Source organism: Pseudophryne corroboree, unplaced genomic scaffold (assembly GCF_028390025.1).
Source record: "Pseudophryne corroboree isolate aPseCor3 unplaced genomic scaffold, aPseCor3.hap2 scaffold_445, whole genome shotgun sequence".
Classification (NCBI taxonomy): domain Eukaryota; kingdom Metazoa; phylum Chordata; class Amphibia; order Anura; family Myobatrachidae; genus Pseudophryne; species Pseudophryne corroboree.
In genome coordinates, this window is record NW_026970067.1 from 114,387 (window position 1) to 175,334 (window position 60,948).

A 60,948-nucleotide genomic window follows, 5' to 3' on the forward strand; every position below is an offset into this window, starting at 1 on the left:
GTAGTGCTGCAGGGCCCACACCCTTTTACTTGCCTTACAGAGCAGCTCTTGAGCTGTTACAGTGCCCAGCTGCTGCAAGAAATCAGCGTGAATGCTTCAGGGGCTGGGGCATGGCCAACATGAGCCCCACACCGAAGGAGGGTGGGGGTGTTTAATGCGAACTAGGGGTCTCGCACAATGCGAACTACAGGTAGTGCTGCAGGGCCCACACCCTTTTACTTGCCTTACAGAGCAGCTCTGGAGCTGTTACAGTGCCCAGCTGCTGCAAGAAATCAGCTTGAATGCTTCAGGGGCTGGGGCATAGCCAACATGAGCCCCACACCGACGGAGGGTGGAGGTGTTTAATGCAAACTAGGGGTCATCCAAGTGCCGCAAAAGGCCGCCATGCCCTGCACGCCCCTTTTCTCTTTTCATATGCAGACGAGGGTTGAAGCCAACTTTGACCCACTGCTTGGATGACATCGCCATATGCAAATCCATCTGCTGCAGGCCTTCCCCCAGGAATGCTTGCACTAGTTGTTGCATTTGGTTTGTTGTTTGGGGGTGCTTCAGTATTAGGCAGCCTTCTGCCCTCCCATGTTCATCTGAAAATATGTGTTCTCCCTGCAGTTGTTGTCCCCAGATGAGAGTTCCCTTGTGCTGCCTCAGTTGAATCTCCTTTACTTGACAGAGATGTGCCTGAGCAGCGGCCCTCCCCAGCCCTATCCCAAATCATACTTATTTTGCATAGGAGATACCATGGTCATGAAGACTGTTCTCCCAGGGTGCGGTTCATTCATTGCATTCTGGGTATGCTGACCCCTGTGATTTCCCCAAATGTGGGAAACTCGACTGCATTATTTAATGCGAACTAGGGGTCATCCAAGCACCGCAAAAGGCCGCCATGCCCTGCATACCCCTTTTCTCTTTTCATAAGCAGACGAGGTTTGAAGCCAACTTTGACCCACTGCTTGGATGACATCACTTGCTGCCTTTCCAATGAAGCAAGTTTAATTTAATAATAGGTGAAAAACCATCCCTACAAAGGTGTTAATCAGATACTTGGCTTTGTGGACACTTTTCAGAGCACAAATTTGTTAGCATAAAAATAAAGCCAGAAAATGAAGAGCTGTTTAATCACTCAATTGGATTTTTCTGCCAGCATATTTCTTTTTCTCTGCAACCCACTGCTAAATTGTGCTTCGTGGCTGTTTTTTTTATAAAATCACTTAATCAAATCTAACTCTGATTACATCAGAGAAGGCCAGGTACCCTACACCATAAGAGGTGGTTTGAAATTTTTACTTGTCTACTTAAAGATCACCAAAATCTGATAACGAGGTCAATTACGTCCCTAGGTGGGATTGAACCACCAACCTTTTGGTTAACAACTGAACACGCTAACTGTTTGCGCCTCAGAGACACTTTGCAAAAGTACATACTGACAAAGGTTAATAAGCATTCATCTAGAACGTTTCCTAGAAAAACTTTAAAAAGTCAATAATCTGGAGAGTTTTTGTAAGATGTTCCTTCCATCAACCAATGAAGAAACACATTGGTACTTTCCCATGATGAGTGAGTGCTTCAGGATCTCTTGCACTTACATGTGCAGCAAAGGACTACAATGGAAGCATGCTGGGCCTATAACCCAGAGGTAGGCAGATTGCAACTGTCCTCTGCTATATGCATTTTTTTTGTTAATTAAAGTAATCCAAAACTGGGATTGATATTTTGGCTCTTTTATTTTTACTTAAAGTACAATAACTTTTACTGTTTTAATTTGTTTTAATAGTATATTGACAGTATTGTTTTCTTTCAAAAATCCACTTAATTTTCTTTACCCTATTATTAAAATGGTAATTGACAAAAACAAACTACATTGTCACCAGAAGAGCAATACAAAATGTACAAGTGATATATTAAAATCATCTTTTCAGCTTGAATTTCAATGATGCATTGAGGTAACGATTTTGTGAGAAACATCTTCACCCTTAAATAAAGATTTTCTTAATTCCCTACCTGTGTGCTAATTAGATATCACCTTGTTTTCACATTAAACAGACTTTCACATGAGAAAGCAGCAAGGATGCAGTGGCGTTAATGTTTCCTGGTGTCAACCTGTATTATTTCAGTAGACATTGAAATGAGGATGCATCTTGCTGCCTTTCCAATGAAGCAAGTTTAATTTAGTAATAGGTTAAAAACCATCCCTACAAAGGTGTTAATCAGAGACTTGGCTTTGTGGACACTTTTCAGAGAACAAATTTGTTAGCATAAAAATAAAGCCAGAAAATGAAGAGCTGTTTAATCACTCAATTGGATTTTTCTGCCAGCATTTTTCTTTTTCTCTGCAACCCACTGCTAAATTGTGCTTCCTAGCTGTTTTTTTTATAAAATCACTTAATCAAATCTAACTCTGATTACATCAGAGAAGGCCAGGTACCCTACACCATAAGAGGGGGTTTGAAATTTTGACTTGTCTACTTAAAGATCACCGAAATCTGATAACAAGGTCAATTAAGTCCCTGGGTGGGATTGAACCACCAACCTTTTGGTTAATAGCCTTACACACTAACTGATTGCGCCACAGCGACACTTTTCAAAAGTACATACTGACAAAGGCTAATAAGCATTCATCTAGAACGTTTCCTAGAAACATTTTAAAAAGTCAATAATGTGGAGAGTTTTTGTAAGATGTTTCTTCCATCAACCAATGAAGAAACACATTGGTACTTTCCTATGATGAGTGAGTGCTTCAGGATCTCTTGCACTTACATGTGCAGCAGAGTACTGTAATGGAAGCATGCTGGGTCCATAACCCAGAGGTAGGCAGATTGAAACTATCCTCTGCTATATGCATTGTTTTTATTAATTAAAGTAATCCAAAACTGGGATTGATATTTTTGCTCTTTTATTTTTACTTAAAGTACAATAACTTTTACCATTTTAATTTGTTTTAATAGTATATTGACAGTATTGTTTTCTTTCAAAAATCCAATTAATTTTCTTTACCCGATTATTAAAATGGTAATTGACAAAAACAATCTACATTGTCACCAGAAGAGCAGTACAAAATGTACAAGTGATATATTAAAATCATCTTTCCAGCTTGAATTTCAATGATGCCTTGGTGCAACAATTTTGTGAGAAACATCTTCACCCATAAAGAAAGATTTTCTTAATTCCTTACCTGTGTGCTGATTAGATATCACCTTGTTTTCACATTAAACAGACTTCCCCATGAGGAAGCAGCAAGGATGCAGTGACGTTTATGTTTCCTGGTGTCAACCTGTATTATTTCAGTAGACATTGAAATGAGGATGCATCTTGCTGCCTTTCCAATGAAGCAAGTTTAATTCAGTAATAGGTGAAAAACCATTCCTACAAAGGTGTTAATCAGAGACTTGGCTTTGTGGACACTTTTCAGAGAGCAAATTTGTTAGCATAAACATAAAATCAGAAAATGAAGAGCTGTTTAATCACTCAATTGGACTTTTCTGCCAGCATAATTTTTTTTCTCTGCAACCCACTGCTAAATTGTGCTTCCTAGCTGTTTTTTATAAAATCACTTAATCAAATCTAATTCTGATTACATCAGAGAAGGCCGGGTACCCTACACCATAAGAGGGGGTTTGAAATTTTGACTTGTCTACTTAAAGATCACCAAAATCTGATAACAAGGTCTATTACGTCCCTGGGTGGGATTGAATCACCAACCTTTAGGTTAATAGCCATACACACTAACTGATTGCGCCACAGCGACACTTTGCAAAAGTACATACTGACAAAGGCTAATAAGCATTCATCTAGAACGTTTCCTAGAAAAACTTTAAAAAGTCAATAATCTGGAGAATTTTTGTAAGAAACACATTGGTACATTCCCATGATGAGTGAGTGCTTCAGGATCTCTTGCACTTACATGGGCTATTAACCAAAAGGTTCCCACCCAGTGATGTAATTGACCTTGTGATCAGATTTTGGTGATCTTTAAGTAGACAAGTCAAAATTTCAAACCCCCTCTTATGGTGTAGGGTACCTGGCCTTCTCTGACGTAATCAGAGTTAGATTTAATTAAGGTGCACAAGGGCATAGAAGGGAGCGGTTTAAGAAAAGAGAAGTGGAAACAGACAGCAAACTAGGCTGGAGAGAGACCTGAGACAAAGAGATCTGAATTATACGAGAGCCGACCAGGGGAAACACAAATTATGCAGTCAAGTTTCCCACATTTGGGGAAATCGCAGGAGCAGCACACCCAGAGTGCAATGGGTGAGCCTTTCCCTGGGAGAAGCACCTTCCTGATCATAGTATCTCACCTGGCAGGTAAGTAGGAGTTGGGCTAGTGCTGGGGAGGGTCGCTGCTCGGGTACCCCCCTGTCAAGTGAAGGAGATCCAACTGAGGCAGCACAAGGGAACTCTCGAAAGAAGAACAAGGCTAGAGGAAGATCTGAGACAAAGAAATCTGACTTTTACCAGAGCTGACCAGAGGAAAGCACAAACACAGTACCCCACTACCACCAGGAAACATTAACGCCACTGCATCCTTGCTGCTTTCTCATGTGGAAGTCTATTTAATGTGAAAACAAGGTGATATCTAATTAGCACACAGAAAAGAAAATTAAGTGAATTTTTGAAAGAAAACAATACTGTCAATATACTATTAAAACAAATTAAAATGGTAAAAGTTATTGTACTTTAAGTAAAAATAAAAGAGCAAAAATATCAATCCCAGTTTTGGATTACTTTAATTAACAAAAAAAATGCATATAGCAGAGGATAGTTTCAATCTTTCTACCTCTGGGTTATGGGCCCAGCATGCTTCCATTGCAGTACTCTGCTGCACATGTAAGGGCAAGAGATCCTGAAGCACTCACTCATCATGGGAAAGTACCAATGTGTTTCTTCATTGGTTGATGGCAGAAACATCTTACAAAAACACTCCAGATTATTGACTTTTTAAAGTTTTTCTAGGAAACGTTCTAGATGATTGTTTATTAGCCTTTGTCAGTATGTAATTTTGCAAAGTGTCGCTGTGGCGCAATCAGTTAGTGTGTATGGCTATTAACCAAAAGGTTGGTGGTTCAATCCCACCCAGGGATGTAATTGACTTTGTTATCAGATTTTGGTGATCTTTAAGTAGACAAGTCAAAATTTCAAACCCCCTGTTATGGTGTTAGGTATTTAGACTTCTCTGATGTAATCAGAGTTAGATTTGATTCAGTGATTTTATAAAAACAGCTAGGAAGCACAATTTAGCAGTGGGTTGCAGAGAAAAAGAAATATGCTGGCAAAAAAATCCAATTGAGTGATTAAACAGCTCTTGGATGGTTTTTCACCTATTACTAAATTAAACTTGCTTCATTGGAAAGGCAGCAAGATGCATCCTCATTTCAATATCTACTGAAATAATACAGGTTGACACCAGGAAACATTAACGCCACTGCATCCTTGCTGCTTTCTCATGTGGAAGTCTGTTTAATGTGAAAACAAGGTGATATCTAATTAGCACACAGGTAAGGAATTAAGAAAATCTTTATTAAAGGGTGAAGATGTTTCTCACAAAATCGTTGCCCCAATGCATCATTGAAATTCAAGCTGGAAAGATGATTTTAATATATCACTTGTACATTTTGTATTGCTCTTCTGGTGACAATGTAGTTTGTTTTTGTCAATTACCATTTTAATAATCGGGTAAAGAAAATTAATTGGATTTTTGAAAGAAAACAATACTGTCAATATACTATTAAAACAAATTAAAATGGTAAAAGTTATTGTACTTTAAGTAAAAATAAAAGAGCAAAAATATCAATCCCAGTTTTGGATTACTTTAATTAACAAAAAAAAATGCATATAGCAGAGGATAGTTTCAATCTGCCTACCTCTGGGTTATGGACCCAGCATGCTTCCATTACAGTACTCTGCTGCACATGTAAGTGCAAGAGGTCCTGAAGCACTCACTCATCATGGGAAAGTTCCAATGTGTTTCTTTATTGGTTGATGGAAGAAACATCTTACAAAAACTCTCCACATTATTGACTTTTTAAAATGTTTCTAGGAAACGTTCTAGATGAATGCTTATTAGCATTTGTCAGTATGTACTTTTGCAAAGTGTCGCTGTGGCGCAATCAGTCTGTGTGTATGGTTATTAACTAAAAGGTTGGTGGTTCAATCCCACCCAGGGACGTAATTGACCTTGTTATCAGATTTTGGTGATCTTTAAGTAGACAAGTCAAAATTTCAAACCCCCTGTTATGGTGTAGGGTACCTGGCCTTCTCTGATGTAATCAGAGTTAGATTTGATTCAGTGATTTTATAAAAACAGCTAGGAAGCACAATTTAGCAGTGAGTTGCAGAGAAAAAGAAATATGCTGGCAAAAAAATCCAATTGAGTGATTAAACAGCTCTTCATTTTCTGGCTTTATTTTTATGCTAACAAATTTGTTCTCTGAAAAGTGTCCACAAAGCCAAGTCTCTGATTAACACCTTTGTAGGGATGGTTTTTCACCTATTACTAAATTAAACTTGCTTCATTGGAAAGGCAGCAAGATGCATCCTCATTTCAATGTCTACTGAAATAATACAGGTTGACACCAGGAAACATTAACGCCACTGCATCCTTGCTGCTTTCGCATGTGGAAGTCTGTTTAATGTGAAAACAAGGTGATATCTAATTAGCACACAGGTAAGGAATTAAGAAAATCTTTATTTAAGGGTGAAGATGTTTCTCACAAAATCGTTGCCCCAATGCATCATTGAAATTCAAGCTGGAAAGATGATTTTAATATATCACTTGTACATTTTGTATTGCTCTTCTGGTGACAATGTAGTTTGTTTTTGTCAATTACCATTATAAAAATAGGGTAAAGAAAATTAAGTGGATTTTTGAAAGAAAACAATACTGTCAATATACTATTAAAACAAATTAAAATGGTAAAAGTTATTGTACTTTAAAGTAAAAATAAAAGAGCAAAAATATCAATCCCAGTTTTGGATTACTTTAATTAACAATAAAAAATGCATATAGCAGAGGATAGTTTCAATCTGCCTACCTCTGGGTTATGGGCCCAGCATGTTTCCAATGCAGTACTCTGCTGCACATGTAAGTGCAAGAGATCCTGAAGCACTCACTCATCATGGGAAAGTACCAATGTGTTTCTTCGTTGGTTGATGGAAGAAACATCTTACAAAAACTCTCCAGATTATTGACTTTTTAAAGTTTTTCTAGGAAACGTTCTAGATGAATGCTTATTAGCCTTTGTCAGTATGTAAGTTTGCAAAGTGTCTCTGTGGCGCAATCGGTTAGTGTGTTTGGTTATTAATCAAAGGGTTGGTGGTTCAATCCCACCCAGGGATGTAATTGACCTTGTTATCAGATTTTGGTGATCTTTAAGTAGACTAGTCAAAATTTCAAACCCCCTGTTATGGTGTAGGGTACCTGGCCTTCTCTGATGTAATCAGAGTTGGATTTGATTAAGTGATTTTATAAAAAAACAGCTAGGAAGCACAATTTAGCAGTGGGTTGCAGAGAAAAAGAAATATGCTGGCAGAAAAATCCAATTGAGTGATTAAACTGCTCTTCATTTTCTGGCTTTATTTTTATGCTAACTAATTTGTTCTCTGAAAAGTGTCCACAAAGCCAAGTGTCTGATTAACATCTTTGTAGGGATGGTTTTTCACCTATTACTAAATTAAACTTGCTTCATTGGAAAGGCAGCAAGATGCATCCTCATTTCAATATCTACGGAAATAATACAGGTTGACACCAGGAAACATTAACGCCACTGCATCTTTGCTGTTTTCTCATGTGGAAGTCTGTTTAATGTGAAAACAAGGTGATATCTAATTAGCACACAGGTAAGGAATTAAGAAAATCTTTATTTAAGGGTGAAGATGTTTCTCACAAAATCGTTGCCCCAATGCATCATTGAAATTCAAGCTGGAAAGATGATTTTAATATATCACTTGTACATTTTGTATTGCTCTTCTGGTGACAATGTAGTTTGTTTTTGTCAATTGCCATTTTAATAATCGGGTAAAGAAAATTAATTGGATTTTTGAAAGAAAACAATACTGTCAATATACTATTAAAACAAATTAAAATGGTAAAAGTTATTGTACTTTAAGTAAAAATAAAAGAACACAAATATCAATCCCAGTTTTGGATTACTTTAATTAACAAAAAAAATGCATATAGCAGAGGATAGTTTCAATCTGCCTACCTCTGGGTTATGGACCCAGCATGCTTCCATTACAGTACTCTGCTGCACATGTAAGTGCAAGAGATCCTGAAGCACTCACTCATCATGGGAAAGTACCAATGTGTTTCTTCATTGGTTGATGGAAGAAACATCTTACAAAAACTCTCCAGATTATTGACTATTTAAAGTTTTTATAGGAAACGTTCTAGATGAATGCTTATTAGCCTTTGTCAGTAAATACTTTTGCAAAATGTCGCTGTGGCGCAATCAGTAAGTGTGTATGGCTATTAACCAAAAGGTTGGTGGTTCAACCCCACCCAGGGACGTAATTGACCTTGTTATCAGATTTTGTTGATCTTTAAGTAGACAAGTCAAAATTTCGAAAACCCCTGTTATGGTGTAGGGTACCTGGCCTTCTCTGATGTAATCAGAGTTAGATTTGATTCGGTGATTTTATAAAAACAGCTAGGAAGCACAATTTAGCAGTGGGTTGCAGAGAAAAAGAAATATGCTGGCAAAAAAATCCAATTGAGTGATTAAACAGCTCTTCATTTTCTGGCTTTATTTTTATGCTAACAAATTTGTTCTCTGAAAAGTGTCCACAAAGCCAAGTATCTGATTAACATCTTTGTAGGGATGGTTTTTCACCTATTACTAAATTAAACTTGCTTCATTGGAAAGGCAGCAAGATGCATCCTCATTTCAATATCTACTGAAATAATACAGGTTGACACCAGGAAACATTAACGCCACTGCATCCTTGCTGCTTTCTCATGTGGAAGTCTGTTTAATGTGAAAACAAGGTGATATCTAATTAGCACACAGGTAAGGAATTAAGAAAATCTTTATTTAAGGGTGAAGATTTTTCTCACAAAATCGTTGCCCCAATGCATCATTGAAATTCAAGCTGGAAAGATGATTTTAATATATCACTTGTACATTTTGTATTGCTCTTCTGGTGACAATGTAGTTTGCTTTTGTCAATTACCATTTTAATAATCGGGTAAAGAAAATTAATTGGATTTTTGAAAGAAAACAATACTGTCAATATACTATTAAAACAAATTAAAATGGTAAAAGTTATTGTACTTTAAGTAAAAATAAAAGAGCAAAAATATCAATCCCAGTTTTGGATTACTTTAATTAACAAAAAAAATGCATATAGCAGAGGATAGTTTCAATCTGCCTACCTCTGGGTTATGGACCCAGCATGCTTCCATTACAGTACTCTGCTGCACATGTAAGTGCAAGAGATCCTGAAGCACTCACTCATCATGGGAAAGTACCAATGTGTTTCTTCATTGGTTGATGGAAGAAACATCTTACAAAAACTCTCCACATTATTGACTTTTTAAAATGTTTCTAGGAATCGTTCTAGATGAATGCTTATTAGTCTTTGTCAGTAAGTACTTTTGCAAAGTGTCGCTGTGGCGCAATCAGTTAGTGTGTGAGGCTATTAACCAAAAGGTTGGTGGTTCAATCCCACCCAGGGACTTAATTGACCTTGTTATCAGATTTTGGTGATCTTTAAGTAGACAAGTCAAAATTTCAAACCCCCTGTTATGGTGTAGGGTACCTGGCCTTCTCTGATGTAATCAGAGTTAGATTTGATTTAGTGATTTTATAAAAACAGCTAGGAAGCACAATTTAGCAGTGAGTTGCAGAGAAAAAGAAATATGCTGGCAAAAAAATCCAATTGAGTGATTAAACAGCTCTTCATTTTCTGGCTTTATTTTTATGCTAACAAATTTGTTCTCTGAAAAGTGTCCACAAAGCCAAGTCTCTGATTAACATCTTTGTAGGGATGGTTTTTCACCTATTACTAAATTAAACTTGCTTCATTGGAAAGGCAGCAAGATGCATCCTCATTTCAATGTCTACTGAAATAATACAGGTTGACACCAGGAAACATTAACGCCACTGCATCCTTGCTGCTTTCGCATGTGGAAGTCTGTTTAATGTGAAAACAAGGTGATATCTAATTAGCACACAGGTAAGGAATTAAGAAAATCTTTATTTAAGGGTGAAGGTGTTTCTCACAAAATCGTTGCCCCAATGCATCATTGAAATTCAAGCTGGAAAGATGATTTTAATATATCACTTGTACATTTTGTATTGCTCTTCTGGTGACAATGTAGTTTGTTTTTGTCAATTACCATTATAATAATAGGGTAAAGAAAATTAAGTGGATTTTTGAAAGAAAACAATACTGTCAATATACTATTAAAACAAATTAAAATGGTAAAAGTTATTGTACTTTAAGTAAAAATAAAAGAGCAAAAATATCAATCCCAGTTTTGGATTACTTTAATTAACAATAAAAAATGCATATAGCAGAGGATAGTTTCAATCTGCCTACCTCTGGGTTATGGGCCCAGCATGCTTTCATTGCAGTACTCTGCTGCACATGTAAGTGCAAGAGATCCTGAAGCACTCACTCATCATGCGAAAGTACCAATGTGTTTCTTCATTGGTTGCTGGAAGAAACATCTTACAAAAACTCTCCAGATTATTGATTTTTTAAAGTTTTTCTAGGAAACGTTCTAGATGAATGCTTATTAGTCTTTGTCAGTATGTACTTTTTGCAAAGTGTCTCTGTGGCGCAATCGGTTAGTGTGTTCAGCTATTAATCAAAAGGTTGGTGGTTCAATCCCTCCCAGGGACATAATTGACCTTGTGATCAGATTTTGGTGATATTTAAGTAGACAAGTCAAAATTGCAAACCCCCTGTTATGGTGTAGGGTACCTGGCCTTCTCTGATGTAATCAGAGTTAGATTTGATTAAGTGATTTTATAAAAAAACAGCTAGGAAGCACAATTTAGCAGTGGGTTGCAGAGAAAAAGAATAATGCTGGCAGAAAAATCCAATTGAGTGATTAAACAGCTCTTCATTTTCTGGCTTTATTTTTATGATAACAAATTTGTTCTCTGAAAAGTGTCCACAAAGCCAAATATCTGATTAACATCTTTGTAGGGATGGTTTTTCACCTATTACTAAATTAAACTTGCTTCATTGGAAAGGCAGCAAGATGCATCCTCATTTCAATATCTACGGAAATAATACAGGTTGACACCAGGAAACATTAACGCCACTGCATCTTTACTGTTTTCTCATGTGGAAGTCTGTTTAATGTGAAAACAAGGTGATATCTAATTAGCACACAGGTAAGGAATTAAGAAAATCTTTATTTAAGGGTGAAGATGTTTCTCACAAAATCGTTGCCCCAATGCATCATTGAAATTCAAGCTGGAAAGATGATTTTAATATATCACTTGTACATTTTGTATTGCTCTTCTGGTGACAATGTAGTTTGTTTTTGTCAATTACCATTTTAATAATCGGGTAAAGAAAATTAAGTGGATTTTTGAAAGAAAACAATACTGTCAATATACTATTAAAACAAATTAAAATGGTAAAAGTTATTGTACTTTAAGTAAAAATAAAAGAGCAAAAATATCAATCCCAGTTTTGGATTACGTTAATTAACAAAAAAAAATGCATATAGCAGAGGATAGTTTCAATCTGCCTACCTCTGGGTTATGGACCCAGCATGCTTCCATTACAGTACTCTGCTGCACATGTAAGTGCAAAAGATCCTGAAGCACTCACTCATCATGGGAAAGTACCAATGTGTTTCTTCATTGGTTGATGGAAGAAACATCTTACAAAAACTCTCCAGATTATTGACTTTTTAAAGTTTTTCTAGGAAACGTTCTAGATGAATGCTTATTAGTCTTTGTCAGTATGTACTTTTTGCAAAGTGTCTCTGTGGCGCAATCGGTTAGTGTGTTCAGCTATTAATCAGAAGGTTGGTGGTTCAATCCCACCCAGGGACGTAATTGACATTGTGATCAGATTTTGGTAATATTTAAGTAGACAAGTCAAAATTGCAAAACCCCTCTTATGGTGTAGGGTACCTGGCCTTCTCTGATGTAATCAGTGTTAGATTTGATTAAGTGATTTTATAAAAAAAACAGCTAGGAAGCACAATTTAGCAGTGGGTTGCAGAGAAAAAGAAAAATGCTGGCAGAAAAATCCAATTGAGTGATTAAACAGCTCTTCATTTTCTGGCTTTATTTTTATGATAACAAATTTGTTCTCTGAAAAGTGTCCACAAAGCCAAGTATCTGATTAACATCTTTGTAGGGATGGTTTTTCACCTATTACTAAATTAAACTTGCTTCATTGGAAAGGCAGCAAGATGCATCCTCATTTCAATATCTACGGAAATAATACAGGTTGACACCAGGAAACATTAACGCCACTGCATCTTTGCTGTTTTCTCATGTGGAAGTCTGTTTAATGTGAAAACAAAGTGATATCTAATTAGCACACAGGTAAGGAATTAAGAAAATCTTTATTTAAGGGTGAAGATGTTTCTCACAAAATCGTTGCCCCAATGCATCATTGAAATTCAAGCTGGAAAGATGATTTTAATATATCACTTGTACATTTTGTATTGCTCTTCTGGTGACAATGTAGTTTGTTTTTGTCAATTACCATTTTAATAATCGGGTAAAGAAAATTAATTGGATTTTTGAAAGAAAACAATACTGTCAATATACTATTAAAACAAATTAAAATGGTAAAAGTTATTGTACTTTAAGTAAAAATAAAAGAGCAAAAATATCAATCCCAGTTTTGGATTACTTTAATTAACAAAAAAAAAATGCATATAGCAGAGGATAGTTTCAATCTGCCTACCTCTGGGTTATGGACCCAGCATGCTTTCATAACAGTACTATGCTGCACATGTAAGTGCAAGAGATCCTGAAGCACTCACTCATCATGGGAAAGTACCAATGTGTTTCTTCATTGGTTGATGGAAGAAACATCTTACAAAAACTCTCCAGATTATTGACTATTTAAAGTTTTTATAGGAAACGTTCTAGATGAATGCTTATTAGCCTTTGTCAGTATGTACTTTTGCGCTGTGGCGCAATCAGTTAGTGTGTACAGCTATTAACCAAAAGGTTGGTGGTTCAATCCCACCCAGGGACATAATTGACCTTGTTATCAGATTTTGTTGATCTTTAAGTAGACAAGTCAAAATTTCGAAAACCCCTGTTATGGTGTAGGGTACCTGGCCTTCTCTGATGTAATCAGAGTTAGATTTGATTCAGTGATTTTATAAAAACAGCTAGGAAGCACAATTTAGCAGTGGGTTGCAGAGAAAAAGAAATATGCTATCAAAAAAATCCAATTGAGTGATTAAACAGCTCTTCATTTTCTGGCTTTATTTTTATGCTAACTAATTTGTTCTCTGAAAAGTGTCCACAAAGCCAAGTATCTGATTAACATATTTGTAGGGATGGTTTTTCACCTATTACTAAATTAAACTTGCTTCATTGGAAAGGCAGCAAGATGCATCCTCATTTCAATATCTACTGAAATAATACAGGTTGACACCAGGAAACATTAACGCCACTGCATCCTTGCTGCTTTCTCATGTGGAAGTCTGTTTAATGTGAAAACAAGGTGATATCTAATTAGCACACAGGTAAGGAATTAAGAAAATCTTTATTTAAGGGTAAAGATGTTTCTCACAAAATCATTGCCCCAATGCATCATTGAAATTCAAGCTGTAAAGATGATTTTAATATATCACTTGTACATTTTGTATTGCTCTTCTGGTGACAATGTAGTTTGTTTTTGTCAATTACCATTTTAATAATAGGGTAAAGAAAATTAAGTGGATTTTTGAAAGAAAACAATACTGTCAATATACTATTAAAACAAATTAAAATGGTAAAAGTTATTGTACTTTAAGTAAAAATAAAAGCTAAAATATCAATCCCAGTTTTGGATTACTTTAATGAACAAAAAAAAAATGCATATAGCAAAGGATAGTTTCAATCTGCCTACCTCTGGGTTATGGGCCCAGCATGCTTCCATTGCAGTACTCTGCTGCACATGTAAGTGCAAGAGATCCTGAAGCACTCACTCATCATGCGAAAGTACCAATGTGTTTCTTCATTGGTTGCTGGAAGAAACATCTTACAAAAACTCTCCAGATTATTGACTTTTTAAAGTTTTTCTAGGAAACGTTCTAGATGAATGCTTATTAGTCTTTGTCAGTATATTCTTTTTGCAAAGTGTCTCTGTGGCGCAATCGGTTAGTGTGTTCAGCTATTAATCAAAAGGTTGGTGGTTCAATCCCACCCAGGGACGTAATTGACCTTGTGATCAGATTTTGGTGATATTTAAGTAGACGAGTCAAAATTGCAAACCCCTTCTTATGGTGTAGGGTACCTGGCCTTCTCTGATGTAATCAGAGTTAGATTTGATTAAGTGATTTTATAAAAAAACAGCTAGGAAGCACAATTTAGCAGTGGGTTGCAGAGAAAAAGAAAAATGCTGGCAGAAAAATCCAATTGAGTGATTAAACAGCTCTTCATTTTCTGGCTTTATTTTTATGATAACAAATTTGTTCTCTGAAAAGTGTCCACAAAGCCAAGTATCTGATTAACATATTTGTAGGGATGGTTTTTCACCTATTACTAAATTAAACTTGCTTCATTGGAAAGGCAGCAAGATGCATCCTCATTTCAATATCTACTGAAATAATACAGGTTGACACCAGGAAACATTAACGCCACTGCATCCTTGCTGCTTTCTCATGTGGAAGTCTGTTTAATGTGAAAACAAGGTGATATCTAATTAGCACACAGGTAAGGAATTAAGAAAATCTTTATTTAAGGGTAAAGATGTTTCTCACAAAATCATTGCCCCAATGCATCATTGAAATTCAAGCTGGAAAGATGATTTTAATATATCACTTGTACATTTTGTATTGCTCTTCTGGTGACAATGTAGTTTGTTTTTGTCAATTACCATTTTAATAATAGGGTAAAGAAAATTAAGTGGATTTTTGAAAGAAAACAATACTGTCAATATACTATTAAAACAAATTAAAATGGTAAAAGTTATTGTACTTTAAGTAAAAATAAAAGCTAAAATATCAATCCCAGTTTTGGATTACTTTAATGAACAAAAAAAAAATGCATATAGCAAAGGATAGTTTCAATCTGCCTACCTCTGGGTTATGGGCCCAGCATGCTTCCATTGCAGTACTCTGCTGCACATGTAAGTGCAAGAGATCCTGAAGCACTCACTCATCATGCGAAAGTACCAATGTGTTTCTTCATTGGTTGCTGGAAGAAACATCTTACAAAAACTCTCCAGATTATTGACTTTTTAAAGTTTTTCTAGGAAACGTTCTAGATGAATGCTTATTAGTCTTTGTCAGTATATTCTTTTTGCAAAGTGTCTCTGTGGCGCAATCGGTTAGTGTGTTCAGCTATTAATCAAAAGGTTGGTGGTTCAATCCCACCCAGGGACGTAATTGACCTTGTGATCAGATTTTGGTGATATTTAAGTAGACAAGTCAAAATTGCAAACCCCCTCTTATGGTGTAGGGTACCTGGCCTTCTCTGATGTAATCAGAGTTAGATTTGATTAAGTGATTTTATAAAAAAACAGCTAGGAAGCACAATTTAGCAGTGGGTTGCAGAGAAAAAGAAAAATGCTGGCAGAAAAATACAATTGAGTGATTAAACAGCTCTTCATTTTCTGGCTTTATTTTTATGATAACAAATTTGTTCTCTGAAAAGTGTCCACAAAGCCAAGTATCTGATTAACATCTTTGTAGGGATGGTTTTTCACCTATTACTAAATTAAACTTGCTTCATTGGAAAGGCAGCAAGATGCATCCTCATTTCAATATCTACGGAAATAATACAGGTTGACACCATGAAACATTAACGCCACTGCATCTTTGCTGTTTTCTCATGTGGAAGTCTGTTTAATGTGAAAACAAGGTGATATCTAATTAGCACACAGGTAAGGAATTAAGAAAATCTTTATTTAAGGGTGAAGATGTTTCTCACAAAATCGTTGCCCCAATGCATCATTGAAATCCAAGCTGGAAAGATGATTTTAATATATCACTTGTACATTTTGTATTGCTCTTCTGGTGACAATGTAGTTTGTTTTTGTCAATTACCATTTTAATAATCGGGTAAAGAAAATTAAGTGGATTTTTGAAAGAAAACAATACTGTCAATATACTATTAAAACAAATTAAAATGGTAAAAGTTATTGTACTTTAAGTAAAAATAAAAGAGCAAAAATATCAATCCCAGTTTTGGTTTACTTTAATTAACAAAAAAAAATGCATATAGCAGAGGATAGTTTCAATCTGCCTACCTCTGGGTTATGGACCCAGCGAGCTTCCATTACAGTACTCTGCTGCACATGTAATTGCAAGAGATCCTGAAGCACTCACTCATCATGGGAAAGTACCAATGTGTTTCTTCATTGGTTGATGGAAGAAACATCTTACAAAAACTCTCCAGATTATTGACTATTTAAAGTTTTTCTAGGAAACGTTCTAGATGAATGCTTATTAGCCTTTGTCAGTATGTACTTTTGCAAAGTGTCGCTGTGGCGCAATCAGTTAGTGTGTACGGCTATTAACCAAAAGGTTGGTGGTTCAATCCCACCCAGGGACGTAATTGACCTTGTTATCAGATTTTGGTGATCTTTAAGTAGACAAGTCAAAATTGCAAAACCCCTCTTATGGTGTAGGGTACCTGGCCTTCTCTGATGTAATCAGAGTTAGATTTGATTAAGTGATTTTATAAAAAAAACAGCTAGGAAGCACAATTTAGCAGTGGGTTGCAGAGAAAAAGAAAAATGCTGGCAGAAAAATCCAATTGAGTGATTAAACAGCTCTTCATTTTCTGGCTTTATTTTTATGATAACAAATTTGTTCTCTGAAATGTGTCCACAAAGCCAAGTATCTGATTAACATCTTTGTAGGGATGGTTTTTCACCTATTACTAAATTAAACTTGCTTCATTGGAAAGGCAGCAAGATGCATCCTCATTTCAATATCTACGGAAATAATACAGGTTGACACCAGGAAACATTAACGCCACTGCATCTTTGCTGTTTTCTCATGTGGAAGTCTGTTTAATGTGAAAACAAAGTGATATCTAATTAGCACACAGGTAAGGAATTAAGAAAATCTTTATTTAAGGGTGAAGATGTTTCTCACAAAATCGTTGCCCCAATGCATCATTGAAATTCAAGCTGGAAAGATGATTTTAATATATCACTTGTACATTTTGTATTGCTCTTCTGGTGACAATGTAGTTTGTTTTTGTCAATTACCATTTTAATAATCGGGTAAAGAAAATTAATTGGATTTTTGAAAGAAAACAATACTGTCAATATACTATTAAAACAAATTAAAATGGTAAAAGTTATTGTACTTTAAGTAAAAATAAAAGAGCAAAAATATCAATCCCAGTTTTGGATTACTTTAATTAACAAAAAAAAAATGCATATAGCAGAGGATAGTTTCAATCTGCCTACCTCTGGGTTATGGACCCAGCATGCTTTCATAACAGTACTATGCTGCACATGTAAGTGCAAGAGATCCTGAAGCACTCACTCATCATGGGAAAGTACCAATGTGTTTCTTCATTGGTTGATGGAAGAAACATCTTACAAAAACTCTCCAGATTATTGACTATTTAAAGTTTTTATAGGAAACGTTCTAGATGAATGCTTATTAGCCTTTGTCAGTATGTACTTTTGCGCTGTGGCGCAATCAGTTAGTGTGTACAGCTATTAACCAAAAGGTTGGTGGTTCAATCCCACCCAGGGACATAATTGACCTTGTTATCAGATTTTGTTGATCTTTAAGTAGACAAGTCAAAATTTCGAAAACCCCTGTTATGGTGTAGGGTACCTGGCCTTCTCTGATGTAATCAGAGTTAGATTTGATTCAGTGATTTTATAAAAACAGCTAGGAAGCACAATTTAGCAGTGGGTTGCAGAGAAAAAGAAATATGCTATCAAAAAAATCCAATTGAGTGATTAAACAGCTCTTCATTTTCTGGCTTTATTTTTATGCTAACTAATTTGTTCTCTGAAAAGTGTCCACAAAGCCAAGTATCTGATTAACATATTTGTAGGGATGTTTTTTCACCTATTACTAAATTAAACTTGCTTCATTGGAAAGGCAGCAAGATGCATCCTCATTTCAATATCTACTGAAATAATACAGGTTGACACCAGGAAACATTAACGCCACTGCATCCTTGCTGCTTTCTCATGTGGAAGTCTGTTTAATGTGAAAACAAGGTGATATCTAATTAGCACACAGGTAAGGAATTAAGAAAATCTTTATTTAAGGGTAAAGATGTTTCTCACAAAATCATTGCCCCAATGCATCATTGAAATTCAAGCTGTAAAGATGATTTTAATATATCACTTGTACATTTTGTATTGCTCTTCTGGTGACAATGTAGTTTGTTTTTGTCAATTACCATTTTAATAATAGGGTAAAGAAAATTAAGTGGATTTTTGAAAGAAAACAATACTGTCAATATACTATTAAAACAAATTAAAATGGTAAAAGTTATTGTACTTTAAGTAAAAATAAAAGCTAAAATATCAATCCCAGTTTTGGATTACTTTAATGAACAAAAAAAAATGCATATAGCAAAGGATAGTTTCAATCTGCCTACCTCTGGGTTATGGGCCCAGCATGCTTCCATTGCAGTACTCTGCTGCACATGTAAGTGCAAGAGATCCTGAAGCACTCACTCATCATGCGAAAGTACCAATGTGTTTCTTCATTGGTTGCTGGAAGAAACATCTTACAAAAACTCTCCAGATTATTGACTTTTTAAAGTTTTTCTAGGAAACGTTCTAGATGAATGCTTATTAGTCTTTGTCAGTATATTCTTTTTGCAAAGTGTCTCTGTGGCGCAATCGGTTAGTGTGTTCAGCTATTAATCAAAAGGTTGGTGGTTCAATCCCACCCAGGGACGTAATTGACCTTGTGATCAGATTTTGGTGATATTTAAGTAGACGAGTCAAAATTGCAAACCCCTTCTTATGGTGTAGGGTACCTGGCCTTCTCTGATGTAATCAGAGTTAGATTTGATTAAGTGATTTTATAAAAAAACAGCTAGGAAGCACAATTTAGCAGTGGGTTGCAGAGAAAAAGAAAAATGCTGGCAGAAAAATCCAATTGAGTGATTAAACAGCTCTTCATTTTCTGGCTTTATTTTTATGATAACAAATTTGTTCTCTGAAAAGTGTCCACAAAGCCAAGTATCTGATTAACATATTTGTAGGGATGGTTTTTCACCTATTACTAAATTAAACTTGCTTCATTGGAAAGGCAGCAAGATGCATCCTCATTTCAATATCTACTGAAATAATACAGGTTGACACCAGGAAACATTAACGCCACTGCATCCTTGCTGCTTTCTCATGTGGAAGTCTGTTTAATGTGAAAACAAGGTGATATCTAATTAGCACACAGGTAAGGAATTAAGAAAATCTTTATTTAAGGGTAAAGATGTTTCTCACAAAATCATTGCCCCAATGCATCATTGAAATTCAAGCTGGAAAGATGATTTTAATATATCACTTGTACATTTTGTATTGCTCTTCTGGTGACAATGTAGTTTGTTTTTGTCAATTACCATTTTAATAATAGGGTAAAGAAAATTAAGTGGATTTTTGAAAGAAAACAATACTGTCAATATACTATTAAAACAAATTAAAATGGTAAAAGTTATTGTACTTTAAGTAAAAATAAAAGCTAAAATATCAATCCCAGTTTTGGATTACTTTAATGAACAAAAAAAAAATGCATATAGCAAAGGATAGTTTCAATCTGCCTACCTCTGGGTTATGGGCCCAGCATGCTTCCATTGCAGTACTCTGCTGCACATGTAAGTGCAAGAGATCCTGAAGCACTCACTCATCATGCGAAAGTACCAATGTGTTTCTTCATTGGTTGCTGGAAGAAACATCTTACAAAAACTCTCCAGATTATTGACTTTTTAAAGTTTTTCTAGGAAACGTTCTAGATGAATGCTTATTAGTCTTTGTCAGTATATTCTTTTTGCAAAGTGTCTCTGTGGCGCAATCGGTTAGTGTGTTCAGCTATTAATCAAAAGGTTGGTGGTTCAATCCCACCCAGGGACGTAATTGACCTTGTGATCAGATTTTGGTGATATTTAAGTAGACAAGTCAAAATTGCAAACCCCCTCTTATGGTGTAGGGTACCTGGCCTTCTCTGATGTAATCAGAGTTAGATTTGATTAAGTGATTTTATAAAAAAACAGCTAGGAAGCACAATTTAGCAGTGGGTTGCAGAGAAAAAGAAAAATGCTGGCAGAAAAATACAATTGAGTGATTAAACAGCTCTTCATTTTCTGGCTTTATTTTTATGATAACAAATTTGTTCTCTGAAAAGTGTCCACAAAGCCAAGTATCTGATTAACATCTTTGTAGGGATGGTTTTTCACCTATTACTAAATTAAACTTGCTTCATTGGAAAGGCAGCAAGATGCATCCTCATTTCAATATCTACGGAAATAATACAGGTTGACACCATGAAACATTAACGCCACTGCATCTTTGCTGTTTTCTCATGTGGAAGTCTGTTTAATGTGAAAACAAGGTGATATCTAATTAGCACACAGGTAAGGAATTAAGAAAATCTTTATTTAAGGGTGAAGATGTTTCTCACAAAATCGTTGCCCCAATGCATCATTGAAATCCAAGCTGGAAAGATGATTTTAATATATCACTTGTACATTTTGTATTGCTCTTCTGGTGACAATGTAGTTTGTTTTTGTCAATTACCATTTTAATAATCGGGTAAAGAAAATTAAGTGGATTTTTGAAAGAAAACAATACTGTCAATATACTATTAAAACAAATTAAAATGGTAAAAGTTATTGTACTTTAAGTAAAAATAAAAGAGCAAAAATATCAATCCCAGTTTTGGTTTACTTTAATTAACAAAAAAAAATGCATATAGCAGAGGATAGTTTCAATCTGCCTACCTCTGGGTTATGGACCCAGCATGCTTTCATAACAGTACTCTGCTGCACATGTAATTGCAAGAGATCCTGAAGCACTCACTCATCATGGGAAAGTACCAATGTGTTTCTTCATTGGTTGATGGAAGAAACATCTTACAAAAACTCTCCAGATTATTGACTATTTAAAGTTTTTCTAGGAAACGTTCTAGATGAATGCTTATTAGCCTTTGTCAGTATGTACTTTTGCAAAGTGTCGCTGTGGCGCAATCAGTTAGTGTGTACGGCTATTAACCAAAAGGTTGGTGGTTCAATCCCACCCAGGGACGTAATTGACCTTGTTATCAGATTTTGGTGATCTTTAAGTAGACAAGTCAAAATTTCAAAAACCCCTGTTATGGTGTAGGGTACCTGGCCTTCTCTGATGTAATCAGAGTTAGATTTGATTCAGTGATTTTATAAAAACAGCTAGGAAGCACAATTTAGCAGTGGTTTGCAGAGAAAAAGAAATATGCTGGCAAAAAAATCCAATTGAGTGATTAAACAGCTCTTCATTTTCTGGCTTTATTTTTATGCTAACAAATTTGTTCTCTGAAAAGTGTCCACAAAGCCAAGTATCTGATTAACATCTTTGTAGGGATGGTTTTTCACCTATTACTAAATTAAACTTGCTTCATTGGAAAGGCAGCAAGATGCATCCTCATTTCAATATCTACTGAAATAATACAGGTTGACACCAGGAAACATTAACGCCACTGCATCCTTGCTGCTTTCTCATGTGGAAGTCTGTTTAATGTGAAAACAAGGTGATATCTAATTAGCACACAGGTAAGGAATTAAGAAAATCTTTATTTAAGGGTGAAGATGTTTCTCACAAAATCGTTGCCCCAATGCATCATTGAAATTCAAGCTGGAAAGATGATTTTAATATATCACTTGTACATTTTGTATTGCTCTTCTGGTGACAATGTAGTTTGTTTTTGTCAATTACCATTTTAATAATAGGGTAAAGAAAATTAAGTGGATTTTTGAAAGAAAACAATACTGTCAATATACTATTAAAACAAATTAAAATGGTAAAAGTTATTGTACTTTAAGTAAAAATAAAAGAGCAAAAATATCAATCCCAGTTTTGGATTACTTTAATTAACAAAAAAAAATGCATATAGCAGAGGATAGTTTCAATCTGCCTACCTCTGGGTTATGGGCCCAGCATGCTTCCATTGCAGTACTCTGCTGCACATGTAAGTGCAAGAGATCCTGAAGCACTCACTCATCATGGGAAAGTACCAATGCGTTTCTTCATTGGTTGATGGAAGAAACATCTTACAAAATCTCTCCAGATTATTGACTTTTTAAAGTTTTCTAGGAAACGTTCTAGATGAATGCTTATTAGCCTTTTTCAGTATGTACTTTTGCAAAGTGTCTCTGTGGTGCAATCGGTTAGTGTGTTTGGTTATTAACCAAAGGGTTGGTGGTTCAATCCCACCCAGGGATGTTATTGACCTTGTCATCAGATTTTGGTGATCTTTAAGTAGACAAGTCAAAATTTCAAACCCCCTCTTTTGGTGTAGGGTACCTGGCCTACTCTGATGTAATCAGAGTTAGATTTGATTAAGTGATTTTATCAAAAAACAGCTAGGAAGCACAATTTAGCAGTGGGTTGCAGAGAAAATGAAATATGCTGGCAGAAAAATCCAATTGAGTGATTAAACAGCTCTTCATTTTCTGGCTTTATTTTTATGCTAACAAATTTGTTTTCTGAAAAGTGTCCACAAAGCCAAGTATCGGATTAACATCTTTGTAGGGATGGTTTTTCACCTATTACTAAATTAAACTTGCTTCATTGGAAAGGCAGCAAGATGCATCCTCATTTCAATATCTACTGAAATAATACAGGTTGACACCAGGAAACATTAACGCCACTGCATCCTTGCTGCTTTCTCATGTGGAAGTCTGTTTAATGTGAAAACAAGGTGATATCTAATTAGCACACAGGTAAGGAATTAAGAAAATCTTTATTTAAGGGTGAAGATGTTTCTCACAAAATCGTTGCCCCAATGCATCATTGAAATTCAAGCTGGAAAGATGATTTTAATATATCACTTGTACATTTTGTATTGCTCTTCTGGTGACAATGTAGTTTGTTTTTGTCAATTACCATTTTAATAATCGGGTAAAGAAAATTAAGTGGATTTTTGAAAGAAAACAATACTGTCAATATACTATTAAAACATATTAAAATGGTAAAAGTTATTGTACTTTAAGTAAAAATAAAAGAGAAAAAATATCAATCCCAGTTTTGGATTACTTTAATTAACAAAAAAAAAATGCATATAGCAGAGGATAGTTTCAATCTGCCTACCTCTGGGTTATGAACCCAGCATGCTTTCATTACAGTACTCTGCTGCACATGTAAGTGCAAGAGATCTTGAAGCACTCACTCATCATGGGAAAGTAACAATGTGTTTCTTCGTTGGTTGATGGAAGAAACATCTTACAAAAACTCTCCAGATTATTGACTTTTTAAAGTTTTTCTAGGAAACGTTCTAGATGAATGCTTATTAGCCTTTGTCAGTATGGACTTTTGCAAAGTGTCTCTGTGGCGCAATTGGTTAGTGTGATTGGTTATTAACCAAAGGGTTGGTGGTTCAATCCCACCCAGGGATGTAATTGACCTTGTTATCAGATTTTGGTGATCTTTAAGTAGACAAGTCAAAATTTCAAAAACCCCTGTTATGGTGTAGGGTACCTGGCCTTCTCTGATGTAATCAGAGTTAGATTTGATTCAGTGATTTTATAAAAACAGCTAGGAAGCACAATTTAGCAGTGGTTTGCAGAGAAAAAGAAATATGCTGGCAAAAAAATCCATTTGAGTGATTAAACAGCTCTTCATTTTCTGGCTTTATTTTTATGCTAACAAATTTGTTCTCTGAAAAGTGTCCACAAAGCCAAGTATCTGATTAACATCTTTGTAGGGATGGTTTTTCACCTATTACTAAATTAAACTTGCTTCATTGGAAAGGCAGCAAGATGCATCCTCATTTCAATATCTACTGAAATAATACAGGTTGACACCAGGAAACATTAACGCCACTGCATCCTTGCCGATGATAACCTCAAGTTGGGTCATTCGGTGCTGCAGAGTCGTACGCACTCTTCCACCCGTTCAAGAGCTTTGGTATAACCCCATGGTTCTTAATGTGACCCCAGCATCCTCTAGGTCGTATGAGAAAATAGGATTTTAATACCTACCGGTAAATCCTTTTCTCTTAGTCTGTAGAGGATGCTGGAGTTCCCTTGTGCTGCCTCAGTTGAATCTCCTTTACTTGACAGAGATGTGCCTGAGCAGCGGCCCTCCCCAGCCCTATCCCAAATCATACTTATTTTGCATAGGAGATACCATGGTCATGCAGATTATTCTCCCAGGGTGAGGTTCATTCATTGCATTCTGGGTATGCTGACCCCTGTGATTTCCCCAAATGTGGGTAACTCGACTGCATTATTTGTGGTAGTGGGGGACTGTGTTTGTGTTTTCCTCTGGTCAGCTCTGGTAAAAGTCAGATTTCTTTGTTTCAGATCTTCCTCTAGCCTTGTTCTTCTTTCGAGAGTTCCCTTGTGCTGCCTCAGTTGGATCTCCTTCACTTGACAGGGGGGTGCCCGAGCAGCGACCCTCCCCAGCTCAAGCCCAACTCCTACTTACCTGCCAGGTGAGATACTATGATCATGAAGGTGTTTCTCCCAGGGCAAGGCTCACCCATTGCACTCTGGGTGTGCTGCCCCTGCGATTTCCCCAAATGTGGGAAACTTGACTGCATAATTTGTGTTTCCCCTGGTCGGCTCTCGTATAATTCAGATCTCTTTGTCTCAGGTCTCTCTCCAGCCTAGTTTGCTGTCTGTTTCCACTTCTTTTTTCTTGAGCCCCTCCCTTTTATACCCTTGTGCACTATCCTGACTTCTCCTCCTGTCTGCTTACTTTGTGCCTTCCAATGCACAATGCAAACTACACACCCTTTTACTTGCCTTACAGAGCAGCTCTGGAGCTGTTACAGTGCCAAGCTGCTGTAAGAAATCAGCTTGAATGCTTCAGGGGCTGGGGCATTGTCAACATGAGCCCCACACCGAAGGAGGGTGGGGGTGTTTAATGCGAACTAAGGGTCATCCAAGCGCCGCAAAAGGCCGCCATGCCCTGCATACCCCTTTTCTCTTTTCATATGCAGATGAGGGTTCCAGCCAACTTTGGCCCACTGCTTGGATGACATCACCGTATGCAAATCCATCTTCTGCAGAACTTCCCCCAGGAATGCTTGTACTAGTTGTTGCATTTGGTTTGTTGTTTGGGGGTGCTTCAGTATTAGGCAGCCTTCTGCCCTCCCATGTTCATCTGAAAATATGTGTTCTCCCTGCAGTTGTTGTCTCCAGATGAGAGTTCCCTTGTGCTGCCTCAGTTGAATCTCCTTTACTTGACAGAGATGTGCCTGAGCAGCGGCCCTCCCCAGCCCTATCCCAAATCATACTTATTTTGCATAGGCGATACCATGGTCATGAAGATTGTTCTCCCAGGGTGAGGTTCATTCATTGCATTCTGGGTATGCTGACCCCTGTGATTTCCCCAAATGTGGGAAACTCGACTGCATTATTTGTGGTAGTGGGGGACTGTGTTTGTGCTTTCCTCTGGTCAGCTCTGGTAAAAGTCAGATTTCTTTGTCTCAGATCTTCCTCTAGCCTTGTTCTTCTTTCGAGAGTTCCCTTGTGCTGCCTCAGTTGGATCTCCTTCACTTGACAGGGGGTGCCCGAGCAGCAATCCTCCACAGCTCTGGCCCAACTCCTACTTACCTGCCAGGAGAGATACTATGATCTTCACTGTTAGGGCAATCAGGATGTGGAATTCCCTGCCAGGGAAGGTGGTAATGGCGGACTCTGTAATTGGATTTAAAAAAGGAATGGATACATTTCTGAATGAAAAAGCTATCCAAGGTTATAATACTTAAAATATCAACATGGTTAATCCGGGGGTAACATGAGTTGTAGTAGCTAACTAGTCATAAAACATTATTCAGCAAGTATGTAGAATCATCACAACTTAAAACAGGTTGAACACGATGGGCAATTTGCCTCTATTCAACCTCAAAAACTATGTTACTATATGTTACTATATTACTATGTTACTGTAGTATACAGAACACCACAATGCAATGAGCAGTGATAGTGAGCACTGATGAGGATACTAGAACTGACACTGAGCAGCAAGATGCAGCACTGGACTATTAGTAATGTACTGTAGTATGCTGAGCACAACAATGCAGCACAAGACAATGAGCAGTGATACTGAGCACTGATGAGGATACTACTGAGAACTGACACTGAGCAGGAGAGACACACTACTAGTATTACTGAGCAGCAATAAGTATCCACTGATACTGAGCACTGATATTGAGATTTCCACTGAGAGAACATAGCCACGTCCTCTCCGCTCTCTCTTCAATGCACGAGTAAAAATGGCGGCAACGCGCAGCTCTTTATATGGAATCCGAATCTCGCGAGAATCCGACAGCGGGATGATGACATTTTCCCTTGTTCAGGTTTTCCGAGTCAGGCGGGAACAACCGAGCCTGCCTCGTACCAGTGTAAACCACGTGGAGTTCGTGGGGAATTCGGTTCTCGGAGAACCGAACCCGCTCCTCTCTACCTTATACCCATCAATTTTTTTTATTTTCAATCTAAGCCCCTGCAGTTTTCTGTAAGCATCTGCTTTGCTATGATGATCAACAAGTCACAAGGGCAAACACTCAGGGCTTGAGGCGTAGATCTTAGGACCAGCTGCTACAAGCATGGCAGAGGTGTCACTATCACTGGTGACACCCAGAGAGGTGGCGAGGGAGATTGTAATGCAGTGCGCGCAGATAAGCAGCGCAATGGTAAAAAGGAGGCATGGTTTCATAGGTAGGGGCGTGGCCTGGTGGCCTGAATCTACATTTTGTTGCTCCGGGTGTCCCGGGGGTTGGGGGCTGCACCGGGGACTAGTGTGTGAGCGGTGCTGGCTCCTGCACAGTGACATGGCATGGCCACTAGAGATGTGCACCGGAAATTTTTCGGGTTTTGTGTTTTGGTTTTGGGTTCGGTTCCGCGGCCGTGTTTTGGGTTCGAACGCGTTTTGGCTAAACCTCACCGAATTTTTTTTGTCGGATTCGGGTGTGTTTTGGATTCGGGTGTTTTTTTCAAAAAACCCTAAAAAACAGCTTAAATCATAGAATTTGGGAGTCATTTTGATCCCAAAGTATTATTAACCTCAATAACCATAATTTCCACTCATTTTCAGTCTATTCTTAACACCTCACACCTCACAATATTATTTTTAGTCCTAAAATTTGCACCGAGGTCGCTGGATGACTAAGCTCAGTGACCCAAGTGGCCGACACAAACACCTGGCCCATCTAGGAGTGGCACTGCAGTGTCACGCATGATGGCCCTTCCAAAAAACACTCCCCAAACAGCACATGACGCAAAGAAAAAAAGAGGCGCAATGAGGTAGCTGTGTGACTAAGCTCAGCGACCCAAGTGGCCGACACAAACACCTGGCCCATCTAGGAGTGGCACTGCAGTGTCACGCAGGATGGCCCTTCCAAAAAACACTCCCCAAACAGCACATGACGCAAAGAAAAAAAGAGGCGCAATGAGGTAGCTGTGTGACTAAGCTCAGCGACCCAAGTGGACGACACAAACACCTGGCCCATCTAGGAGTGTCACTGCAGTGTCACGCAGGATGGCCCTTCCAAAAAACACTCCCCAAACAGCACATGACGCAAAGAAAAAAAGAGGCGCAATGAGGTAGCTGTGTGACTAAGCTCAGCGCCCAAGTGGCCGACACAAACACCTGGCCCATCTAGGAGTGGCACTGCAGTGTCACGCAGGATGGCCCTTCCAAAAAACACTCCCCAAACAGCACATGACGCAAAGAAAAATAAAAGAAAAAAGAGGTGCAAGGTGGAATTGCCTTGGGCCCTCCCACCCACCCTTATGTTGTATAAACAGGACATGCACACTTTAACCAACCCATCATTTCAGTGACAGGGTCTGCCACACGACTGTGACTGAAATGACGGGTTGGTTTGGACCCCCACCAAAAAAGAAGCAATTAATCTCTCCTTGCACAAACTGGCTCTATAGAGGCAAGATGTCCACCTCATCATCCTCCGATTCATCACCGTGTACATCCCCCTCCTCACAGATTATCAATTCGTCCCCACTGGAATCCACCATCTCAGCTCCCTGTATACTTTGTGGAGGCAATTGCTGCTGGTCAATGTCTCCACGGAGAAATTGATTATAATTCATTTTAATGAACATCATCTTCTCCACATTTTCTGGAAGTAACCTTGTACGCCGATTGCTGACAAGGTGAGCGGCGGCACTAAACACTCTTTCGGAGTACACACTTGTGGGAGGGCAACTTAGGTAGAATAAAGCCAGTTTGTGCAAGGGCCTCCAAATTGCCTCTTTTTCCTGCCAGTATACGTACGGACTGTCTGACGTGCCTACTTGGATGCGGTCACTCATATAATCCTCCACCATTCTTTCAATGGTGAGAGAATCATATGCAGTGACAGTAGACGACATGTCCGTAATCGTTGGCAGGTCCTTCAGTCCGGACCAGATGTCAGCATCAGCAGTCGCTCCAGACTGCCCTGCATCACCGCCAGCGGGTGGGCTCGGAATTCTGAGCCTTTCCTCGCACCCCCAATTGCGGGAGAATGTGAAGGAGGAGCTGTTGACCGATCAAGTTCCGCTTGACTTGATAATTTTCTCACCAGCAGGTCTTTGAACCCCTGCAGACTTGTGTCTGCCGGAAAGAGAGATACAACGTAGGTTTTAAATCTAGGATCGAGCACGATGGCCAAAATGTAGTGCTCTGATTTCAACAGATTGACCACCCGTGAATCCTGGTTAAGCGAATGAAGGGCTCCATCCACAAGTCCCACATGCCTAGCGGAATCGCTCTGTCTTAGCTCCTCCTTCAATGTCTCCAGCTTCTTCTGCAAAAGCCTGATGACGGGAATGACCTGACTCAGGCTGGCAGTGTCTGAACTGACTTCACGTGTGGCAAGTTCAAAAGGTTGCAGAACCTTGCACAACGTTGAAATCATTCTCCACTGCGCTTGAGACAGGTGCATTCCACCTCCTATATCGTGGTCAGATGTATAGGCTTGAATGGCCTTTTGCTGCTCCTCCATCCTCTGAAGCATATAGAGGGTTGAATTCCACCTCGTTACCACTTCTTGCTTCAGATGATGGCAGGGCAGGTTCAGGCGTTTTTGGTGTTGCTCCAGTCTTCTGTACGTGGTGCCTGTACGCCGAAAGTGTCCCGCAATTCTTGTTGCCACCGACAGCATCTCTTGCACGCCCCTGTCGTTTTTTAAATAATTCTGCACCACCAAATTCAAGGTATGTGCAAAACATGGGACATGCTGGAATTTGCCCAGATATAATGCACGCACAATATTGCTGGCGTTGTCCGATGCCACAAATCCACAGGAGAGTCCAATTGGGGTAAGCCATTCTGTGATGATCTTCCTTAGTTGCCGTAAGAGGTTTTCAGCTGTGTGCGTATTCTGGAAAGCGGTGATACAAAGCGTAGCCTGCCTAGGAAAGAGTTGGCGTTTGCGAGATGCTGCTACTGGTGCCGCCGCTGCTGTTCTTGCGGCGGGAGTCAATACATCTACCCAGTGGGCTGTCACAGTCATATAGTCCTGAGTCTGCCCTGCTCCACTTGTCCACATGTCCGTGGTTAAGTGGACATTGGGTACAACTGCATTTTTTAGGACACTGGTGAGTCTTTTTCTGAGGTCTGTGTACATTTTCTGTATCGCCTGCCTAGAGAAATGGAACCTAGATGGTATTTGGTACCGGGGACACAGTACCTCAATCAAGTCTATAGTTGGCTCTGAAGTAATGATGGATACCGGAACCACGTTTCTCACTGCCCAGGATGCCAAGGCCTCAGTTATCCGCTTTGCAGCAGGATGACTGCTGTGATATTTCATCTTCCTTGCAAAAGACTGTTGGACAGTCAATTGCTTGGTGGAAGTAGTAAAAGTGGTCTTACGACTTCCCCTCTGGGATGACCATCGACTCCCAGCAGCAACAACAGCAGCGCCAGCAGCAGTAGGCGTTACACTCAAGGATGCATCGGAGGAATCCCAGGCAGGAGAGAACTCGTCAGAATTGTCAGTGACATGGCCTGCAGGACTATTGGCATTCCTGGGGAAGGAGGAAATTGACACTGAGGGAGTTGGTGGGGTGGTTTGCGTGAGCTTGGTTACAAGAGGAAGGGATTTACTGGTCAGTGGACTGCTTCCGCTGTCGCCCAAAGTTTTTGAACTTGTCACTGACTTATGATGAATGCGCTGCAGGTGACGTATAAGGGAGGATGTTCCGAGGTGGTTAACGTCCGTACCCCTACTTATTACAGCTTGACAAAGGCAACACACGGCTTGACACCTGTTGTCCGCATTTCTGTTGAAATACTTCCACACCGAAGAGCTGATTTTTTTGGTATTTTCACCAGGCATGTCAATGGCCATATTCCTCCCACGGACAACAGGTGTCTCACCGGGTGCCTGACTTAAACAAACCACCTCACCATCAGAATCCTCCTTGTCAATTTCCTCCCCAGCGCCAGCAACACCCATATCCTCCTCATCCTGGTGTACTTCAACACTGACATCTTCAATCTGACTATCAGGAACTGGACTGCGGGTGCTCCTTCCAGCACTTGCAGGGGGCGTGCAAATGGTGGAAGGTGCATGCTCTTCACGTCCAGTGTTGGGAAGGTCAGGCATCGCAACCGACACAATTGGACTCTCCTTGTGGATTTGTGATTTTGAAGAACGCACAGTTCTTTGCTGTGCTTTTGCCAGCTTAAGTCTTTTCATTTTTCTAGCGAGAGGCTGAGTGCTTCCATCCTCATGTGAAGCTGAACCACTAGCCATGAACATAGGCCAGGGCCTCAGCCGTTCCTTGCCACTCCGTGTGGTAAATGGCATATTGGCAAGTTTACGCTTCTCCTCCGACGATTTTTATTTAGATTTTTGAGTCCTTTTTTTACTGATCTTTTGTGTTTTGGATTTTACATGCTCTGTACTATGACATTGGGCATCGGCCTTGGCAGACGACGTTGATGGAATTTCATCGTCTCGGCCATGACTAGTGGCAGCAGCTTCAGCACGAGGTGGAAGTGGATCTTGATCTTTCCCTATTTTTGGAACCTCAACATTTTTGTTCTCCATATTTTAATAGGCACAACTAAAAGGCACCTCAGGTAAACAATGGAGATGGATGGATACTAGTATACTTATGGATGACGAGTGACTGACGACACAGAGGTAGCTACAGTCGTGGACTACCGTACTGCGTCTGCTAGTATAGAGATGATAATTAATGATATAAAAAAAATATATATATAACTACTGTAGGTATATATAATATAATGACGGACCTGGTGGACACTGTCAGCAGACTGCTAAACTACTAGTATGAAGAAGATAGAAAAAAACTTCCACCACAGGTAGGTAGGTATACAATTATGGACGAGCACTGACGACACAGAGATAGCCACAGCCGTGGACTACCGTACTGCGTCTGCTAGTATAGAGATGATAATTAATGATATAAAAAAATATATATATAACTACTGTAGGTATATATAATATAATGACGGACCTGGTGTAATTCAGATCTCTTTGTCTCAGGTCTCTCTCCAGCCTAGTTTGCTGTCTGTTTCCACTTCTCTTTTCTTGAGCCGCTGCCTTCTATGCCCTTGTGCACTCTCCTGACTTCTCCTGTCTGCTTACTTTGTGCCTTCCAACGCACAATGCAAACTACAGGTAGTGCTGCAGGGCCCACACCCTTTTACCTTGCCTTACAGAGCAGCTCTGGAGCTGTTACAGTGCCCAGCTGCAGCAAGAAATCAGCTTGAATGCTTCAGGTGCTGGGGCATAGCCAACAAGAGCCCCACACCGACGGAGGGTGGAGGTGTTTAATGCAAACTAGGGGTCAGCCAAGCGCCGCAAAAGGCCGCCATGCCCTGCATGCCCCTTTTCTCTTTTCATATGCAGACGAGGGTTGAAGCCAACTTTGACCCACTGCTTGGATGACATCACCATATGCAAATCCATCTGCGGCAGGCCTTCCCCCAGGAATGCTTGCACTAGTTGTTGCATTTGGTTTGTTGTTTGGGGGTGCTTCAGTATTAGGCAGCCTTCTGCCCTCCCATGTTCATCTGAAAATATGTGTTCTCCCTGCAGTTGTTGTCCCCAGATGAGAGTTCCCTTGTGCTGCCTCAGTTGAATCTCCTTTACTTGACAGAGATGTGCCTGAGCAGCGGCCCTCCCCAGCCCTATCCCAAATCATACTTATTTTGCATAGGAGATAACATGGTCATGAAGATTGTTCTCCCAGGGTTAGGTTCATTCATTGCATTCTGGGTATGCTGACCTCTGTGATTTCCCCAAATGTGGGAAACTCAACGGCATTATTTGTGGTAGTGGGGGACTGTGTTTGTGCTTTCCTCTGGTCAGCTCTGGTAAAAGTCAGATTTCTTTGTCTCAGATCTTCCTCTAGCCTTGTTCTTCTTTCAAGAGTTCCCTTGTGCTGCCTCAGTTGGATCTCCTTCACTTGACAGGGGGGTGCCCGAGCAGCGACCCTCCCCAGCTCTAGCCCAACTCCTACTTACCTGCCAGGTTAGATACTATGATCATGAAGTTGCTTCTCCCAGGGCAAGGCTCACCCATTGCACTCTGGGTGTGCTGCCCCTGCGATTTCCCCAAATGTGGGAAACTTGACTGCATAATTTGTGTTTCCCCTAGTCGGCTCTCATATAATTCAGATCTCTTTGTCTCAGGTCTCTTTCCAGCCTAGTTTGCTGTCTGTTTCCACTTCTTTTTTCTTGAGCCCCTCCCTTCTACACCCTTGTGCACTATCCTGACTTCTCCTCCTGTCTGCTTACTTTGTGCCTTCCGATGCACAATGCAAACTACAGGTAGTGCTGCAGGGCCCACACCCTTTTACTTGCCTTACAGAGCAGCTCTGGAGCTGTTACAGTGCCAAGCTGCTGAAAGAAATCAGCTTGAATGCTTCAGGGGCTGGGGCATGGCCAACATGAGCCCCACACCGAAGGAGGGTGGGGGTGTTTAATGCGAACTAAGGGTCATCCAAGCGCCGCAAAAGGCCGCCATGCCCTGCATACCCCTTTTCTCTTTTCATATGCAGATGAGGGTTCCAGCCAACTTTGGCCCACTGCTTGGATGACATCACTGTATGCAAATCCGTCTTCTGCAGACCTTCCCCCTGGAATGCTTGAACTAGTTGTTGCATTTGGTTTGTTGTTTGGGGGTGCTTCAGTATTAGGCAGCCTTCTGCCCTCCCATGTTCATCTGAAAATATGTGTTCTCCCGGCAGTTGTTGTCCCCAGATGAGAGTTCCTTTGTGCTGCCTCAGTTGAATCTCCTTTACTTGACAGAGATGTGCCTGAGCAGCGGCCCTCCCCAGCCCTTTCCCAAATCATACTTATTTTGCATAGGAGATACCATGGTCATAAAGATTGTTCTCCCAGGGTGAGGTTCATTCATTGCATTCTGGGTATGCTGACCCCTGTGATTTCCCCAAATGTGGGAAACTCAACTGCATTATTTGTGGTAGTGGGGGACTGTGTTTGTGTTTTCCTCTGGTCAGCTCTGGTAAAAGTCAGATTTCTTTGTCTCAGATCTTCCTCTAGCCTTGTTCTTCTTTCGAGAGTTCCATTGTGCTGCCTCAGTTTGATCTCCTTCACTTGACAGGGGGGTACCCAAGCAGCGACCCTCCCCAGCTCTAGCCCAACTCCTACATACCTGCCAGGTGAGATACTATGATCATGAAGGTGCTTCTCCCAGGGCAAGGCTCACCCATTGCACTCTGGGTGTGCTGCTCCTGCGATTTCCCCAAATGTGGGAAACTTGACTGCATAATTTGTGTTTCCCCTGGTCGGCTCTCGTATAATTCAGATCTCTTTGTCTCAGGTCTCTCTCCAGCCTAGTTTGCTGTCTGTTTCCACTTCTCTTTTCTTGAGCCGCTGCCTTCTATGCCCTTGTGCACTCTCCTGACTTCTCCTGTCTGCTTACTTTGTGCCTTCCAACGCACAATGCAAACTACAGGTAGTGCTGCAGGGCCCACACCCTTTTACTTGCCTTTCAGAGCAGCTCTGGAGCTGTTACAGTGCCCAGCTGCTGCAAGAAATCAGCTTGAATGCTTCAGGGGCTGGGGCATAGCCAACATGAGCCCCACACCGACGGAGGGTGGAGGTGTTTAATGCGAACTAAGGGTCATCCAAGCGCCGCAAAAGGCCGCCATGCCCTGCATACCCCTTTTCTCTTTTCATATGCAGATGAGGGTTCCAGCCAACTTTGGCCCACTGCTTGGATGACATCACCGTATGCAAATCCGTCTTCTGCAGACCTTTTCCCAGGAATGCTTGTACTAGTTGTTGCATTTGGTTTGTTGTTTGGGGGTGCTTCAGTATTAGGCAGCCTTCTGCTCTCCCATGTTCATCTGAAAATATGTGTTCTCCCTGCAGTTGTTGTCCCCAGATGAGAGTTCCCTTGTGCTGCCTCAGTTGAATCTCCTTTACTTGACAGAGATGTGCCTGAGCAGCGGCCCTCCCCAGCCCTATCCCAATTCATACTTATTTTGCATAGGAGATACCATTGTCATGAAGATTGTTCTCCCAGGGTGAGGTTCATTCATTGCATTCTGGGTATGCTGACCCCTGTGATTTCCCCAAATGTGGGAAACTCGACTGCATTATTTGTGGTAGTGGGGGACTGTGTTTGTGCTTTCCTCTGGTCAGCTCTGGTAAAAGTCAGATTTCTTTGTCTCAGATCTTCCTCTAGCCTTGTTCTTTTTTCGAGAGTTTCCTTGTGCTGCCTCAGTTGGAGCTCCTTCACTTGACAGGGGGGTGCCCGAACAGCGACCCTCCCCAGCTCTAGCCCAACTCCTACTTACCTGCCAGGTGAGATACTATGATCAGGAAGGTGCTTCTCCCAGGGCAAGGCTCACCCAATGCACTCTGGGTGTGCTGCTCCTACGATTTCCCCAAATGTGGGACACTTGATTACATAATTTGTGTTTCCTCTGGTCGGCTCTCGTATAATTCAGATCTCTTTGTCTCAGGTCTCTCTCCAGCCTAGTTTGCTGTCTGTTTCCACTTCTCTTTTCTTGAGCCGCTCCCTTCTATGCCCTTGTGCACTATCCTGACTTCTCCCGTCTGCTTACTTTGTGCCTTCCAAAGCACAATGCAAACTACAGGTAGTGCTGCAGGGCCCACACCCTTTTACTTGCTTTACAGAGCAGCTCTGGAGCTGTTACAGTGCCCAGCTGCTGCAAGAAATCAGCTTGAATGCTTCAGGGGCTGGGGCATAGCCAACATGAGCCCCACACCGAAGGAAGGTGGAGGTGTTTAATGCGAACTAGGGGTCATCCAAGCGCCGCAAAAGGCCGCCATGCCCTGCACACCCCATTTTTATTTTCATATGCAGACGAGGGTTGAAGCCAACTTTGACCCACTGCTTGGATGACATCACCATATGCAAATCCATCTGCTGCAGGCCTTCCCCCAGGAATGCTTGCACTAGTAGTTGCATTTGGTTTGTTGTTTGGGGGTGCTTCAGTATTAGGCAGCCTTCTGCCCTCCCATGTTCATCTGAAAATATGTGTTCTCCCTGCAGTTGTTGTCCCCAGATGAGAGTTCCCTTGTGTTGCCTCAGTTGAATCTCCTTTACTTGACAGAGATGTGCCTGAGCAGCGGCCCTCCCCAGCCCTATCCCAAATCATACTTATTTTGCATAGGAGATACCATGGTCATGAAGATTGTTCTCCCAGGGTGAGGTTCATTCATTGCACTCTGGGTATGCTGACCCCTGTGATTTCCCCAAATGTGGGAAACTCGACTGCATTATTTGTGGTAGTGGGGGACTGTGTTTGTGCTTTCCTCTGGTCAGCTCTGGTAAAAGTCAGATTTCTTTGTCTCAGATCTTCCTCTAGCCTTGTTCTTCTTTCGAGAGTTCCCTTGTGCTGCCTCAGTTGGATCTCCTTCACTTGACAGGGGGTGCCCGAGCAGCAATCCTCCACAGCTCTAGCCCAACTCCTACTTACCTGCCAGGTGAGATACTATGATCTTCACTGTTAGGGCAATCAGGATGTGGAATTCCCTGCCAGGGAAGGTGGTAATGGCGGACTCTGTAATTGGATTTAAAAAAGGAATGGATACATTTCTGAATGAAAAAGCTATCCAAGGTTATAATACTTAAAATATCAACATGGTTAATCCGGGGGTAACATGAGTTATAGTAGTTAACTAGTCATAAAACATTATTCAGCAAGTATGTAGAATCATCACAACTTAAAACAGGTTGAACACGATGGGCAATTTGCCTCTATTCAACCTCAAAAACTATGTTACTATATGTTACTATATTACTATGTTACTGTAGTATACAGAACACCACAATGTAATGAGCAGTGATAGTGAGCACTGATGAGGATACTAGAACTGACACTGAGCAGCAAGATGCAGCACTGGACTATTAGTAATGTACTGTAGTATGCTGAGCACCACAATGCAGCACAAGACAATGAGCAGTGATACTGAGCACTGATGAGGATACTACTGAGAACTGACACTGAGCAGGAGAGACACACTACTAGTATTACTGAGCAGCAATAAGTAACCACTGATACTGAGCACTGATATTGAGATTTCCACTGAGAGAACATAGCCACGTCCTCTCCGCTCTCTCTTCAATGCACGAGTAAAAATGGCGGCAACGCGCAGCTCTTTATATGGAATCCGAATCTCGCGAGAATCCGACAGCGGGATGATGACATTTTCCCTTGTTCAGGTTTTCCGAGTCAGGCGGGAACAACCGAGCCTGCCTCGGACCAGTGTAAACCACGTGGAGTTCGTCGGGAATTCGGTTCTCGGAGAACCGAACCCGCTCCTCTCTACCTTATACCCATCAATTTTTTTATTTTCAATCTAAGCCCCTGCAGTTTTCTGTAAGCATCTGCTTCGCTATGATGATCAACAAGTCACAAGGGCAAACACTCAGGGCTTGAGGCGTAGATCTTAGGACCAGCTGCTACAAGCATGGCAGAGGTGTCATTATCACTGGTGACACCCAGAGAGGTGGCGAGGGAGATTGTAATGCAGTGCGCGCAGATAAGCAGTGCAATGGTAAAAAGGAGGCATGGTTTCATAGGTAGGGGCGTGGCCTGGTGGCCTGAATCTACATTTTGTTGCTCCGGGTGTCCCGGGGGTTGGTGGCTGCACCCGGGGACTAGTGTGTGTGCGGTGCTGGCTCCTGCACAGTGACAGTGCATGGCCACCGAGCATGACGCCTCCATTCTTGACCATGCTGTAATTGCAGTCGCACTGCAGTTCAGCGTGATCATATAAAATGGTGTAGCCTCCTGCTGGTGCAGACTGTATGTGCGCGCAGGAAGCCGCCACCATTTTTGTGATCACAGCGGCTGAATGTGATGTCATACAGCCGCTGTGACCACGCCCCCTGTGTCTCCTCCGTTGCAGACCCCATTTTGAAGCCTTGCCCCCGCACCGCTCCATCCCTGACTTGGAAATGGAGTGTTGCTGACCCCCCTCTCCCCCCCCCCCCCGCCCCGATTGACAGGCAGAGGCGATCGCATTCTCTGCGGGGTGCCGCAGAAAATGCAGGCACATGCGTATGCTCTTAGCAATTTTTGCAGTTGGATCGCTTATTGTGATTGCAATCCAACCTGAATCAGGCCCTATTACCTATCACAATGCGCTGCGGGCAGTACAAAATTGGGTTAATATAGGAGTAAAACTCCCAGACCTGTGCTCCTTAACTGTACCTGGTGGCTAGTGGAGCGGCTGCCCAGTAATCAGTGTCCACGCCAGTGCGCACACGGTCCACCCCCTACGGCCACGCTCCCCTTCATCAGCGGCCTCGTGATCCGGAAGGGCGGTGTGTGTGTGACTGACCTTAGGAAGAAACTGGAGCCTCCGCTGCAGTGACCCAGCAACCAGGGCACGGGAGTATACAGCGCCGCTGGGAGTGATGAAGCTGCAGTAAAGATGTCTATTAGACCTAGCCTGCTGCAGCCCTTGTAGATTCTCATAAAACAAGTTCTTCTTTTCTTGTCAAAATTAATAGCTAAGAATAGGCTGCTTGAGGCAGGCCCCTGTTAAGAGGCCTGCTACTGAAGGCACCAACTACAAACTGAGCTCCCTGTTCATGGAAGCGGGGTTATAGAGGAGAATGCACTGAGCATCTTGGGAACAGTCAAAAGCTTTGAGCCGGTTGGTGCCTCAGATCAAGATCCTACTCTACACCCCAATGTGAATCCTTGTGGAGTCCAGTGTACCCCACAGAAGAAATTAATGTGTCACACCCATTGGCAGCAACCTTAGAATAGCTGCTGACGGGCACAATTGAGAAAGGAAGGGGGGGGGGGGGACATTTGAATCCAGCACATAGATGCAATTCAAATATGTAATTTGTACCTTCCTATTTTAAAATATAATGGATGAACCTCACCCTGTGAGAACAATCTTCATGATCAAGAGATCTCATATGCAAAATAAGTATGAGTTGGGATAGGGCTGGGGAGGGTGGCTGCTCGGGCAGCCCCTCCCCCGTCAAGTTAAGGAGATTCAACTGAGGACGCACAAGGGAACTCTCGTCTGGGGACAACAACTGCAGGGAGACCACATCTGTTCAGATGAACATGGGAGGGTGGAAGGCTGCCTAATATTGAAGCACCATCAAATATCAAACCATATGCAACAACTAGTACAAGCATTCCAGGGGGAAGGTCTGCAGAAGACGGATTTGCATACGGTGATGTCATCCAAGCAGTGGACCAAAGTTGGCTGGAACCCTCATCTGCATATGAAAAGAGAAAAGGGGCATGCAGGGCATGGCGGCCTTTTGCGGTGCTTGGATGACCCCTAGTTCGCATTAAACACCCCCACCCTCCTTTGGTGTGGGGCTCATGTTGGCCATGCCCCATCCCCTGAAGCATTCAAGCTGATTTCTTGCAGCAGCTGGGCACTGTAACAGCTCCAGAGCTGTTCTGTAAGGCAAGTAAAAGGGTGTGGGCCCTGCAGCACCACCTGTAGTTCGCATTGTGCGTTGGAAGGCACAAAGTAAGCAGACGGGAGGAGAAGTCAGGATAGTGCGCAAGGGCATCCTTTTCTCTTAGTCCGTAGAGGATGCTGGGGTCACATTAAGAACCATGGGGTATAGATGGGATCCGCAAGAGACATGGGCACTTTAAGACTTTCAAAGGGTGTGAACTGGCTCCTCCCTCTATGCCCCTCCTCCAGACTCCAGTTATAGGAACTGAGCCCAGGGAGACGGACATTTCGAGGAAAGGATTTATTGTTAAACTAAGGTGAGCATCTTACCAGCTCACACCTTAAGCATGCCGCAGAACGTGGCATTCAACAGAACACAAGCCAACGGCATGAACAATTGCAGCAAAAAGCTGACCAGAACCATAACACAACATGTGTATAACCACAAGTAATAACTGCAGACACAGTATGGACTGGGACGGGTGCCCAGCATCCTCTACGGACTAAGAGAAAAGGATTTACCGGTAGGTATTAAAATCCTATTTTCTCATACGACCTAGAGGATGCTGGGGTCACATTAAGAACCATGGGGTTATACCAAAGCTCTTGAACGGGTGGGAGAGTGCGTACGACTCTGCAGCACCAAATGACCCAACTTGAGGTTATCATCAGCCAAGGTATCAAACTTGTAAAACTTAGCAAAAGTGTTTACTAAATAGCTGCTCGGCAAAATTGCAATGCCGAGACTCCCCGACCAGCTGCCCAGGATGAACCCACCTTTCTAGTAGAATGGGTCTTCACCTATTTCAGTAACGGCAATCCTGCCGTGGAATGAGCATGCTGAATCTTACCACAGATCCAGCGCATAATGGTCTACATGGAAGCAGGACACCCAATCCTGTTGGGAGCATACAGGACAAACAGAGCCTCTGTTTTCCTAATCTGAACCGTTCTGGTGACATAAATTTTCAAAGTTCTGACCACAGCCAGAGACTTTGACTCAACGAAGGTGTCAGTGGCCAAAGGCACCATGTGGAAAGATGAACCACCTTCGGCAGAAATTGTTGACGTGTCCTCAATTCTGCTCTATCTTCATGAAAGATCAAATAAAGGCTCTTGTGATACTGCATGGTTTGTACTGTTTTCCATGTGCTCCCAGATCTTTCAAGCAAGTAGCATGGTCAAGAAAGTTCTGTTTGAAAAGTAACAACATTTACTGTCATTGTTATAGAATTTGGGAGAAAAAACAAGAAGAAATCTGCACTGTTGACGCACTGGACAGAATGAATGAATCATAAAATATAACCTTTATTAAGTATGTATTAAAATTGGATAAATATTAATATTATTATCCCAAACTGCAGTGAAACATAAAGGTTAAAATCACAGAACTAACATACATGTGCATAAGAAGAATAAAGAGATGTGAAAAAAAGGTTTAAAAAGCGTGTCCGTGTGTGATTATTTTTGAAGGCACAACCCTGGCGGGGTTGTTTATATAGATATATATGTTGCTAATAATCACTTTCTAGCGTAATGTTATTAAATAGCTGTTAGTATCTATGTCGTCAGGTACCACTGGGTCGTATCCTATATACTCCCTTCACTCAATAGGGGTTACCTCCCGGGAAGCCATCCCCATTGGCGAATTTGTGGGGGTGATTGAGTATAACCGGTAAGCTAACCTCCAATTTGTGGGGTGCTTAGGTAGATGGGGATCACTTATTTCTCTGTGTCCCCTAAGACTATATTCCTAAATTCAATACCATAGGGGGATAGCTTTCTATATCGGATAAGGAATCACTTGATAGGGAAATCTCTATGCATCATGGAAAGATCATATTTATTAATATCCAAACTAAAAAAATGATGAATAGCTTTAATTTAGCTGTTTAGATATAGTTAATTGGCGAGATATACCAACAGGTGCGGTTGCCTTAAGGAATATGGCAATTCCAATATAAATAGCAGCCCTCCTTCATATAATCAGCCAGATCTTATTAAATCTGGTCCAGATATAGCCGTTCAGATATACTTAATTGACAACATATATCAATCGGTGGGGTTGCCTTAAGGAATATAGCAATTCCAATTCTCATATAAATAGCAACCTTCCTTCATATATTCAGCCAGATCTTATTTAATCTGATCTAGGCGTAGGCAATAATGCTTTCCTTAGAGGTATAGCCACCTCAATTCTTATTAGGAAGCAAAGTGTCTGTCATAATGGTTTATCCAATTCATCTAAGAAATAATATATTCCATGTGTCAGAGATTCATTACTCTCTATTTACACTGTTAAAGAGTTAATTCTTATTATGTTACAGTGTAATGAAATTATCATATAGGGAGATGTGGCAATTCCATGTGCTATATATATAATAACCCTTAGTGGTCCAGATTCCACAATGAGGAATTTTCTTATAAACCGCTGAAACACACAGCTGTTTGACTGACTTCCAAATATATCTATCTCACTTTGTAACAGTCTTATGATAGAGAAACTGTTACATATTCGGTCACTTAGTTATCTAAAGGTAAACAGACTCAGTGTGAGGGTAATATAATATATCAAATGCGCTGTCAATAATCGTGGTAACTGGTGTAATAATGTGGTATATTGAGTATGCTAGTAAGGCATATAACTGCTCTCCAGCCTTTAAGTGTTACCAATCAATTTGTTACACTGTAAAGGATTTATGGTGTCCTGTTAGGACATGCAGCTGCTAGGCTGACTCAAAGATTTATCCATTTGTAACAATTATGTAACAGTTATATACATGTTACTGGTATTACATAGAAATAGTATGACACAGGCCAGCAGTCCCATGTGTCTAGATTCCACAATAGGAGATTTTCTTTGTCTTATAAACTGCTGGAACACACAGCTGCTAGACTGACTTCAAATATATATATTACTTTGTAACAGTCTTATAGTAAAGAGACTGTTACACACTGTCATTTAGTTATCTCAAGGTTAGCAGATTCTGTGTGAGGATAGTGTTCTGTTAGAACATGCAGCTGCTAGGCTGACTCATAGAAAATGTATCCATTTGTAACAAATGACACATACAGCATTAAATTAATATCTATAGCAGCCCATGTGACATCTCTACTCTTATCATAATTGTCTGGTTATTGCCAATCTGGACAGCAGGAGTGATATATATTCACTAGTCCCAATATCCCATCATATAAATATACCCACACTGATATACTTTCTTATCAAGAGTTATTAGTAGCTATCTGTATGCACTTTAGACATTGTAATTGCTAAGTGACATCATATCTAGTGTATTCCTTTCTTATAGCTCAGCTTCTATTCCCTATTAGTGGAGACTAACAGCTAACATCATAATCATATATTTTTGTTTTATAACATTTCACATGAGTCAAATACACGAGGACACGCCGTGCCCTACACGCGTGTTTCACTGCATCTATGGCAACTTACATTAAAGCTAACAAGAAAGCACACTCGTTCTGTCTTTAAACAGATAAAAGAAACCCCAATAATATGGGGCATGCAAAAATTTAGATAAAACTCAGTTTTGCTCCTCTCCACGGAAATCTTTAGTAAAAGGCGAAAGATTTGTTCGTTCTGAAGAGAAACCAGAGCATGACCAAGATTCCACCTGTCGCCTGAGTGCCATGCCAGCAGTCCTCATTCAGCTCAAAGTGAGCACCCAATATGAAAGAAAGAAAGCAGATTTCTCACCAGGCTTCCCCTTGCTATAAGCATGGTTTGTACTCTTTTCCATGTGCTCCCAGATCTTTCAAGCAATTAGTATGGTCAAGAAAGTTCTGCTTGAAAAGAAACAGACATTTACTGTCATTGTTATACAAATAAACTTACATTAAAGCCAACAAGAAAGCTCACTCGTTCTGTCTTTAAACTGATAAAAGAAACCCCAATAATATGGGGCATGCAAAAATTGAGATAAAACTCAGTTTTGCTCCTCTCCACGGATAATCTTTAATAAAAGGCGAAAGATTTGTTCATTCTGAAGAGAAACCAGAGCATGACCAAGATTCCACCTGTCGCCTGAGTGCCATGCCAGCAGTCCTCATTCAGATCAAAGTGAGCGCCCAATTTGAAAGAAAGCAGATTTCTCACCTGGCTTCTCCTTGCTATAAGCATGGTTTGTACTGTATTCCATGTGCTCCCAGATCTTTCAAGCAAGTAGCATGGTCAAGAAAGTTCTGTTTGAAAAGAAACAAACATTTACTGTAATTTCTATGCAAATGAGCTTTCATTAAAGCACACTCATTCTATCTTTAAACCGATAAAAGAAACCCCAAAAAGATGGGGCATGCAAAAATTGAGGTAAAACTCAGTTTTGCTCCTCTCCACGGAAATCTTTAGTAAAAGGCGAAAGATTTGTTCGTTCTGAAGAGAAACCAGAGCATGACCAAGATTTTCATCTGAAAATATGTGTTCTCCCTGCAGTTGTTGTCCCCAGATGAGAGTTCCCTTGTGCTGCCTCAGTTGAATCTCCTTTACTTGACAGAGATGTGCCTGAGCAGCGGCCCTCCCCAGCCCTATCCCAAATCATACTTATTTTGCATAGGAGATACCATGGTCATGAAGATTGTTCTCCCAGGGTGAGGTTCATTCATTGCATTCTGGGTATGCTGACCCCTGTGATTTCCCCAAATGTGGGAAACTCGACTGCATTATTTGTGGTAGTGGGGGACTGTGTTTGTGCTTTCCTCTGGTCAGCTCTGGTAAAAGTCAGATTTCTTTGTCTCAGATCTTCCTCTAGCCTTGTTCTTCTTTCGAGAGTTCCCTTGTGCTGCCTCAGTTGGATCTCCTTCACTTGACAGGGGGTGCCCGAGCAGCAATCCTCCACAGCTCTAGCCCAATTCCTACTTACCTGCCAGGTGAGATACTATGATCTTCACTGTTAGGGCAATCAGGATGTGGAATTCCCTGCCAGGGAAGGTGGTAATGGCGGACTCTGTAATTGGATTTAAAAAAGGAATGGATACATTTCTGAATGAAAAAGCTATCCAAGGTTATAATACTTAAAATATCAACATGGTTAATCCGGGGGTAACATGAGTTATAGTAGCTAACTAGTCATAAAACATTATTCAGCAAGTATGTAGAATCATCACAACTTAAAACAGGTTGAACACGATGGGCAATTTGCCTCTATTCAACCTCAAAAACTATGTTACTATATGTTACTATATTACTATGTTACTGTAGTATACAGAAAACCAAAATGCAATGAACAGTGATAGTGAGCACTGATGAGGATACTAGAACTGACACTGAGCAGCAAGATGCAGCACTGGACTATTAGTAATGTACTGTAGTATGCTGAGCACCACAATGCAGCACAAGACAATGAGCAGTGATCTGAGCACTGATGAGGATACTACTGAGAACTGACACTGAGCAGGAGAGACACACTACTAGTATTACTGAGCAGCAATAAGTAACCACTGATACTGAGCACTGCTATTGAGATTTCCACTGAGAGAACATAGCCACGTCCATTCCGCTCTCTCTTCAATGCACGAGTAAAAATGGCGGCAACGCGCAGCTCTTTATATGGAATCCGAATCTCGCGAGAATCCGACAGCGGGATGATGACATTTTCCCTTGTTCAGGTTTTCCGAGTCAGGCGGGAACAACCGAGCCTGCCTCGGACCAGTGTAAACCACGTGGAGTTCGTGGGGAATTCGGTTCTCGGAGAACCGAACCCGCTCCTCTCTACCTTATACCCATCAATTTTTTTATTTTCAATCTAAGCCCCTGCAGTTTTCTGTAAGCATCTGCTTCGCTATGATGATCAACAAGTCACAAGGGCAAACACTCAGGGCTTGAGGCGTAGATCTTAGGACCAGCTGCTACAAGCATGGCAGAGGTGTCACTATTACTGGTGACACCCAGAGAGGTGGCGAGGGAGATTGTAATGCAGTGCGCGCAGATAAGCAGCGCAATGGTAAAAAGGAGGCATGGTTTCATAGGTAGGGACGTGGCCTGGTGGCCTGAATCTACATTTTGTTGCTCCGGGTGTCCCGGGGGTTGGGGACTGCACCCGGGGACTAGTGTGTGAGCGGTGCTGGCTCCTGCACAGTGAAAAGGCATGGCCACCCAGCATGACGCCTCCCTTCTTGACCATGCTGTAATTGCAGTCGCACTGCAGTTCAGCGTGATCATAAAAAATGGTGTAGCCTCCTGCTGGTGCAGACTGTATGTGCGCGCAGGAAGCCGCCACCATTTTTGTGATCACAGCGGCTGAATGTGATGTCATACAGCCGCTGTGACCACGCCCCCTGTGTCTCCTCCATTGCAGACCCCATTTTGAAGCCTTGCACCCGCACCGCTCCATCCCTCACTTGGAAATGGAGTGTTGCTGACCCACCTATCCCCCCCCCCCCGCCCCGATTGACAGGCAGAGGCGATCGCATTCTCTGCGGGGTGCCGCAGAAAATGCAGGCACATGCGTATGCTCTTAGCAATTTTTGCAGTTGGATCGCTTATTGTGATTGCAATCCAACCTGAATCAGGCCCTATTACCTATCACAATGCGCTGCGGGCAGTACAAAATTGGGTTAATATAGGAGAAAAACCCCCAGACCTGTGCTCCTTAACTGTACCTGGTGGCTAGTGGAGCGGCTGCCCAGTAATCAGTGTCCACGCCAGTGCGCACACGGTCCACCCCCTACGGCCACGCTCCCCTTCAACAGCGGCCTCGTGATCCGGAAGGGTGGTGTGTGTGTGACTGACCTTAGGATGAAACCGGAGCCTCCGCTGCAGTGACCCAGCAACCAGGGCACGGGAGTATACAGCGTCGCTGGGAGTGATGAAGCTGCAGTAAAGATGTCTATTAGACCTAGCCTGCTGCAGCCCTTGTAGATTCTCATAAAACAAGTTCTTCTTTTCTTGTCAAAATTTATAGCTAAGAATAGGCTGCCTGAGGCAGGCCCCTGTTAAGTGGCCTGCTACTGAAGGCACCAACTACAAACTGAGCTCCCTGTTCATGGAAGCGGGGTTATAGAGGAGAATGCACTGAGCATCTTGGGAACAGTCAAAAGCTTTGAGCCGGTTGGTGCCTCAGATCAAGATCCTACTCTACACCCCAATGTGAATCCTTGTGGAGTCCAGTGTACCCCACAGAAGAAATTAATGTGTCACACCCATTGGCAGCAACCTTAGAATAGCTGCTGACGGGCACAATTGAGAATGGAAGGGGGGGGGGGGGGACATTTGAATCCAGCACATAAATGCAATTCAAATATGTAATTTGTACCTTCCTATTTTAAAATATAATGGATGAACCTCACCCTGTGAGAACAATCTTCATGATCAAGAAATCTCATATGCAAAATAAGTATGAGTTGGGATAGGGCTGGGGAGGGTGTCTGCTCTGGCAGCCCCTCCCCCGTCAAGTTAAGGAGATTCAACTGAGGAAGCACAAGGGAACTCTCGTCTGGGGACAACAACTGCAGGGAGACCACATCTTTTCAGATGAACATGGGAGGGCGGAAGGCTGCCTAATACTGAAGCACCATCAAATATCAAACCATATGCAACATCTAGTACAAGCATTCCTGGGGGAAGGTCTGCAGCAGACGGATTTGCATACAGTGATGTTATCCAAGCAGTGGGCCAAAGTTGGCTGGAACCCTCATCTGCATATGAAAAGAGAAAAGGGGCGTGCAGGGCATGGCGGCCTTTTGCAGTGCTTGGATGACCCCTAGTTCTCATTAAACACCCCCACCCTCCTTTGGTGTGGGGCTCATGTTGGCCATGCCCCATCCCCTGAAGCATTCAAGCTGATTTCTTGCAGCAGCTGGGCACTGTAACAGCTCCAGAGCTGTTCTGTAAGGCAAGTAAAAGGGTGTGGGCCCTGCAGCACCACCTGTAGTTCGCATTGTGCGTTGGAAGGCACAAAGTAAGCAGACGGGAGGAGAAGTCAGGATAGTGCGCAAGGGCATCCTTTTCTCTTAGTCCGTAGAGGATGCTGGGGTCACATTAAGAACCATGGGGTATAGACGGGATCCGCAAGAGACATGGGCACTTTAAGACTATCAAAGGGTGTGAACTGGCTCCTCCCTCTATGCCCCTCCTCCAGACTCCAGTTATAGGAACTGTGCCCAGGGAGACGGACATTTCGAGGAAAGGATTTATTGTTAAACTAAGGTGAGCATCTTACCAGCTCACACCTTAAGCATGCCGCAGAACGTGGCATTCAACAGAACACAAGCCAACGGCATGAACAATTGCAGCGTGGCCTAAGTAAAAGGGGGTGTGACTTCGCGGGAGGACCCGCGATCGCGAGTCACGCCCCCGTTTTCGGCACTGAGGGGGCATGCCCAGCGCTCTGTGAGCCACTGGCATGCCACCTCTCCCTCTGACTTCAGTGAATAGACGCTGTGCGCATGCGCACAGCGTCTATTCACCGCTGCTCTGCTAAGCAGGGCAGCGACAGACAGAGCCTCCCAACTGTCCTCCCCACCGCGGGACACTGCGGCCCGCAGGTGGGACAGCGGGACAGTCCCCAAAAAACGGGACTGTCCCGCGAAAATCGGGACAGTTGGGAGGTATGATATGGGGCATGCAAAAATTGAGATAAAACTCAGTTTTGCTCCTCTCCACGGAAATCTTTAATAAAAGGCGAAATATTTGTTAGTTCTGAAGAGAAACCAGAGCATGACCAAGATTCCACCTGTCGCCTGAGTGCCATGCCAGCAGTTCTCATTCAGCTGAAAGTGAGCACCCAATTTGAATGAAAGAAAGCAGATTTCTCACCAGGCTTACCCTTGCTATAAACATGGTTTGTACTCTTTTCCATGTGCTCCCAGATCTTTCAAGCAATTAGTGTGGTCAAGAAAGTTCTGTTTGAAAAGAAACAAACATTTACTGTAATTTCTATGCAAATGAGCTTACATTAAAGCACACTCGTTCTATCTTTAAACCGATAAAATAAAACCCCAATAAGATGGGGCAAGGAAAAAATGAGATAAAACTCAGTTTTGCTCCTCTCCACGGAAATCTTTAGTAAAAGGCGAAATATTTGTTAGTTCTGAAGAGAAACCAGAGCATGACCAAGATTCCACCTGTCGCCTGAGTGCCATGCCAGCCAGGGCCGGCTCCAGGCCTACTAGCACCCTGAGCGAGAAAATGTAAAAGTGCCCCCCCCCATGCGCGCGCCGAAGGCGCGCGCGCCCTTGGAAAAGTGGGCGTGGCCTCTTGAAAAAGTGGGCGTGGTCTCGTCCCCCAGCAGTGCCAGCTACACATGACATGCCCTCCAGCAGTGCCAGCTACACGTGCTAGTGTTCACTTTTTAGGGCAGGTTGCTGATCACAGGGAGGGCACATTTTTAAGTTAGGTGGGCAAAATGATGTACATACTGTAATGCTTGTTGTTCCCATTTCCACACGCTAAAGCATGGACAGTGCGCGCCGAAGGCGCGCAGCAAAAATTTAGGGGAGTTACTTCGTGGGGAAGGTGCGTAGCCACATTATAGTGGCAATTCACATTACACCACACAGTAGTGCAGCTAATACACATTGCACCAGGTAGAACCTCCTATAAGAGCACGTTAGACACATTGCGCCAGGTAGAGCACTGAGACACACTGCCCAGCCACAGACGCCTAGCGGGAACACTACATGATATGCCCCCCAGCAGTGCCAGCTACACATGACATGCCCCCCAGCAGTGCCAGCTACACGTGACATGCCCCCCAGCAGTGCCAGCTACATAAATGGCCACACAGTTCCAGATGGATAAATGCCCCCACAGCGCAGATATGCCCCCACAGTGCCACATACATTAATGCCCTCACAGTGCAAGATATGCCCCCACAGTGCAAGAAATGTCCCCACAGTGCAAGAAATGCCCCCACAGTGCAAGAAATGCCCCCACGGTGCCAGATACATAAATGCCCCCACGGTGCCAGATACATAAATGCCCCCACGGTGCCAGATACATAAATGCCCCCACGGTGCCTGATACATAAATGCCCCCACGGTGCCAGATACATAAATGCCCTCACGGTGCCAGATACATAAATGCCCCCACGGTGCCAGATACATAAATGTCCCCACGGTGCCTGATACATAAATGCCCCCACGGTGCATGATACATAAATGCCCCCACGGTGCATGATACATAAATGCCCCCACGGTGCCTGATACATAAATGCCCCCACGGTGCCTGATACATAAATGCCCCCACAGAGCCAGATAAATGCCCCCACAGTGCCAGATATGTCCCCACAGTGCCAGATATGCCCCCACAGTGCCAGATATGCCCCCACGGTGCCAGAAATGCCCCCACAGTGCCAGATAAATGCCCCCAGTGCCAGATAAATGCCCCCACAGTGCCAGATAAATGCCCCCACAGTGCCAGAAATGCCCCCACAGTGCCAGAAATGCCCCCACAGTGCCAGATATGCCCCCACAGTGCCAGATATGCCCCCACAGTGCCAGATATGCCCCCACAGTGCCTGATATGTCCCCACAGTGCCAGAAATGCCCCCACAGTGCCAGAAATGCCCCCACAGTGCCAGATAAATGCCCCCACAGAGCCAGATAAATGCCCCCACAGAGCCAGATAAATGCCCCCACAGAGCCATATAAATGCCCCCACAGTGCCAGAAATGCCCCCACAGTGCCAGAAATGCCCACACAGTGCCAGAAATGCCCCCACAGTGCCAGAAATGTCCCCACAGTGCCTGATATGCCCCCACAGGGCCAGATATGTCCCCACAGTGCCAAATATGCCCCCACAGAGCCAGATATGCAATGCCCCCACAGTGCCAGAAATGCCCCCACAGTGCCAGAAATGCCCCCCACAGAGCCAGAAATGCCCCCACAGTGCCAGAAATGCCCCCACATAACCAAAAATGCCCCCTGTGTGCCAGAAATGCCCCCACAGTGCGGATCTCCCCCCCCCCCCCCAAAAAAAAAAATACCTGCGGCGCTGGGGAGGAGTACTGCTGTCCGCCTGTGTGGGAGCGCTGGCGGGCGGGCAGGAGGCCGGGCGAGTGAGCCTGAGCCTGGGTCCGGGCTGGCGGGCGGGTGGGCGGCCACTTGTGCAGGCGGGCTATGCGCGGCGCCGGCGTCTGACGTTAGATACCGGCGCCGCGCAGCGCGCATACACAGCGCGACCGCCAAATGCTGCAGCAGCACACACACAGGGCCGGCTCCAGCATCGAATATGGCGGCGCCAGCGCGTGGCGCCCATTAAGGGTGGCGCCCTGCGCGGCCGCTCTATTCGAACATGCCTAGAGCCGGCCCTGATGCCAGCAGTCCTCATTCAGCTCAAAGTGAGCACCCAATTTGAAAGAAAGAAAGCAGATTTCTCACCAGGCTTCCCCTTGCTATAAGCATGGTTTGTACTCTTTTCCATGTGCTCCCAGATCTTTCAAGCAATTAGTATGGTCAAGAAAGTTCTGCTTGAAAAGAAACAGACATTTACTGTCATTGTTATACAAATAAACTTACATTAAAGCTAACAAGAAAGCACACTCGTTCTGTCTTTAAACTGATAAAAGAAACCCCAATAATATGGGGCATGCAAAAATTGAGATAAAACTCAGTTTTGCTCCTCTCCACGGAAATCTTTAATAAAAGGCGAAATATTTGTTAGTTCTGAAGAGAAACCAGAGCATGACCAAGATTCCACCTGTCGCCTGAGTGCCATGCCAGCAGTCCTCATTCAGATCAAAGTGAGCGCCCAATTTGAAAGAAAGCAGATTTCTCACCTGGCTTCTCCTTGCTATAAGCATGGTTTGTACTGTATTCCATGTGCTCCCAGATCTTTCAAGCAAGTAGCATGGTCAAGAAAGTTCTGTTTGAAAAGAAACAAACATTTACTGTAATTTCTATGCAAATGAGCTTTCATTAAAGCACACTCATTCTATCTTTAAACCGATAAAAGAAACCCCAAAAAGATGGGGCATGCAAAAATTGAGGTAAAACTCAGTTTTGCTCCTCTCCACGGAAATCTTTAGTAAAAGGCGAAAGATTTGTTCGTTCTGAAGAGAAACCAGAGCATGACCAAGATTTTCATCTGAAAATATGTGTTCTCCCTGCAGTTGTTGTCCCCAGATGAGAGTTCCCTTGTGCTGCCTCAGTTGAATCTCCTTTACTTGACAGAGATGTGCCTGAGCAGCGGCCCTCCCCAGCCCTATCCCAAATCATACTTATTTTGCATAGGAGATACCATGGTCATGAAGATTGTTCTCCCAGGGTGAGGTTCATTCATTGCATTCTGGGTATGCTGACCCCTGTGATTTCCCCAAATGTGGGAAACTCGACTGCATTATTTGTGGTAGTGGGGGACTGTGTTTGTGCTTTCCTCTGGTCAGCTCTGGTAAAAGTCAGATTTCTTTGTCTCAGATCTTCCTCTAGCCTTGTTCTTCTTTCGAGAGTTCCCTTGTGCTGCCTCAGTTGGATCTCCTTCACTTGACAGGGGGTGCCCGAGCAGCAATCCTCCACAGCTCTAGCCCAACTCCTACTTACCTGCCAGGTGAGATACTATGATCTTCACTGTTAGGGCAATCAGGATGTGGAATTCCCTGCCAGGGAAGGTGGTAATGGTGGACTCTGTAATTGGATTTAAAAAAGGAATGGATACATTTCTGAATGAAAAAGCTATCCAAGGTTATAATACTTAAAATATCAACATGGTTAATCCGGGGGTAACATGAGTTATAGTAGCTAACTAGTCATAAAACATTATTCAGCAAGTATGTAGAATCATCACAACTTAAAACAGGTTGAACACGATGGGCAATTTGCCTCTATTCAACCTCAAAAACTATGTTACTATATGTTACTATATTACTATGTTACTGTAGTATACAGAAAACCAAAATGCAATGAACAGTGATAGTGAGCACTGATGAGGATACTAGAACTGACACTGAGCAGCAAGATGCAGCACTGGACTATTAGTAATGTACTGTAGTATGCTGAGCACCACAATGCAGCACAAGACAATGAGCAGTGATACTGAGCACTGATGAGGATACTACTGAGAACTGACACTGAGCAGGAGAGACACACTACTAGTATTACTGAGCAGCAATAAGTAACCACTGATACTGAGCACTGATATTGAGATTTCCACTGAGAGAACATAGCCACGTCCATTCCGCTCTATCTTCAATGCACGAGTAAAAATGGCGGCAACGCGCAGCTCTTTATATGGAATCCGAATCTCGCGAGAATCCGACAGCGGGATGATGACATTTTCCCTTTTTCAGGTTTTCCGAGTCAGGCGGGAACAACCGAGCCTGCCTCGGACCAGTGTAAACAACGTGGAGTTCGTGGGGAATTCGGTTCTCGGAGAACCGAACCCGCTCCTCTCTACCTTATACCTATCAATTTTTTTATTTTCAATCTAAGCCCCTGCAGTTTTCTGTAAGCATCTGCTTCGCTATGATGATCAACAAGTCACAAGGGCAAACACTCAGGGCTTGAGGCGTAGATCTTAGGACCAGCTGCTACAAGCATGGCAGAGGTGTCACTATCACTGGTGACACCCAGAGAGGTGGCGAGGGAGATTGTAATGCAGTGCGCGCAGATAAGCAGCGCAATGGTAAAAAGGAGGCATGGTTTCATAGGTAGGGGCGTGGCCTGGTGGCCTGAATCTACATTTTGTTGCTCCGGGTGTCCCGGGGGTTGGGGGCTGCACCCGGGGACTAGTGTGTGAGCGGTGCTGGCTCCTGCACAGTGAAAGGGCATGGCCACCCAGCATGACGCCTCCCTTCTTGACCATGCTGTAATTGCAGTCGCACTGCAGTTCAGCGTGATCATAAAAAATGATGTAGCCTCCTGCTGGTGCAGACTGTATGTGCGCGCAGGAAGCCGCCACCATTTTTGTGATCACAGCGGCTGAATGTGATGTCATACAGCCGCTGTGACCACGCCCCCTGTGTCTCCTCCGTTGCAGACCCCATTTTGAAGCCTTGCCCCCGCACCGCTCCATCCCTGACTTGGAAATGGAGTGTTGCTGACCCACCTATCCCCCCCCCCCGCCCCGATTGACAGGCAGAGGCGATCGCATTCTCTGCGGGGTGCCACAGAAAATGCAGGCACATGCGTATGCTCTTAGCAATTTTTGCAGTTGGATCGCTTATTGTGATTGCAATCCAACCTGAATCAGGCCCTATTACCTATCACAATGCGCTGCGGGCAGTACAAAATTGGGTTAATATAGGAGAAAAACCCCCAGACCTGTGCTCCTTAACTGTACCTGGTGGCTAGTGGAGCGGCTGCCCAGTAATCAGTGTCCACGCCAGTGCGCACACGGTCCACCCCCTACGGCCACGCTCCCCTTCATCAGCGGCCTCGTGATCCGGAAGGGTGGTGTGTGTGTGACTGACCTTAGGATGAAACCGGAGCCTCCGCTGCAGTGACCCAGCAACCAGGGCATGGGAGTATACAGCGCCGCTGGGAGTGATGAAGCTGCAGTAAAGATGTCTATTAGACCTAGCCTGCTGCAGCCCTTGTAGATTCTCATAAAACAAGTTCTTCTTTTCTTGTCAAAATTTATAGCTAAGAATAGGCTGCCTGAGGCAGGCCCCTGTTAAGTGGCCTGCTACTGAAGGCACCAACTACAAACTGAGCTCCCTGTTCATGGAAGCGGGGTTATAGAGGAGAATGCACTGAGCATCTTGGGAACAGTCAAAAGCTTTGAGCCGGTTGGTGCCTCAGATCAAGATCCTACTCTACACCCCAATGTGAATCCTTGTGGAGTCCAGTGTACCCCACAGAAGAAATTAATGTGTCACACCCATTGGCAGCAACCTTAGAATAGCTGCTGACGGGCACAATTGAGAATGGAAGGGGGGGGGGGGGGCATTTGAATCCAGCACATAAATGCAATTCAAATATGTAATTTGTACCTTCCTATTTTAAAATATAATGGATGAACCTCACCATGTGAGAACAATCTTCATGATCAAGAGATCTCATATGCAAAATAAGTATGAGTTGGGATAGGGCTGGGGAGGGTGGCTGCTCGGGCAGCCCCTCCCCCGTCAAGTTAAGGAGATTCAACTGAGGAAGCACAAGGGAACTCTCGTCTGGGGACAACAACTGCAGGGAGACCACATCTTTTCAGATGAACATGGGAGGGCGGAAGGCTGCCTAATACTGAAGCACCATCAAATATCAAACCATATGCAACATCAAGTACAAGCATTCCTGGGGGAAGGTCTGCAGCAGACGGATTTGCATACAGTGATGTTATCCAAGCAGTGGGCCAAAGTTGGCTGGAACCCTCATCTGCATATGAAAAGAGAAAAGGGGCGTGCAGGGCATGGCGGCCTTTTGCAGTGCTTGGATGACCCCTAGTTCTCATTAAACACCCACACCCTCCTTTGGTGTGGGGCTCATGTTGGCCATGCCCCATCCCCTGAAGCATTCAAGCTGATTTCTTGCAGCAGCTGGGCACTGTAACAGCTCCAGAGCTGTTCTGTAAGGCAAGTAAAAGGGTGTGGGCCCTGCAGCACCACCTGTAGTTCGCATTGTGCGTTGGAAGGCACAAAGTAAGCAGACGGGAGGAGAAGTCAGGATAGTGCGCAAGGGCATCCTTTTCTCTTAGTCCGTAGAGGATGCTGGGGTCACATTAAGAACCATGGGGTATAGACGGGATCCGCAAGAGACATGGGCACTTTAAGACTATCAAAGGGTGTGAACTGGCTCCTCCCTCTATGCCCCTCCTCCAGACTCCAGTTATAGGAACTGTGCCCAGGGAGACGGACATTTCGAGGAAAGGATTTATTGTTAAACTAAGGTGAGCATCTTACCAGCTCACACCTTAAGCATGCCGCAGAACGTGGCATTCAACAGAACACAAGCCAACGGCATGAACAATTGCAGCAAAAAGCTGACCAGAACCATAACACAACATGTGTATAACCACAAGTAATAACTGCAGACACAGTATGGACTGGGACGGGTGCCCAGCATCCTCTACAGACTAAGAGAAAAGGATTTACCGGTAGGTATTAAAATCCTATTTTCTCATACGACCTAGAGGATGCTGGGGTCACATTAAGAACCATGGGGTTATACCAAAGCTCTTGAACGGGTGGAAGAGTGCGTACGACTCTGCAGCACCGAATGACCCAACTTGAGGTTATCATCGGCAAGGATGCAGTGGCGTTAATGTTTCCTGGTGTCAACCTGTATTATTTCAGTAGATATTGAAATGAGGATGCATCTTGCTGCCTTTCCAATGAAGCAAGTTTAATTTAGTAATAGGTGAAAAACCATCCCTACAAAGATGTTAATCAGATACTTGGCTTTGTGGACACTTTTCAGAGAACAAATTAGTTAGCATAAAAATAAAGCCAGAAAATGAAGAGCTGTTTAATCACTCAATTGGATTTTTCTGCCAGCATATTTCATTTTCTCTGCAACCCACTGCTAAATTGTGCTTCCTAGCTGTTTTTTGATAAAATCACTTAATCAAATCTAACTCTGATTACATCAGAGTAGGCCAGGTACCCTACACCATAAGAGGGGGTTTGAAATTTTGACTTGTCTACTTAAAGATCACCAAAATCTGATGACAAGGTCAATAACATCCCTGGGTGGGATTGAACCACCAACCCTTTGGTTAATAACCAAACACACTAACCGATTGCACCACAGAGACACTTTGCAAAAGTACATACTGACAAAGGCTAATAAGCATTCATCTAGAACAATTCCTAGAAAACTTTAAAAAGTCAATAATCTGGAGAGATTTTGTAAGATGTTTCTTCCATCAACCAATGAAGAAACGCATTGGTACTTTCCCATGATGAGTGAGTGCTTCAGGATCTCTTGCACTTACATGTGCAGCAGAGTACTGCAATGGAAGCATGCTGGGCCCATAACCCAGAGGTAGGCAGATTGAAACTATCCTCTGCTATATGCATTTTTTTTTGTTAAAGTAATCCAAAACTGGGATTGATATTTTTGCTCTTTTATTTTTACTTAAAGTACAATAACTTTTACCATTTTAATTTGTTTTAATAGTATATTGACAGTATTGTTTTCTTTCAAAAATCCACTTAATTTTCTTTACCCTATTATTAAAATGGTAATTGACAAAAACAAACTACATTGTCACCAGAAGAGCAATACAAAATGTACAAGTGATATATTAAAATCATCTTTCCAGCTTGAATTTCAATGATGCATTGGGGCAACGATTTTGTGAGAAACATCTTCACCCTTAAATAAAGATTTTCTTAATTCCTTACCTGTGTGCTAATTAGATATCACCTTGTTTTCACATTAAACAGACTTCCACATGAGAAAGCAGCAAGGATGCAGTGGCGTTAATGTTTCCTGGTGTCAACCTGTATTATTTCAGTAGATATTGAAATGAGGATGCATCTTGCTGCCTTTCCAATGAAGCAAGTTTAATTTAGTAATAGGTGAAAAACCATCCCTACAAAGATGTTAATCAGATACTTGGCTTTGTGGACACTTTTCAGAGAACAAATTTGTTAGCATAAAAATAAAGCCAGAAAATGAAGAGCTGTTTAATCACTCAATTGGATTTTTTTGCCAGCATATTTCTTTTTCTCTGCAAACCACTGCTAAATTGTGCTTCCTAGCTGTTTTTATAAAATCACTGAATCAAATCTAACTCTGATTACATCAGAGAAGGCCAGGTACCCTACACCATAACAGGGGTTTTTGAAATTTTGACTTGTCTACTTAAATATCACCAAAATCTGATCACAAGGTCAATTACGTCCCTGGGTGGGATTGAACCACCAACCTTTTGATTAATAGCTGAACACACTAACCGATTGCGCCACAGAGACACTTTGCAAAAAGAATATACTGACAAAGACTAATAAGCATTCATCTAGAACGTTTCCTAGAAAAACTTTAAAAAGTCAATAATCTGGAGAGTTTTTGTAAGATGTTTCTTCCAGCAACCAATGAAGAAACACATTGGTACTTTCGCATGATGAGTGAGTGCTTCAGGATCTCTTGCACTTACATGTGCAGCAGAGTACTGCAATGGAAGCATGCTGGGCCCATAACCCAGAGGTAGGCAGATTGAAACTATCCTTTGCTATATGCATTTTTTTTTTGTTCATTAAAGTAATCCAAAACTGGGATTGATATTTTAGCTTTTATTTTTACTTAAAGTACAATAACTTTTACCATTTTAATTTGTTTTAATAGTATATTGACAGTATTGTTTTCTTTCAAAAATCCACTTAATTTTCTTTACCCTATTATTAAAATGGTAATTGACAAAAACAAACTACATTGTCACCAGAAGAGCAATACAAAATGTACAAGTGATATATTAAAATCATCTTTCCAGCTTGAATTTCAATGATGCATTGGGGCAATGATTTTGTGAGAAACATCTTTACCCTTAAATAAAGATTTTCTTAATTCCTTACCTGTGTGCTAATTAGATATCACCTTGTTTTCACATTAAACAGACTTCCACATGAGAAAGCAGCAAGGATGCAGTGGCGTTAATGTTTCCTGGTGTCAACCTGTATTATTTCAGTAGATATTGAAATGAGGATGCATCTTGCTGCCTTTCCAATGAAGCAAGTTTAATTTAGTAATAGGTGAAAAACCATCCCTACAAATATGTTAATCAGATACTTGGCTTTGTGGACACTTTTCAGAGAACAAATTTGTTATCATAAAAATAAAGCCAGAAAATGAAGAGCTGTTTAATCACTCAATTGTATTTTTCTGCCAGCATTTTTCTTTTTCTCTGCAACCCACTGCTAAATTGTGCTTCCTAGCTGTTTTTTTTATAAAATCACTTAATCAAATCTAACTCTGATTACATCAGAGAAGGCCAGGTACCCTACACTATAAGAAGGGGTTTGCAATTTTGACTTGTCTACTTAAATATCACCAAAATCTGATCACAAGGTCAATTACGTCCCTGGGTGGGATTGAACCACCAACCTTTTGATTAATAGCTGAACACACTAACCGATTGCGCCACAGAGACACTTTGCAAAAAGAATATACTGACAAAGACTAATAAGCATTCATCTAGAACGTTTCCTAGAAAAACTTTAAAAAGTCAATAATCTGGAGAGTTTTTGTAAGATGTTTCTTCCAGCAACCAATGAAGAAACACATTGGTACTTTCGCATGATGAGTGAGTGCTTCAGGATCTCTTGCACTTACATGTGCAGCAGAGTACTGCAATGGAAGCATGCTGGGCCCATAACCCAGAGGTAGGCAGATTGAAACTATCCTTTGCTATATGCATTTTTTTTTTGTTCATTAAAGTAATCCAAAACTGGGATTGATATTTTAGCTTTTATTTTTACTTAAAGTACAATAACTTTTACCATTTTAATTTGTTTTAATAGTATATTGACAGTATTGTTTTCTTTCAAAAATCCACTTAATTTTCTTTACCCTATTATTAAAATGGTAATTGACAAAAACAAACTACATTGTCACCAGAAGAGCAATACAAAATGTACAAGTGATATATTAAAATCATCTTTCCAGCTTGAATTTCAATGATGCATTGGGGCAATGATTTTGTGAGAAACATCTTTACCCTTAAATAAAGATTTTCTTAATTCCTTACCTGTGTGCTAATTAGATATCACCTTGTTTTCACATTAAACAGACTTCCACATGAGAAAGCAGCAAGGATGCAGTGGCGTTAATGTTTCCTGGTGTCAACCTGTATTATTTCAGTAGATATTGAAATGAGGATGCATCTTGCTGCCTTTCCAATGAAGCAAGTTTAATTTAGTAATAGGTGAAAAACCATCCCTACAAATATGTTAATCAGATACTTGGCTTTGTGGACACTTTTCAGAGAACAAATTAGTTAGCATAAAAATAAAGCCAGAAAATGAAGAGCTGTTTAATCACTCAATTGGATTTTTCTGCCAGCATATTTCTTTTTCTCTGCAACCCACTGCTAAATTGTGCTTCCTAGCTGTTTTTATAAAATCACTGAATCAAATCTAACTCTGATTACATCAGAGAAGGCCAGGTACCCTACACCATAACAGGGGGTTTGAAATTTTGACTTGTCTGCTTAAAGATCACCAAAATCTGATAACAAGGTCAATTAAGTCCCTGGGTGGGATTGAACCACCAACCTTTTGGTTAATAGCCTTACACACTAACTGATTGCGCCACAGCGACACTTTGCAAAAGTACTTACTGACAAAGGCTAATAAGCATTCATCTAGAACGATTCCTAGAAACATTTTAAAAAGTCAATAATGTGGAGAGTTTTTGTAAGATGTTTCTTCCATCAACCAATGAAGAAACACATTGGTACTTTCCCATGATGAGTGAGTGCTTCAGGATCTCTTGCACTTACATGTGCAGCAGAGTACTGTAATGGAAGCATGCTGGGTCCATAACCCAGAGGTAGGCAGATTGAAACTATCCTCTGCTATATGCATTTTTTTTTGTTCATTAAAGTAATCCAAAACTGGGATTGATATTTTAGCTTTTATTTTTACTTAAAGTACAATAACTTTTACCATTTTAATTTGTTTTAATAGTATATTGACAGTATTGTTTTCTTTCAAAAATCCAATTAATTTTCTTTACCCGATTATTAAAATGGTAACTGACAAAAACAAACTACATTGTCACCAGAAGAGCAATACAAAATGTACAAGTGATATATTAAAATCATCTTTCCAGCTTGAATTTCAATGATGCATTGGGGCAACGATTTTGTGAGAAACATCTTCACCCTTAAATAAAGATTTTCTTAATTCCTTACCTGTGTGCTAATTAGATATCACCTTGTTTTCACATTAAACAGACTTCCACATGAGAAAGCAGCAAGGATGCAGTGGCGTTAATGTTTCCTGGTGTCAACCTGTATTATTTCAGTAGATATTGAAATGAGGATGCATCTTGCTGCCTTTCCAATGAAGCAAGTTTAATTTAGTAATAGGTGAAAAACCATCCCTACAAAGGTGTTAATCAGAGACTTGGCTTTGTGGACACTTTTCAGAGAACAAATTTGTTATCATAAAAATAAAGCCAGAAAATGAAGAGCTGTTTAATCACTCAATTGTATTTTTCTGCCAGCATTTTTCTTTTTCTCTGCAACCCACTGCTAAATTGTGCTTCCTAGCTGTTTTTTTATAAAATCACTTAATCAAATCTAACTCTGATTACATCAGAGAAGGCCAGGTACCCTACACCATAAGAGGGGGTTTGCAATTTTGACTTGTCTACTTAAATATCACCAAAATCTGATCACAAGGTCAATTACGTCCCTGGGTGGGATTGAACCACCAACCTTTTGATTAATAGCTGAACACACTAACCGATTGCGCCACAGAGACACTTTGCAAAAAGAATATACTGACAAAGACTAATAAGCATTCATCTAGAACGTTTCCTAGAAAAACTTTAAAAAGTCAATAATCTGGAGAGTTTTTGTAAGATGTTTCTTCCAGCAACCAATGAAGAAACACATTGGTACTTTCGCATGATGAGTGAGGGCTTCAGGATCTCTTGCACTTACATGTGCAGCAGAGTACTGCAATGGAAGCATGCTGGGCCCATAACCCAGAGGTAGGCAGATTGAAACTATCCTTTGCTATATGCATTTTTTTTTTGTTCATTAAAGTAATCCAAAACTGGGATTGATATTTTAGCTTTTATTTTTACTTAAAGTACAATAACTTTTACCATTTTAATTTGTTTTAATAGTATATTGACAGTATTGTTTTCTTTCAAAAATCCACTTAATTTTCTTTACCCTATTATTAAAATGGTAATTGACAA

At 41.7% G+C, this 60,948-nt stretch overlaps 19 non-coding genes and 2 pseudogenes across 19 annotated transcripts; 13 read left to right on the plus strand and 8 right to left on the minus strand.

Annotated features, from left to right (window-relative positions):
* The first annotated feature begins 713 nt into the window (after positions 1 to 713).
* Positions 714 to 892, plus strand: LOC135026598 (U1 spliceosomal RNA; annotated as a pseudogene).
* Positions 893 to 4,144: 3,252 nt separating this feature from the next.
* LOC135026528 (U1 spliceosomal RNA) lies at positions 4,145 to 4,307 on the minus strand. The gene has a single exon (XR_010223145.1). It is a non-coding gene; the product is annotated as a U1 spliceosomal RNA (small nuclear RNA).
* A 20,107-nt stretch (positions 4,308 to 24,414) lies between these two features.
* Positions 24,415 to 24,578, plus strand: LOC135026483 (U1 spliceosomal RNA). The gene has a single exon (XR_010223100.1). It is a non-coding gene; the product is annotated as a U1 spliceosomal RNA (small nuclear RNA).
* Positions 24,579 to 24,730: 152 nt separating this feature from the next.
* On the plus strand, positions 24,731 to 24,893 carry LOC135026504 (U1 spliceosomal RNA). The gene has a single exon (XR_010223121.1). It is a non-coding gene; the product is annotated as a U1 spliceosomal RNA (small nuclear RNA).
* A 655-nt stretch (positions 24,894 to 25,548) lies between these two features.
* LOC135026681 (U1 spliceosomal RNA) lies at positions 25,549 to 25,712 on the plus strand. The gene has a single exon (XR_010223277.1). It is a non-coding gene; the product is annotated as a U1 spliceosomal RNA (small nuclear RNA).
* Positions 25,713 to 32,442: 6,730 nt separating this feature from the next.
* LOC135026476 (U1 spliceosomal RNA) lies at positions 32,443 to 32,606 on the plus strand. Its single transcript, XR_010223093.1, has one exon. It is a non-coding gene; the product is annotated as a U1 spliceosomal RNA (small nuclear RNA).
* A 152-nt stretch (positions 32,607 to 32,758) lies between these two features.
* Positions 32,759 to 32,893, plus strand: LOC135026589 (U1 spliceosomal RNA; annotated as a pseudogene).
* A 702-nt stretch (positions 32,894 to 33,595) lies between these two features.
* On the plus strand, positions 33,596 to 33,759 carry LOC135026666 (U1 spliceosomal RNA). Its single transcript, XR_010223263.1, has one exon. It is a non-coding gene; the product is annotated as a U1 spliceosomal RNA (small nuclear RNA).
* A 152-nt stretch (positions 33,760 to 33,911) lies between these two features.
* On the plus strand, positions 33,912 to 34,074 carry LOC135026542 (U1 spliceosomal RNA). The gene has a single exon (XR_010223157.1). It is a non-coding gene; the product is annotated as a U1 spliceosomal RNA (small nuclear RNA).
* A 671-nt stretch (positions 34,075 to 34,745) lies between these two features.
* On the plus strand, positions 34,746 to 34,909 carry LOC135026674 (U1 spliceosomal RNA). Its single transcript, XR_010223271.1, has one exon. It is a non-coding gene; the product is annotated as a U1 spliceosomal RNA (small nuclear RNA).
* Positions 34,910 to 35,061: 152 nt separating this feature from the next.
* Positions 35,062 to 35,224, plus strand: LOC135026593 (U1 spliceosomal RNA). Its single transcript, XR_010223197.1, has one exon. It is a non-coding gene; the product is annotated as a U1 spliceosomal RNA (small nuclear RNA).
* Positions 35,225 to 35,895: 671 nt separating this feature from the next.
* On the plus strand, positions 35,896 to 36,059 carry LOC135026661 (U1 spliceosomal RNA). Its single transcript, XR_010223258.1, has one exon. It is a non-coding gene; the product is annotated as a U1 spliceosomal RNA (small nuclear RNA).
* Positions 36,060 to 42,691: 6,632 nt separating this feature from the next.
* Positions 42,692 to 42,807, minus strand: LOC135026612 (U5 spliceosomal RNA). Its single transcript, XR_010223210.1, has one exon. It is a non-coding gene; the product is annotated as a U5 spliceosomal RNA (small nuclear RNA).
* A 286-nt stretch (positions 42,808 to 43,093) lies between these two features.
* LOC135026655 (U5 spliceosomal RNA) lies at positions 43,094 to 43,210 on the minus strand. Its single transcript, XR_010223252.1, has one exon. It is a non-coding gene; the product is annotated as a U5 spliceosomal RNA (small nuclear RNA).
* A 270-nt stretch (positions 43,211 to 43,480) lies between these two features.
* Positions 43,481 to 43,596, minus strand: LOC135026609 (U5 spliceosomal RNA). The gene has a single exon (XR_010223207.1). It is a non-coding gene; the product is annotated as a U5 spliceosomal RNA (small nuclear RNA).
* Positions 43,597 to 43,740: 144 nt separating this feature from the next.
* On the plus strand, positions 43,741 to 43,904 carry LOC135026467 (U1 spliceosomal RNA). Its single transcript, XR_010223084.1, has one exon. It is a non-coding gene; the product is annotated as a U1 spliceosomal RNA (small nuclear RNA).
* Positions 43,905 to 47,746: 3,842 nt separating this feature from the next.
* LOC135026658 (U5 spliceosomal RNA) lies at positions 47,747 to 47,859 on the minus strand. Its single transcript, XR_010223255.1, has one exon. It is a non-coding gene; the product is annotated as a U5 spliceosomal RNA (small nuclear RNA).
* Positions 47,860 to 48,134: 275 nt separating this feature from the next.
* On the minus strand, positions 48,135 to 48,250 carry LOC135026651 (U5 spliceosomal RNA). Its single transcript, XR_010223248.1, has one exon. It is a non-coding gene; the product is annotated as a U5 spliceosomal RNA (small nuclear RNA).
* A 2,459-nt stretch (positions 48,251 to 50,709) lies between these two features.
* LOC135026643 (U5 spliceosomal RNA) lies at positions 50,710 to 50,825 on the minus strand. The gene has a single exon (XR_010223239.1). It is a non-coding gene; the product is annotated as a U5 spliceosomal RNA (small nuclear RNA).
* Positions 50,826 to 51,095: 270 nt separating this feature from the next.
* LOC135026610 (U5 spliceosomal RNA) lies at positions 51,096 to 51,211 on the minus strand. Its single transcript, XR_010223208.1, has one exon. It is a non-coding gene; the product is annotated as a U5 spliceosomal RNA (small nuclear RNA).
* A 144-nt stretch (positions 51,212 to 51,355) lies between these two features.
* On the plus strand, positions 51,356 to 51,519 carry LOC135026478 (U1 spliceosomal RNA). The gene has a single exon (XR_010223095.1). It is a non-coding gene; the product is annotated as a U1 spliceosomal RNA (small nuclear RNA).
* The last annotated feature ends 9,429 nt before the right edge of the window (positions 51,520 to 60,948 follow it).